Raw genomic sequence first — 72089 nt, forward strand, 5'->3', positions numbered from 1 at the left:
TTAGAGTACAGGGAGGAAAATAAGACAGATTTGGATATATTATTCTATTTTAGCATGCTCAAAGTATGTTAAATTCACAGCTCTTACACTTCTGCCTTGGCTTCTGTAGGGCCTGAGCTTCTGTGCTGTTTTCCCTTAAGACTTCTTTACTTATGCAAAAAAAATACTGAAAATCTGTGCAGAAGCTCTGGTGACAAATCCTTTGACACAGTGACACGACGAAGTAACAAACCATCTCAATGAATAACTTTGCAGTTTATTAGCATATTGTTGTGATTAATTTTGCTAAAGTGAATGACAAAGGTACTGTTTTATCATGTACCCTGTTCATCTCGCTATTATTTGTGCTATTGAAATCTATCTTTGTTTTAATTATGCATAGGCAGTGCACATTCCTAGGACCAGAGGTGTCATGACACTGATATTAATTAAAATGCTGCAGTAGAAATAGTAGATAATCATGGGATCGGGTTGTGCTTTTCAGACGTTCAGAGTCAAGATATACAATCCCTTAGAGAATAAACAATATTTATTTTTTAGGTTACTTAACTTGCAAGTGCTCAAGCTATCTGTGTGACTGGTTGCATTTGCTATGCAAACATAACATATAATAAACCTAAATGACTCAGCAGGAGAGTAAGAGAGAAGACAACAATATTGCTTCCCTCTCCAGGTTTTTAGCTCTCCCAAAGCAACGCACAGTCTGGTTGGACCCACTTCAGGTCCTCTAAACACAGGGTGTCTCAAACGCTACTACATCCTTATGTTTAGCCAGCTGAATCACGTCCTTTGTATTTCTAGACAGAATTACTATTCATATCAAAGTCTACTGTGTTTGTGTTTGCTGGAATGAGAGTGAAAAACCAGCATCTGCTTTCACTAAATGCAGTTATTTCTGCAAGTCACAGTGAGGGAATCTTGCCAAGATCCCAAAATCTCAAATATTGGTTTTGAACAGAGCATAGACCTGAATCACGAAGGGGAATTGCAGTTCTCCTCCCAATGGCCAGCCTGAAGGAGTGTGTGTGTGGGTACGAGCTGACATTTAGGACACTAATATTGCAGCGACAAAGAGTTCAGATCCAGCATCAGCGAGAAACACCTCAGCCGCGTGAAAATCTAATAGCGTATCAAGGACGTTTTTGCTGCAGTCCAAGTCCCAGCCATGCAAGTTTTTGCTGCCTGGGAGCCAAAGTAGAACAGCAGCTTCTGGAAGTTTTCACACAATCACATTTGCAGAAATTAGTTTTCTGTGTGATTTTTGGTTTTTTGGCTTGGCTATTCATTTTTTCGTTTGCTTACCCCTTTGTTTCAGCTCCCCACCCTTCCTAGGACCTCGACATCCCATTTGCCCTTATCTGAAATAGATGCTGATGAACAGTTAATTTATTTCTCCTGTGTATAACACCTGCAAAACTGAATGGGAATGGAGGTAGTGGTAGGTCAGTGTAGTTGTCCCTGTCACTTGAACCCCATGCAACATGCTTTGTGAGGCAAAAGGAGTATTTCCAGTTGGGTTCTTTCTTACAGTGGATTCCATGGGAGAGGTGGATGTATAATATACACCTATACATTAGTAAGGGAAAATTGGTGGCTTTGCTATAGAAATACGCACATTTGTATGGGTTGTTGGGTGAATTGACATACACAGTCTAATAATCACAAAGGCAGACACAGCCCTGCATTGCACACACCGTGCATTCAGCTTTGAGAGGCTTGGCACGAAGTCTCCTGGTTTTGGTTCCTCTCACCCACCTTCCGAGCTGGAGCGAAAAATTAGCTATTAGTGCAGTTTTACATGCAGAATGGGGTCATTTTTACAAGGCTTTTGTCAGACCAGAGCTGTCCGAACAGGACTAACTGCCCTGCAAGGACCTCTTGGATTGAGCAGCTGCTCCACATCCATGAAACAAAAAAAAAAATAGAAAAATCTGTATATCTAAAGAAAACATCCAATCCTAAATTCATCTTTTGGTGTGATCCTCTTGGGTTTGAAGCCTTGACCTTCCCTTTTAACTGCAGTGCAGCAGCCCTGAGAGCTCCCAGCCTTTAAGAGCAGGAGGAGAAGCTCGTCACCAATGGGACACCTGAAGAGACACTTCTCCACTTTACACGCTAGACAAAGGCCAAGAACGAGTATTTGTAACCATTTGCTTATCTCTTCCCTAAACACTATTTGATGCTTCCAGTGAGAAGAGCCTTCCAGAGGACCCACCTGGTGGGTTCTGCTTCAGTACTGAACCTTCTTGCTCTTCCCCTTGATGCTCTGTCAAAATGCCCACCTAGTGCACGATCACTTAAAGGTTGGGTTGTTTCTTTTTAAGGTCCATCTTCTAGATTTTTTCTTCTGTTCCTTAAAATATTCCAAAATAAGCCACAACCTGTAAGACTAAATTTCTACTTTTTTCATGCATTTCTTTGCCATTCCACAAAGAAGAGAGCACAAAAGATTAAGCTTGGAAGCCCATCTCATCATACAGACCATTCTCTCCTGTACTTGAGAAACAAGGTTTCTTCAGCTTACAAGGCTGTAGGAGCTTTTCTTACAAATAAGTCTGCCAGATGTAAACCAAAGTTGTCCCTAAACAGCTGAATCAAAAGAATGATCCCATATTTTTTTTTTAAGACTATCATTCAGGGTTGCTGCAGGATAAAATATGAGTCATAACATACAACAAATCAAGAGGAATCAAAGGTTATTCAGCTTGCTGTGGTCTTCCTGTTCTCCATCCCACCTACCTGTCTGCAGAGGAACATAAAGCGGCTGTTTATTCCTCTTCTCCTACACTATCAGTTCTCTTCTGCTTAGGAAAAAAAAATCCAAGTAATTAGATTGTAATATAAATATTACTGGTGAGCAATTAATTCCACACTTCTGTCTAGTAGATGTAACCACAGTGCAGGTAACCAGTGCAGGAGGTGTTGGAACAGACTATAGACCAGGTGAGTTTTTGCAATTAATTTATCTTCACATCACCAAAACTTTGATTCTTTAACAATTTCAGATCATTTTTAGGAGCGTAGTTCACTGTTCAGGCTTGAAGTTTTGATGACTGAATGCAAATACAAACCTTTAAAGCTCAAATTAATATTTGCTAAAAAAAGTGACATTGTTTCTCCTTCAGCTTCCCCAAATTCTCAGGTACAATTAAGCTTTTCCATAGAGACATCGTGCTAGGATTTATCTCCCCTTGGGTGTCTATAGGATAGACATCTACTGCTGGGTTGGTCTAGACTCACCTTGGACTGGTCATTAGTGGAGAGAAACGAACACTTGTAGAGCATGATTCATCTGACCCTGCCTCCGACATCCAGACCAGAAGATTCATCTCTCTCCAATGCTCTCTCCTCTTCTGTTATAACTGGCCTCAGGTGTTTAATTTACTCTATTGATTTTGCAAATGCAGCCAAGCACAGAAAAGAACAAAAATGTACCTCAAAGAAATTAATAGGTTAATTTCTTGACAAATTTGACACATTTTATAAGAAATCGTATTAGCACACATGCCCATAAACATGAAACCTTCAAGCTCCATCTTTCTCCCGTACCAATAGCTGACATTCCTGCATTATATACACAATTGCTACTAAGCGACAGAGCTGACAGCTCTACAGATGTCACCCCGCAGGAAGATCAACCTGGAAGACTTTGGTGGTGAGAACTGCCAGGGCCTGAACGTATCCTGGCAATAACATGCCAGTGCTACGCCAAACCGTGGGCTGTGGGCACTCCAGGGAGCCAAGCAAACGTCCTGCGGTGCCTGAGCCTGCTTGATGAGGAGTCCCTTTCAAAAGGAAGCTTTTTCCAAAGTCTTTCCTTCCCGGAGGAGTGTGGCTGTATCTTGAGATGATGGGGAATTAAAAGCAAAGAGGGTTTGCTTTGCTGTTCTTGGCCACTGAGGTTGTAAACAACCGTGACACAGAATAATCTTTGGGAAGGGACACTCATCTTCACTGGAACACGTGAGCTTTTTTCCTATCTATTAAAACAAAAAGAGCTGTTAATTGTGGTACTTATACTCCTGTAACAGAAATGAGGTGGCTGTGTGTGTGTGTGGTGTGAACCAGGGACAGGCCTGAGGGAGTAGAGGTGGAAATGTCGCAGCAAGCTCAGCGAAAGACTCCAAACAGGTGAAGGAACCATCAGGTTGAACCCTGCACACCCCCAGGAGCACTCCAAGCAGATTATAACTCTGTTAGACTCAGCAGTGGCTCCTTGGCTGAAGCCAAGAAGATGTCTGAGTGCTGTCTGTGAGGTTGGCAGACAGTGGTGGGATGTCTAGTAAAGGGGAGCAGCCTGGAGCAGTGAGGTTGGATGTCCTGCTGCATGACCAGACCACGTCCCACCGAGGTGAGCATACTCACCACATTCACTGCTACAAGAGCATCGTGTCCCAAATATATCCTCCTTGTTGTGCTCAGAATACACCTGTACTAAAAGAAATGCAACCATAAGGTCACAGAAGTCACCTTGCTGCTGATCAGCTCTTGCTGCTGAGATAAGCATAAGAAGGTCTAGTTTATGGCTCCTGGTAAAGCCCAGATATGAAATGACCCCCAACTCCTGGAGTTGTGGGGACATGGTGAGGACTGGAGGAACCCCAGAGCTTGCTATAGCACTATTTTCTTGGCCTACCTGATAGATAACACACAGACCACAGTCAGGAGCTGCCTGGGGGGCAGTGGGCTTGTGGTGGAGCATGGCTGGGAACCCACAGGCACAGACTTCACAGCTCTGTCCCTTGCAAAAGGTTGGCCAGCATGGATGGATGGATGGATTATAGGTGGATAGATAGGTAGACAGAACATTTTGGCGGCTGTTTGGCCAAGCTAAAAGCTGTTTCGTGGGCTTTATTTGCTCAGGATGTGTCAGACCCAGGAGCTTCCCTGCCCAGCTCCAGTCTCAGCCTCCCTACCTTTTGGCAGAGGGGACAGCTTGTGGTGGGTTTGCTTTGGCTTTTCAGGAGGCAATAGGTGTACATGGGTAGTGCTTGCGCTGGGAACCCGCAATGCAGGGACGGATCTTGGGGTCCTGTCTTATTTAGAGCATGAGGCACATGCTGGGGGACACAGGGCATGGGCACAAAGTCCTTGTCCCCAAGGATTAGAATTTTTTATCCAAATAACCAGTTAATTGAGATGCTTTAAGGCATACAGCACACCCACAACACAGCTTCTAAAACTAACAGCTCTTGTTGCCACTTTCCTGTTATTTCGCTAAAGCAGTTCTGAGGTGAGGGCTTTTTGGTAGCTTTTGTATAAAACAAAGCTCCTGCATGTGAGCGAACTTAGAGCTGTTTCCCCTCAGAACCCCACAAAACAGTACTATCAGTCCCAGAGGTGTACTAGATACACCTCCTCTGAGGGAGATGCTGCTTTTGGGTGTCTGCACATCTGGATAAAGCAGAGAAGTGACAGGGGCTGGATCTGTACTGCAAAGGCATTAACCTCACACGGCACATCCCCGCCTGGCTGCTCAGCCAGATAATCCTGCCCAGCCCAAAGCCTCAGCCCCCACCCCCGGGAAGGTGCCGGAGGCTGGAACCCCATCTCCCCTCCCTACATGGGAGGTCAGGGCTTCCCTGCGTCCCAGAGCTGCTCAATGGGGAGGTGTCACAGCCCCAAGCCTGACAGCATTCAAGAAGAGACTGGACAACACCCTCAGACACATGGTGTGAATTTTGTGGTTGTTCTATGCAGGGACAGGAGTTGGACTTGATGATCCTTGTGGGTCCCGTCCAACTCAGGACATTCTGTGGTAAGAGGTGGCCATACAAGGCTGATTTGCCTTGTAGAGGTCTAACACACAGTGGGGAGTGGCCCATTTGTCCTCATTTTTACCTACAGAAATGCAGAGATGTAGGGAACAGAAAGAGGTTTGTGTAGCTTGGGGAGATGTACCTGCACAGATGTACCTTCAGCACAAAAATGTCCTCACTGATACCACTCACTCTATCTCTCCATGTGGTTTTGTTTGGTCTTCTGCTCCTTGGCTGAAGCCAAGCAGATGTCTGAGTGCTTTCTGTGAGGCTGACAGACAGTGGTGGGATGTCTAGTAAAGGGGAGCAGCCTGGAGCAGTGAGGTTGGATGTCCTGCTGCATGACCAGACCACGTCCCACCGAGGTGAGCACACTCACCACATTCACTGCTACAAGAGCATCGTGTCCCAAATATATCCTCCTTGTTGTGCTCAGAATACACCTGTACTAAAAGAAATGCAACCATAAGGTCACAGAAGTCACCTTGCTGCTGATCAGCTCTTGCTGCTGAGATAAGTGTAAGAAGGTCTAGTTTATGGCTCCTGGTAAAGCCAGGATATGAAATGACCCCCAGCTCCTGGAGTTGTGGGGACATGGTGAGGACTGGAAGAACCCCAGAGCTTGCCATAGCACTATTTTCTTAGCCTACCTGATAGACAACACACAGACCACAGTCAGGAGCTGCCTGGGGGGCAGTGGGCTTGTGGTGGTCTTCTGCTCCGATGAGACATCCAGTCTCAGGTGGGATCTCAAGCAGCAAGTAAGGGCATGTGGCCTCAGGCAGACCGGGCACAGTCCCATCACGGGGCAGCACCAGCAGTGCAGTGACCAGGGGTGGCTATAGGCAGCTACTACTACATGCAGCTCCAATAACACTGACGCTTCTGAGCTTGTTATTATTAGTCAGCGAGCTGGAACAGCATGGAAATATAATCCAAGGACATGCACGACACACGCATAAAGATATTCCTATTTATCAATGAAAACAGAATGAGTAGTGTTTGCCCGTGCTGGACTGGGAGCTGAAGAAGATGGAGGCACCATCTGCACTGTGGTGTGAGTAACTCGACAGCAAAACAGTTTAGGAAAAAACTGACATAAGTTTTAGATTTTATTCATTCATACATTATTTACAGCAGTTGCTTTCATATTACAATTCTCTTTCATCTTTTCAGTTTTCACTTATAAAAAATTAACCAAATAAACCTTATATAACCAAATTTATCACAGCAGGTCTGGTTAATTTTCACAGTTACAGCGGCCATCAGGAACAGAACTTAAGTACCTACAAGTCATTTGCCCAGAGCACCTCGCCCGGCCCTGCCCGAGGACACCGAGCTGTCCCCGAGAGCTGGTGGCCCCCAGGGCTCTGCCGATGGCCAATAAGCCCCCATCACAGCGGTAACGCTGTGCAGGTGGGAGCTCGATCGCCTAAAGCACACCAAGGGCTAAACTCGTGCACATCAACACGTCCTGCCATGCCAGAGGAACTGCTTCGTGTCGATATGCCTGGACGGTACGCAAACAGCTTTCCAACTGAGCTGACTGCTGCTTCCCTCCATCGGGAAATTATATTAGTTTATTCTATTTTCTGCTGTTGTTGAGCCCCAGCGGCGCGGTAGTAGAGCACGCCGGGGTACGAGACTGTGGCAATGAGCATCTACGTTCCTCTGAGCCACTCTGACAGCTCTTCCTTGGGTCTGTCTCTCCCTCCAGGAATGGCATTTGCTGTAACTCGCCCTTAAAACTAAGGTGAAACATCTGTGCCATGCAAGGACTTAAAACACCAAAGAACGACTCGAGCAGAGGGATCCTTCATGGGCAAGTTCTCTGCCAAGGTGAGGACCCGCCCCAGAGACCGGTGGCCTTTCCTAGTGCTTCACCTGCTCACCAGGTGCAACAGCAGCGCTGATGCAGCATGTTCCTAATGGCACCATCCTCCTGAACCACCTCCCTGTGCTCTCCCCCGCGTGCTCATTTGCTTTACAGTGGTAATTATTGCTGTTTTAAAATATGTTCGTATTTCTTTGAGGACTTGTAGCCACTTCCCGTGACAAAGTACAGTACATACCGGACGTAGAAAACGCGAGACTCATTTCACATCGGTCTTGTACAACGGTGAAGAGATGCAGAGTAAGAGGCTGCTTGGGGGAATCTGAGTTTCTGTTTAGGCAGGAGTTTAGCCTGAACCCATGAACTAAAAAGCCACTGCCTTAGAGATGAGCAGTTCTGGTAAGCCATTTAGCCCCAGTTTTGTTTGTTTTTTCGACTGACATTGGACATTTTCCAAATGCATACCACACATCTGCTTAACACTACCAAAAAATATAATGATTATTTTTTCCTTTACCGCGTTTGTCTCAAGACTTTTGCTTTAATAAAATAACACAAGCACACAAACTGCTTAAAGCTAACGGCCCAGCACAATCGTAAGTACAACTCACAAAGCAACGGATGTTTTGTTAAACCTAATTAGATTTTAAAAAAAGCAAATATACATATTACAAGTCAAAAGGACTAAGCTTTGGAGAAAAACAAACTGAAAACAATGTTAGCTATATGTTCATTATGCTTACATAGCAGTAGCTGCTTCTGCATTCAAACGTTTTACTCATAAATAAATTTACAGTTGCATTACGTATTTGTTATGCTCTTGGTCTCAATAAGTCCATCTGCTACCACTAGATGTTAAAAGCATCTTCTCTCCCGCAGCTGACCCTTGTGTAATACAAAGACAGCACTGAACAGCAATTTTTAAACAGTGATCAAACTCCAAATGCTGACTTCGAACTTGTTTTAAATTATACTGTATTTTAACTAAACCCTCTGTTGTTCAAATTATCCTCTTTTTTTCTTTTCAATGAAAGGTACTCCAAATGGCCACTCAGGTAGCAGTTTTTCAGTGGGAGATAAGCATAATCTCTCTGCATTGTTGCTATTACTGAGGGATGCAAGAGCACACAATTTTTTTGCTCAAGATTCTGTGTGGATCTATCTCGAGGGAGAAAAAAAAAGGTAAAATTATCCTTTTGCATGTTAAAGCTTACTTAACAGTTTGTACCCCTTCGTTTTCTTTACATGGTACACTGTATTCTACCACAAGACTCCAGTTAGCCTGGAATTAAAATTCCTTTATTAAGCTTTAACTAGAGTGCATATCAAGAGCATCATGGTAGCGTTAATGAAACACAGCACGTTAAAAATGAGACTGTTAATTCAGAGGTAACTGGAGCTGGTTCCTGCCCTCGTGTGTTTGGCAATTCGGAAATCCCTACAGTCAGTAACTACCCATTTGCACCTCGGCCAGCAAATCTGGCAAATTAAAAGGCAGCAGAGCTGCATCACGGCCGGGACGGGTCAGTGAGCCACGGGCAGCAGCACGGGTGGCGACGTGGTTTTGTAAAACCACAGTTCTGTGGGGAATTCTGACCAAGGGACTGTCTGTTCTCGCTCTCCAGAGCCTTATCCTGCTTTCCCCAGCACCGAGGTGCAGCTTGCACAGCAAGGAAGGGGCCTGATCCTCACCCAGGCTCTGAGCACGTTCTGCTCCGGCTGCAGGAGTGTGGCACAGAGACCCCAGCGGGCACATCCGAGCTTGGATAGCCACCTGCCAACCCTTCTCCTGCACAGGGACTAATAAATTCAGTTGTCATGACATAAAGAATCATCCTCATTTCACATGAGGACAAAGACAGAGGGGAAGCAACTGTCCAGGTCCTAGCCCTGAGGCCAGATGTCCCTGGGGTCGTTAGCTGTATTTGCTGAAAGGTGATGCTGAAGTGAGTCCAGATGCAGAGGTGGCCCTTGGGATTTTAAGGATTTATGTGCATGCATCCTGCACAGAGCAGAAAAGCAACGATTTGTGTCCTGCGGGCTGTGATGTTGTCTTTGGGCGCACAACTACCTCTGCAGCATCCCAAATGCCGGTCCTGCCTCTGCCACCCACATTGTACCCCACCTGTGATGACCAACCAACTCACCACCGCAACGCTACCACACCTCAGACCTGAAGGACACAGGACATCCTTAGAGGCTCCTTGTAATACCATTAAACTCATCTTGGTTCCAACAAACACCTTTTAAAACAGCCTGCTTCTCCCTGACAGGGTTGAGTACACTGCCAGCTATCTCCTTCCATGACGCCCAGCCTGAAACACCCGACACCCAAGGCACCCCATGGCCATGGCTCCCCACAGCCATGCATCTCTCCTCCCTGAGCAGCCTCCATTGCTGCAGCTGCTCTCTGAGTTGTACATGCCACAGAGACGGGAGTGGATGGACCGCGTGTCACCTGCAGGTGACAGCTCAGCTCCCGATGCTCAGTCCTGTGCCAGGGTACAGCCTGGCACTCGGGGAGAGGTAAAGCCTTGCGCAGAAATACCACCCCACATACCGCACGGTAACAGCAGCGTAGGGGAAAAGATCAGCGCTGATGGCAGCGCCCCAAACTCTCCTGCAGCAAGAAGTGCTGCAAAGGGCATCTCCCAGCAGAGGTGAATTGTGGCTGCCATTTCCAGGCATTTTGCAAGTGCTGTCTGCTTCGCATAGGGAAAACACTGCATGATTTTACAACAAATACCAGTCCAAGGGTTTCAAGTAAGATTAGAAATCACTTTTCTTGTTGCTTTGATTGCTCAGCATTACTGGTCAGGGACCATTCAGGGGCCAAGCTTCACACTGAGCTTATTGCCAAATACTGTGCGTGCTTGGGATGCCAGTTTGCTGAGGATGCGCAGGGCATTCCCACTCACTCCGTGGGGAATTGCCCAGGCTGTGCCGCGGGGCCGGGGGAGCCCCGAGGCTCTGGACCTCAGCCACTGCAATGCAAAGTTTCCCCCTCTTTTAAAATATTTTTAAAGGTTTTTTTGAAGAGAAACATCTACGTGCACATCACAGCCTGTAAGGTGCCTTCTCCCGTAAGCAAGGGCTCTGCGCCAGTCCCCTCCAAGCAGAGGACACTCAAGCAGCGCCCACTACCCAGGGATCAGAAGAAAAAGCCACTATGCCAAGGAGAGAGTTGGCAGCTGAGGAAACTGTGTCCTTGGTAACACCACAGAGCACGCAGGACAAGGGCAGTGGGCTGTGACAATCCACATGCGCAGCAAATGAAAAATAGCACCTAGCACAGCCGGGGGAAGCTCCTCCACGTCTCCAACACATGCTCTGCCTAAATCTGAAGCAGTCTTACTAGCCATGATGTTTACCAACTGAGGCTAAGACCCAAGAGAAGCTCCACTCGTCCCAAACTCCAGCTAGAGGTGTCCTTGGAAGGAGAAACCACCGAAATAAGTTAAGAACCACCTCATACTGATGGGAGCCTGTGTTGGAATTAGACTTGACAACTGGCAATAGGCTCTCAACGGGTTTCTGGCAGTAGGTCCAGATGGCGAGTTCTTCTGCTCAGGACAAACCCACAACCACTTTGTGCTGCTTTGCACAACTCAGATGCTGAACTGGGATGGGAGCATTCAGAAGGTGATGCTCAAGACCAGAGAAAGGGAAATGGTGATGGTCCTGATGCAGGACTGTGTCAACCATAGCTGCATGGTGCAGGAGAAGCAAGAAGCTCCCCAGGGGGGGCTGCAAAACCAGTGGCAGGGATACAAGCGATGAGCTGTGGGATCTCACTGTTCCATGCAATACTGTTTAAACCAGTGCACCCTGAAAGAGACACCATGGATGGATGGACCCACCCAAGGCAGGTCAGCCTCAGCACATCACCCTGTGCCCTGCACTGTGGTCTCTACCAGCACACTGGCCCAGGCAGCAAGGACAAGGCAGGCTGGACCCCGAGGACAGCAGCGGTGAGCCCGGCACAGTCCAGAGCCTGGGGGTCACAGAGAGCAGCACAAAGAGGCTTTCTGCCTCCAGACCTTCGCCTGAGCTATCACATTTATGGAAGCTTCCCATGAATGCAGATGACAGGACAGTATCACTCAAAGCTTTTAAGCCCAATGTTGTCTAATCCTATTCAGAGCAGTTCTGGGTGGGGATACAGCAGCAACGCCCCAGGTCCTGTACCCCATCCCACTGCTGCCACCAGTGACACAGCTCCGGCAGCCACGTGGGTTCTCCAGTAAAAACCAGGGCTGGGATCAGCGGCGTTCCACCCGCCAGCCCTCTCCATCACCCGAGGAAAGCAAACCCAGCCCATCTGGCAGCCAGCCCTCTCCTCCAGAAACGAGCTGTCCCGGCTGGAGAGCTGGGAGCAACCAGCTGGATTTGTTCCAAAGAGCCCAGTCACAAAGCAACTGGCAGAAGCATTAAGGGAAGAAATTTACTCAGCAGCTACCAGCCAAGTGGCAACGACTCAACCCTTATCGGTGCATCTCCGGCAGCTGGCGTGCCTGGGGAAGAATGCAGACAGCACCCCGAACGCTGCGCCTTCCCAAAGCACCCCCTTCCCAGGCAACTCAACAGGTATTACGATCAGATACTGCAATATCATTAGTTAAGGTTTACAAGTGTTTTTTTTTTTTTAAAGAAAATACTGGTAACCTGATGGTACTTCTGCATCTGTGGGATCTGGTGGGATTTATACCAGGTTTGGCTTTTCTGACAGGATGTGGAGTTTTATTACAAAGGCACAGGTATCAAATAAAACCAGCGACATTCTTTTAATTAAATATCCCAATAAAAAAATTAACACTCAATTTAGGCTTTATGTATTCCTCCCTTATTAAGAGACTAGTTTTGCTTTTTTTTTCCCTTCTGGAAAGATTTTAGTGCAGTGATTATATAGCAACAGAAAAATAAACTAAAAAAAGGCACAAACTGTTCTGTGTTTTTTTTTCTTTCAACTTTTGCTAACACTTTATATTTGTCTATTTTACTTCGGTTAATAAATCACTGAATGCAGCAAGAAAATATTCTGCCAATTTCTGTACACTATACAAAAACCCCTACCAACAATACATTATTTCAGCTTCAGGAGAAATGTACAGCATAGAAAGAACTTTTAAAAATATAGTGCCCCATACAGAAGTTTTGTTAATTAAACTCACGGTCTCTTGCTACAGTGCCCTTCATTCACCATCCTAATTTTCCCCCCTTATTGCTGAGACACACACCAGGACTCTGCCCCTCCGGCTCCTCCGGCCACGGCATCAGTGCCCGGCCCACAGCCCCAGCAGGGACGGATGGGGTGAGCCCCCTCCCCGCTGCCCTCACCCTCCTTTGGGCTGGAAAGGGCAGCTCTGGGTCGGAGCGAAATGCAGGCAGCATCCCACACGTGGACCCGTGACATCTCACCCCACGGCTCCTCCCTGCTGGGGCCCTCCCGCTGATGCTGCCCTTGTGTTTGCAAGTGCCAGCGTGGTTAACACAGGCTCTACCCTTTCATCAAGTGCATCGTGACAGGTGTTCGTTTCCCCTCCCACCCCCCACACATAACACCTCGTAAAATAGTAACTGTTTCCCCCCAGGAACTAAATTAAAGGGGTTTTCCCTTTAAATGTATTAACAGAGCTGAACCCCTCCACCCACCCCAAATTAAGTGCAGCCAGAAATGTTTTCTGTATACTTCTGATACGACGTTTTAAAAATGAAAACCTATCGATCTTCTTTTTCCCCAAGACATAATTCATGCAAAGTTGCTATTTGTTTAAATAAGTTATAAAAGTTGATATCTCAGGCTAGAAGAAGCTGTAGTCTTGGTTATTCTTTAGTTGGCAGGCACTGTACATACATACCGGGTACAGACACATGCCGAATCTGCTTTGCATTGCTTTTTGCATTGTACAATTCACAAATCTGACATCATTAAAGCAGTTAACTACCTTTGATGGAAGGCTGCAGTGAGGCCATCTACATTTATTGAACAAGCAGCTAGTTAAGATAATAAGTATGCTCCTCCCCACCCTGGTGCTCTCCAAAATGCAATTATCTGTCACATGTTGCTTCTCTGAAGTGGTTAGATTTGGTGTGCACATTAATGTGCAAATGTGTTGCCATAGGAACTGCAGCCTCCATTACGCCTCAATGACACCATTCAGCAAAAGCCAAAACTAAAAATAACAACAACAACAACAAAAACCCCTTAAAAATAAAACAAACAAACAAAACCAAACCCCAAAAGGCAGCGAAGAGAAAGTCCAACGCACATGCGGAGCCTGGCCCAGGACTGCAGGTTACACGTGGCTACAGAACAGCGCGGGAGACATTTAGGTTTGATCTGAACTTCACACTATGGTACAATGGGGCTCAGAGTTCAGTCGGTCCGAGTTTGTGCTGGCTTAGGAAGGAGGGGGGGGTGGAGCGGAGTCGTGGTTACCGGTTGCACCCGGGGTCTCTCAGACATTTGGCAGAATGAGGCACATCCAAAAAAAAAGTGCAACACCAGTGCCGTGGTGGCAGGGCGATGTGCTGGAGTGCGTGCACGCGCTTTCCTCTTCATGCATTGTAGCAAGCGGGTTGGGGTGGGGGGTTTTTTGCATCCCCCCACCTTTTTTTGGAAAACTATTAACCAGTAAATAACGGTTAGATGAATGCATATTCTACTTACTGGTGCATGAAATACTGAAAACTGCATTCAAGTAATATTTCTGCACTATTACGAATGCATCACTATGTTATCTTACACTTGGAAAAGGAGAAGACTATGTACACCAGAGCAGTGGGACTACTTCGCAGTTAGAGTTTTCTGTGCTTTACGGAGGTACCTGGGAAGGAGAGGCCGCCGCTCCGCTCCTCTCCGCTCCGCCGGGTCGCAGGACGCCCGCCACCGCCTGCAGCATGCGAGGAAGGAGCGCTGCTCGGCAGGACAGCCAGCTGCACAGAGCAAACCAAGAGATGACATGAGGGGACAAACACTCAACCCAAAATCGGCAATTCAACGGTGACGAGAAAGAGAAGGGCAATTTATTATTTTTGAAGGGGTAGGAGGGGAAAAAAAAAAAGATTTGGTTGGTTAGGTTATTTTTTATTCTTCCCGCAGCTGCAGGCGGTAGCGGTGATAGCGGAGCTGGAAAAACATTCTCTCCAGTAAGGAGCGCGTCATCCCTGGCAGGGCGTAATGTTCGACGACACCCACGTGCTTGAACCCCAAGGACTCGTAGAGCCTGTGGGCTGCCATCTTCACGGCCGTGGTTCCCAGCACGACGGACGAGTAGTTGTTGAGCATGGCAAACTCCAGCACTTTGCGGCCCAGGGCCTTGGCGATCCCTTTGCCGCGGTAGTTGGAGTCGACGGACATGCGGCGCAGCTCCACCGTGTTGTCCTCCTCGTTGCCCCGTGCCGCCACGATCCCCACCACGTTGCCATCCAGGACGGCGACCCAGAAGCAGGAGCCTGCGGGAGATAAAGCAGCCCCTGTAGCTACTGGCCACCTCGAATGGGAAAAAACAGGCAAGGCACTCGCTTGGGAACATGCTGATGAGAGCTGGGCTCGAGGTCAGAAATCTAAGGACCAAACTTCCCTTTGCTACTATGAAGGGAATGTTGTTTTCCAGAGGAAAACGCACAGGAAAGTCTCTACGAACCAAAATGTGAGATTGCTAGGGACCAAGCGCTACAAAGCACACGTGGGCTGCTGTGACAGACAGGGAACAACCCTCAGCTCACAGTGGCACATGATGGGCAACTCCTGACCCGCACAGTCGTGTTCTCCTGTCCTACCACTGGTTTCACAGCAGCAAGTCCCAGATTCCTCCCAGCACAGCACAACCCGTCTTTCCCTGCTTGTTGCACCCCACCCCGGGACCCAGCAATGGTGCAAACGGCCCCCTGTCCACTTTGCTGCCAAACTCCTCCTCCATCAGGAGCTGCACTTTGCAGAGGCTCTTGTCTCCAGGTGAGCGGCTCGCCTGTGGTGTGGGCAGGGCATGACTGGGCTTATCAGCTGAGAGCTATGGAGAAGCACAATGTGGTCCCCAAAGCATCTCTGGTGTGATTCGGGAGGGCAGGATGATGCCGGTGAGGGGAGGGAAGGCTGAGCCCCTTTCCCTGGTGCTGTGGCAAGAGGCAGGGAGCCAGATGAGAGGACTGGAGTGGGACACTCCATGCCCGGGCACAGGGGGGTGGTGGAGCCTCCTCACATCCAGGAAACCTGTGTTTGCCAAGGGCCAGACACTCAGTCATGGTCCCAGCCTCTTGTTGGGACTCAAAAGAATGTTGCTTTCCTGGTGCGATGCAAGAGCAGCCCTGATGGCTCAGGTCTCCCAGCAGCTCCTCCTGCCACCCCCTTTTCCACCCAAGAGGACCTGATGTGAAAAAGCTAAATAAGCGACTGCCTGGCTTATTCCCGACCACCCACATTTGGATGTGTATGTGCATTTTCCTCCTGTGGACTTCAGGGCCCTAGTGCGGGCTTTGCCTATGACAGTTTCAAATAGAAAATCCAAACTGGGCAGCCAGATGAGAAACTAGGATCACTAAAGCCAGAAAAGCACTAACAGGGAAAAACATCCTATGCATTTCCCCAGGAAAAGCATCTCCTCTGCACAGCCAAGATCAGGCTCACCACCAGTTTGGGGTGCTCATGGCCAGGCTCCCCTTGCTCTGGAGGTGCTGCTGCTCCTCCTTTGCTTGCGTGTACCTGGTGAGAGCATCTTGTGGGCTGCAGAGTGCTCAAGCAACTCGGGCCAAAACCATGTAGAGCTTCAGAGAGCAAAACCAGTCCTATCCTTAATTGCACCCTGTCACCAGCCAGCTGCTAACGCTGCTCCAGGAATGAGGATGAGTCTCAATGAACAGGCTGCCCTTCTGGGGGTGCAGGGGGACAGCACTGCCCCTCTGAAATGGGGTTAAAGGCTTGGTGGGGCAAGTGCTGCCTCCAAGGGGTGAAAGTAAAAGCCATCTAATCAAAGTCCAGCAGACTGACAGGCACACAGCCAGGCTTGGGATGAACCCCCAGGGTCCCAAGTGCCCTGACCGCAGCCTCAGTGATGAAGTTCAAATAAAACTAGACCTTGCTGGAGAGAGGTACCGATACCATCCCATGGCTTGTACTGGCCAACAGACATTCAAGCCAATGCAATTAGAAACTGCTTTAACTCCGAAGTATTACAGCATCACTTGGCCTTGCTGGCAAGGGCACTTAAAACAACAAAAACCAAAACAACAAACCCAAACAAAAACACAACACAAAACCAACCAACCAAAAGACAAACACCCCCCCAACAAACAAACAAACAGCAAACAAATAAACAAAAAAAACACCCCACAACCAAAGAAACAAAAATGAAATTCAAGTAATGAATTACTCAGGTCTTAACCAAAGATCTTCACAGAAAATCTTGGTGAAGGAAAAGCATCTGTAACTGAGCTGAAAAGACTCATGTTGTCAGCACAGGGCATCTGTGACCTTAGCTTGGGTATTTCTTAATTAACACTCAAGAAAGCCACTATTCAATTACAGCAGCTAACAAGGGGCACTGACAGGTCTCTTGCCAAGAAGGAACATGTAGACTTTCAGTGCTGAGGAGCAATGTGGCTTCAGCTGGAGGAAGAGGATTCCAGCACAGGACAAACCCCTGGCACAACAGAATCTGCTGCAGGCAATGGCCTTCTCCTTCTCCAGGAGAGGAAACTTGACTTGAGTGGCAGCTCCATGTGTAGCATCAACCCCACCAACGGCCCTGACTCAAACACATGACACCCATCTGTAAGGACCAGTGTTAAACAGCCTGGGTGGGTGCTCAGGGGTGCACAGCACTGCTCCCCTTGCAAAATGCAGGGTGGGGGAGAGCACAAATGAGTAAGGTGACTCTGAGGGTCCTTCACTACTGGAGGAGAGCAAAGCACAGGGTGGCAGAAAGGTACCTCCCCGGCTGCTGGCCGCAGGACTACTCGGCGAAGCCATCAGAAAGAGATGGTCGAGGTCTTCCCCACAGTACAGCCCAGCTAGGGGGAAAAGTCAGCTGCAAACAAAGCACGGGGAGCCAGCCCAGGTTCAACCCAGCACATCGGGCTCGTCCTCACCTTCAGAGCGATGTGCAACTCCAGGAACACTCACTTTTGCTCTCCCTGCAAGCAAGTCATCACGCTGTCGCTATCTAGGTCACCAGCTAATTTTTGAAACACTGGGACCCATCTTGACCCATTTATCATGAGCAGTTAAAATGTCTTTCCTCCACTGCTGCGTTGACAGTGCGGCTTGTTCCCCTGCATTTGGCTGGATCTCAAAATGTGATTTATTCAGACACGACCCCAGACGAAGACCTACAAGTGCTGAAACTCAGCAGCTGCTTTCCATCTGAATACAAATCACAGGGCTGTGAGAGCTCACCGCTCTCTGCTCCACAGCCTTGATTTAAACCCCTCGTCACGTAGCGGTTCTGCCCAACGCACCCCCAGCCCATCCATCACACCTCCAGTCACAAGGCACGCACACTCCAAAATCAAGAGGTGGTCCTCACCCCTACATGCACAGCCACCAGTGTCACCTCCTATGGCATAGCCCAAGGAAGGGGTCCAGAACTCCCCATACTCAGGGAGCAGAGGTGAGATGCTCCCCTAGGGACGTGCAGTGTTGTCCCCATCACCCACCTTGTCCTGACACAGCCCCACAAAGTGCCACAAAGCAGCCAGTGACCAGGGTCTGCCGAGCTGCAGCTGGTGGCACAGCCACCATGTCCCTGTCCTCCAGCCTGGGGCACAGAAACTCCACCTGAATCTATCAATCAGATATCATCAAGATTTCTCTCAGCCCGAGGTTATGTGATTGCTTCCCTCATGGCTTCCCACTTTTACTCCCAATTTTCCCTTCTTAGCAAGCACCTCTATTCTGTCCCTGCCAAGCCAGAGAGGCTGCTGAAGCTCAACCAGCAATACTTCCCACCTTCGTAAAACAGCACATTTCCAGTATTTTTAAGTCTTCTGCCTATTTAAAACGCAAATCAGGACATGTCCACCACAGCAGAGCTCAGAAGGCCCTTCACACCCCCAACCACCCTCCAGGACAGGGGCTGTACCCTCACACACATCCATCCTGGTGGGGACCAGCCTGGTTGCAAGCAGCGTGACAGCAAACCCACACTCCTTGTTGGTTTTTACTTACAACTTTAAAGCTTAATTGTAATGATTTTGAGTTCAATGTGAAAAGAAATAGTATCTGGCACATCTCCCAGGGTGTGTTGTGCACACAAAGCTTATAATTAGCAGCAGACTGGACACATCTGCTCAAACAACACAAGTTGTATTCTGCTCTCGTTTACACCAGCACCATCAGTCCCCAAGACCCGCTGCCCATCCCATGTCTGAGCCTGCTCTGAGGATCACCAGGGGCCAGATTCTTCAGCCTGCTAAAGACACCTCAAGTTTCCAAAGATGATACAAGCCCAGGAGCAGCTTCTACATGTGGGGTTGTCAAATCCCTCCTCTAGAGAGCTGCACCCCATTCGGATGGGCATTTGCTACCAAAAGCTCTTTTGGGTGCCACCACTTGCTGCTGGCCTCAGGCTCAGATATTTTCTCCTTGGGGTAAGTCCTCCAGTTTCAGAGCATGAAACCTGAAGGTCTTTGGCTTGCTTTTACCTGAACTCCCCATGTTTTCAGCAATCTCAGCTATCCGCTCCTCCTCAGTGAATCTGCGCTTCCAGCAGCACTTACTCTGGAGCAGGATGGAAGCACCCTGAGAAAATCACCCCACGTAGGGCTGGGGGAGTCTCTTACCCATCTTTTCTGGGCCAAAGGGACTGAGTCAGAGTCTGTCTTGTTTTTGTACTTTTTCACATCTAGGATGAAATAAAATTAGCTTCATCTCACCTGTCAGTAACTAATAACAGCCTCATTGCTCACAGTGCTATTAATAGTAAGAGCTGACGTTTTACTCTCACACACCGCTATCTGAAAATAATCACTGCTGCAAAGATAAATAAACCCTGATGGCTACAACTCTCCCTGCCCTTCAGATACTCACCTCTGTCAGCATTTCTGCCTTCGCGCTCATCTGCCTCCATCTCCTGGGGTTCCCCTGTCACTCATCACTATGGACATTCAAAGCCCTTCCAGCTCACCCTGCCCTAAGCTCCACTCTTGGTTTTTGACCCTGCAAGAAAAGTCACTCCAAGGTCTGTTCTTCATGGACAACTTGCATTTAACTCCAGCTGCCCTGTGAGCATCACTCGGGAGTACTGGAGGTGCTCACTGGGGGCATCAGATGTTTGCAGCTAAACACCATCCCCTTTGCAGCACTGCCCCTTGCCTCCCAGTCCATCCCCACCACTCTGGGCTGCCAACGGGCAGTTGGCAGGCGAGTTGGACTAGATGATCTTTAAGGTCCCCTCCAACCCAAACCATTCTATCATTAAAAACAAAAACTTGGGATGCACACACCTGTGAAAAAAAGCACAAAATGGTTGTGATGTGTGTAGCAAGGAAGATTACTTTGGGTTGTTCATGCTTCACAGGTCTGGTGAATTTACAATGGTTCCTCCAGCATCTTGACAGCAGTCAGCCTGGGAGCCCAGGTCAGCAGGGGACAGGTTTCAAGACAAGAAATTTGAGCTCCAGAGGGTAACGCCTTTCCCTGGAAAGACCCACCCAAGGTATCTCCATGCCTTATCAAGCCACAAGGATCCTGCTGCACTTAAGACCATGAGCCACACATTGGATGTGCATGTACTGGTGCAAGTTGCACATGAGGAAGGTCACTTTGCTTGTGAGCAGGAACGTTGAGGAGAGATAGGGTGGGATTAAAAAGATATACAGGATGCACTGTAAGATAAAGCAAAGCCAGGGGTCCATATCTCTTGCCTCCTTGAAGTTATCCAAAATATGTGACACAGCAAAAGGCCAGTGGTTCTACATTATCTTTCTGTCCTCCTCTGTGCGTTTGTCTGTCTCTCAGCAACATCTTTCCATACTCTGGACAACCAACTAGACCAACTTATCAGCAACTAACTCAAACCACAGAGCTGTCTGTGAACCCAGACTTCACCACTGCCAAGCCTCCTGCTCCTATAGGACCATCACTTCAGATATATTTTGCTTACTGGACACAGAGAGCACCATGGTAGTAATGAAATTACTAAAAGCAACAGCAACAAACTGGTGGGGAGAATAACCCATCAGGGTTGGATGTGGTTCCTCAGCTGAAGGCACCCAGGGCCTGAAAGCACAGGCGATGGCACTGTCTGTCTGCTCAAAATTTAAGATGATTCTCAGCTTCTGAGGACCAAGAGAGAGCATTTGAATCTGCCCACCCAAGCTCTACACATGGCTGCAGGCCCCAGGCCCCAAGGGCTTCCCCGGAGTGGTGGCATCACGCTGGCTGCTCATCCTCCACCCAGAGCACCCCCTGCTCCCGCCCAAGGACATGCCATGGGATCCCTGCAAGGCTCCTCTCCCGCCATGAGCCGCACAGCTCTCCCCCACACAGCTGACGAGGATGCTGGGCGAAAATAAATTCTTTTATTTTTGCTGCAAAGTCTTCTACACTCTTCGTTGAATAAAAGGCCAGTGGGTGGATGGGTAGAAAGATTGGAGCCAAAAGTACTAGCAGAGCGTACTGCTAGAAGAGAGGGGGAAAATGAGACATCAGCCTTCTCCATCAGCACGAGTCTTATGTGATTGAATATAGCAGGTTCCCACAGCTTAAGTCCCTTAGCGCTTGAGGACCGCCACCCCAAAAAATAGAATTTAAGAGCACACATTGCTCTAACAAAGCAAAGCTCTGTCTACCACCTCTTAAAATCCATTGTTTTACAGTAAATTCTAGTATTTCTACAGGAGCAAGCAAAGCTCTGCTGCCCTAAAACATTCTGAGCTCACACTCAGGTTGCATCAGTCAGATGAGAGGACCAAGGGAGCTGCTCAACAGCCACCACTGCTGGGAACCTGCCAGGCAAACGCCAGCTCCTCTGTGTGCTCGCAGCAGAGCCAGGAAAGCATCCAAGGACTGGCCACCGTGAGAAAAGGAAGCTGACATCATGGGAAACTCTGGACAGGCCCCCAAAAATTAAAAATTGGGACAATGTATCCCTGTCAGAGATGTGATGTGCAAGTGTGAGCTCTGGGAGGGGAGGGAGGCTGCCCACGGGCTCATGTGTGTCTTCAGGGCTTTGCTGGCAGAAGCAGCATCTTGCAAAAGGGCAAATCACCCTCTCTATCCTAGATTTTCCCCTCAGGCTACTAGGAAGGGGCAAAAGGAAAACAAACAAAAAGAAGCAAACAAAAAACCACAACATACACCAAAAAGCACAACAAACACACCTACCTAGAGAAAAAAAAATCATCCCTGTTCTTCCCATAGGACAGGACTCGCAATTGCCTGTGTCCCTCACTCTCAATACACGTACATAAAAGCTTGCCAAAAGTGACTGGCTCACTAACCCCAGAGATCCGAATGCCCCCAAAACTCCTCCCTGCAACCACTGAGGTCCCACGGCACAGCCCGGTGCAGCACCACTGCACAGAAACACCAGGACAGAGGAAATCCAACATGCTGTCACATCATGAAGCTTTAAATATTTGCCCTTGTAGTCACTTGTTCAGCCTCCCAGTGCCGTCTTTCGGTGTGGTTTTGGCCAGAGCAGCAACTCTTTCAGCCAGGCAGAGATGGTCTGAGCAAGGCGGTACAGAGCGAACCGGGGGGTGTCCTGCACTGGCCACAATGCTGTGCAATTATTACTTATTTATAGATGACAAAGTAAAAAGCCTCCAAGTTCAGTGTCTCGCCTCTCCTGCCAGCGCTATTTATATACGTTGCTTTAAGCGAGTATGTGGCAGCAAGTGGACAGAGTCTCCAGCCCAAAGCTGGTTATGCCACTACCGTGTGCTGCTGATGCCATTTAAATCCCTGCCCTTTTATCCTGTCTGGGATATGCAGAGGCAGCAGAGGAACACAGCACTTGAGGCAATCCTCCTTCCTCCTTCCCTTCCATCCTTGGTGATAAACACAGGGCACACCAGCCAAGTTACATCAACGTCAAGGGAGAAAGGAAGCATTTCTGGGAGAGCACGGCTGTCGTGATGTAAATGCTGCTGGCGGAAGGAGTTTGGGGCACAGACATGGCACATCGGCTGCTGCCCGGTCACAGACACAGGCAGCTGGGGTGCGGGGACTGACCAAGGGCAGGCAAGCTGCTGGAGACTGCAGCTGCTCAGCTAGCTGGGTAAGGGAGGGATTTGTTTCTATATTTCTATGTTTATGAGGCACATTATCGCTCCATATCTCCACCTTCCCCGCGTCTTGAGTTTCTCTCCCTTCCACCTTTCTACAGGTGGTAGATTTGAAATCTTTAAAATTGAGTCCATCTTTCTGAAACACTCTGTAGTTCCCCCTGAGCTTCAAGCGGGGCTGCATAACAGTTTCAACAACTTCTGCTAATAACTCTACACTTGACTTCAGTTGAAAGGCATTCCTGGAGGGCTCTGACAAAATAATGGCATTTCAGAGTGGTTTATGGCCATGGAAACCACGTGAGATTTGAGAGGCCCTGACTCCGATACCTGTGAGCATCCCTCTACATCAGAGGAGGCCCAGGCATAGGGGAGCAAAAAATGTCAGGGACACACGAGAATTATTCATGCATGAAATTAGAAATGCTGTGGGGCCCCTTCCTTCCCATAAATTACTCCACATAACCTACCACCACAGGATTCATTGCCCCATTATAAATAATCCCCTGCTGGAAGAGCACAGGGCAGTGCATCTATATGCCGAGGGTGTGTGACATCCCTTGATTCATGGGGCATCTGGACAGCTGGCAATGAGATCACCTACACAGCATGAAAAGAGATGGACGATTTGGTCCTGAGCCACCATCTCAGCCAGTTCTCCATCTACGTTTTTTTCCATCCTTGCTACCTTTCAGCTTTGTTGCTGTTGCTACTGAAGGCTGAAGCTACTTGGAGCCATCTCGGGCAAAGCCTCCAGAGCTGCAATCAGCAGGGGATCAGTGGGGTGACAGTGACATCCAGGACATCCAGCATCTGACCTGCAACACAGCCACAGCATGGCTGCTACCAGAAACACCACGATCACAGTCATCGACAGCAACAGGCCTCAAACCACCCCAGGAGATGGGAATTTGGAGGTGGCCTCTGCAGCTGATGAACCTGAACTTAAAATGAGACACAGGGGGTGCTGGGGTTTTGTACTGCAGGCAAGAGCTGGCCTAAACATCTGTGCAAACCCAAAAGCATATTTGGATTCAGACTGGAATATGCCATAATGTGCCACCGCTGATAAACTTGGAGCAGAACAAGCTGTACAGGTGCTGGTCCCACTGGGAAGTTTTGCCACAGCACAGCTTTTACCTTCACCTGGTGATGCAAAGGGTGGTGGGGTTGCAGTTTAGAATAATAGGATGAGAACTGACTTTCATCAGTGCCTGCTCCATGCTTCCTGATGGAGTTTGTACATACCCAAGAGCACTCAGCTGCTTTATCAGAGGTATTCCATTTTGGGGTGTCAAAGCCCCTGGGAAACCACTAAGATGTTAACAGCTAGTTTACCTTAACTCGAATATTTTGACTGTAGAAGAGAAAAACACATTCTGCAGCAAACAGACTTCAGAAAGTAGCCAGGTTGGGTCCTAGCCAGCGTCTCCCGCTGTCACTGCTGGGGATGTAACCCAGCAGGCATTTCTGACCTTCTTAAGACCTTCGCTTTATACTTCACCCTGTTCCTCCAAAACACCTGTGTGACAGCTCCTACTCATGCACCTTACTCCTCTAAAGCTTCAGGAGGATCCAGCCTGAAAGTCTGGGTCAATGCAAGGTATCATTGGCCATATGCCACATCAGCATTTCACGGGTTAATTTTTCAAATAGGCTGCAGACATAGAATAACAGTATGGTTTGAGTTGGAAGGGATCTTAAAGATCATTCAGTTCCAACTCCCCTGCCATGGGCAGGGATACTTTCCACTAGCCCAGGCTGGTCAAAGCCCCATCCAGCCTGGTCTTTAACACTTCCAGGGATGGGGCATCCACAGCTTCTCTGGGCAGCCTGTTCCAGCATCTCACCACACTCATAGTCTTGTGGGGTCCAGAGTGTCACCACACATGACAGCACCAGGGGAACTCAGAAAAGCCCAGGGAAGTACTCGGCAAATCTCAGGAACAGGCATTTGATGAGACAGCCAGAAATCCAGACAGGGTAAAGACAGCCCTTCCAGCACATTTCAGAGGGTGCTATATTAAGAAGTGCAACAGCAGGACTTTAAAATCTTATATCCGGCTCTATTTGCTGGCTACAATGCACCTTCAAAATATAAAAGTAAAATGTAATAAAGCCAATGCATCACAGTTTTTCAAGAAAAAGCTGCAGAAGCAGTTACAGAGGATTAGAAGTACCCTAGTTATCAGGGCATGTTTAGCCTGGTCCATCACTCTGCTCTCCACTGTTGAAAAGGACACACTATAGAGAAAGGAAAGACAAAACCACCGATGTAGTGATTGGGGTCTACCTGCTGGGTCATCAAAAGAAAGCACAGTTTGAGAAAACAGGCATTGTCTGTGGGGTTTTTTTGCACATGGGCAATTGTTATCAATAAGCAAAGAATTAAATAGCTTAAAGAAGTGGATAAAGACTGGAATATGTGATTCTGGCCCAGCATTGTCCTCAGAGCGAACTGGATGGGAGTCCCAGCTCAGCAGAGCTGGCTCAGCAGAACAGACTCGTCTGCACAAACGGACAAAGCCAGAAAAAAGTACTTAACTGCTTTCAGAGTAGATGTTCCCTATGCAACCAAAATCCGCACTAAGCCCATCAACTGCGGAGTCAGACCTTAAGTAAATCAGCACTTCAGAATTTAGACTGGTTTTTAGCTAGAAGCTTAAAGAAAAAAGAAATCAAACCCTTTTGCCAGTTTTGGCAGTCTGCATCTACAGATGAAATGCGCAAAATACTGACATGATGATTAGCTTCTTTTTAGTTAAATTAGTTTACAAGATAAAATGTCTTGCTGGTTGTGTTTTAAGCCAGCTCCTTAAAGGACATTGTTAAGGGTTGGTCTCCATCTTCTACATCGATCTTTCACTACACACAACTTTTCACTATATGGTTTTATTGTTTACAGAAAGGTACCGAACTTATATGACAGCACTTTCCACTTCCAAATACTGAAAAAAATGGGAAATCTACAGTTATTGGAGGTTCTAGAATTCACTATTTGTTGGCTGACTTTTACTTCATATGCATTACTGTAAAAAGGCACTGAGCAATAATCATCAAATGACTTTGTTTTAGCTTAGCAATTGGCCTAGCCATAAATCATACAGGGAAAATGGATAGAACCAATCTTATTTTCACCATCCACCATCGCTCATCTGGTCTAAATTTAGCCAAGACTCCCTTTAGTTCAGTAGAAGTGCCTGTATCTACACTGGTATTGCACAAAATGCTTTACAGCAAAGAGAGAAACTAACGTTACATTTACTTAAGGTTAAATAATAAATGCAATTCTGAGCTCTATAAGGACTTGCAACGAGGTTTACGCTGCTCCAACCGAGGTCAATCACCTTTCAGGTGAGTCATGCTCCAGGAGAGCCCCTCTTCTGCAAATGACCATAGCAAAAGCCTGCACAGCTCACTGCAAACAACTGCTTTTCGCCAGAAATAAAGTCGGCAAGACAATTCCAATGCACTGGGGCACCCCAAGTGCTGGGGCAGATGCTGACTGGTTCTGCAAACATACCCAAATGTATGTCTGTAGGGCAGAGAAGTGATAGAAAAGGGCAACAGCACAACATTAAATTGCAAGTCAAGTAAAGGATCAATACATGTGGCCAAAAAGTGCTGTACAGCATGTTGCAGTGATTCTGAGCATGGTTTTTCTTCTCCCCCTTAGCACACACTCCTGCTGCTCGCAGAAGCCTCTGAATTAGGAGCTCACTACCACAGCAGCCGATGAGCAATAGCGACGAGCAGCAGTTCACAATATTTACGTGCAGAAACACTGACCAGAAAAGTCTCGGACTCCAGGGCAGCTCCCCTGCTTTCCTGCCAGGGCCGTACCAGGAGCTGATGGGCAGGGACTGCATTTCACCAAGTGCTGCACAGCAAAGAGAAACTCCCACAATACTCTCCTAAAACTAACGATAAATACCACTCTGCTGCTCTCAACACCTTTCTTTCTGCAGATGACTTGAGTTTCACAAGAATCCTACCTTGTTGCTAACACAATGAATCAAACCTCCCCGACCTCTAACTTTTCATTGTATTAATAATCCACAGGAGTGAAACAGCAAGTCATAAGGAGTTATGTTTTATCTGACACCGCAGCGAAGAATTCATTACTCAATGCAGAGGAAAATACTGGAAAAAAAAGAAATGGTTCAGGACACAGATCTGGCACAAACTACAGGCTGAAGTCAGTCAGTACATGGCTTGATATCCTTGAGCCTATTGCAAGCAATAAACATTTCTTATTTCTAGCACAGCAGCTTGAAATTGTGCCACACACTCACCCTTCCCAGAGCTCAGGAATCCAACAAGGACACCAGTTATACTCAGCTGGGGCAAATTCACCCCATCATATCAGAGAACATGAATTGTCACCATCTGCCATGCTGCAATGAGCCTCCCAAATCCATTGCAATGGACTGGAAGAGCTCAAGAAGAGAGGACCAATGCTTCTGTTTGAAGCAAACCTTCCAAGTGTTCCCTAGGTATCTTTGACACCATCATGCTTCAAACACTGGAGGTCTTCCTCCAGCAATGACTCTTGATGACTCAATGACCCAACCAGCCCATCTTCTGCTAGAAGAACAGGGAAAGAGGTGCTCATCCCACCATCCTGAGGCATTTCACCATGCTGCCATGGGGCTGAACCTGACCCACCGACAGCTGCAGGCTGGTGTTTGCACCTTTCCACACCCCCAACCCAACCCCCAGCCGACTGACACGATGGGTGGTGACTCCATTTGTCAGGTAGAAATGGCAGACGGGGTTACCGCTGCATTCCCACCCTGCTGTGCTTGTAAAGTCTGGCTGCAGGAGATGCTGAGCCTCCCTGATAAAGCCCTTTACAAAGCCTCAGTATTGTCTCCTTCCACCTACCACGCTGTAGATGCCACCAAGACCTCCCAAGCAGTACAAGCCTCCATCACCACACATCACTCCAGTTTTTAATCCTCAGCAAACCAGTGGCAATGCTCCATGTAAAGCCACAGCACTGACACAGTACAGAAATACATCTCAGTGTTGCTACAAACGATGTGTTTCTATATCTCTCTCTTCTCATACATCGAGGCTAATGTGTCTTGAGCGTAATTCTACCGAACTCCACTGCTCCTGACTGAAACCAGCACGTTTACTTAATACAGCAGTGTAAGAAAATTTTACATCCATAAATAAATGAGCATCTGTCAGGCTGGGACAGACGATGGACATGTTGTGGATGGTGCATTAATAGAAAATGAAAACTACATGTGTAAATCTCTAAAATTAAAAAAGAAAAACAAAACACAAAACCCAACAAACTTTTGCCACATGTTCGGACTACTACGCCAGACCAGTCAGGCCAAAAAGCCACTACAAAAGCCTCATCCAGTTATTCCCACACCTCCTGCGATGCCCATGTACCAACATCTTGCATCCTATACCCACATGAGTGGGGCTCCTTCTGGCCACAGCCTCAAGAACAGTTACGAGAGTCAGGGATTTGCAAGAGATTTGCAAAATAAATCAATGGAGTGAGCAGGTAACCGGCCACGTCTCCCACCGTCCAGGAGCGAGTTACATGGCGTACCATCAGCCAGGGGCACACTCATTCACCAAGTACCCACAGAAAGAAGATTGATTTATAAACATGAACAACACCAGAAGGCATGCAAACCCACACAAACCTGTGTGGAAATGCAGTACTTTGAGGATCAAGTGGATTTTCCCAAGTACACAGGCAACACTAAGTAACACTGAGCCCTCCACCTGATGCTAAGAAACAGCAGAACTAATATAACTAAGAATAGGTTCACAGCTGCACCAACTCCTCCTTCCAATGCACCAGTTCTCCCTAGAACATCATAAATTCATCCTGCAGGCAGCTGATACACACGCAGCCAACTCAAGGTTTACTCCATCGCCACATTTCCCATTTAAGTCACAGGTCTCCTGTAAAGATCAAAAGAGGACCTGGACCACTATTGAAGGATGTCCCCAAGTATACTCCAAACTCCCAATCACAGACAAGGGGTTTAAGCCCACGATTAAGTTAAAGCAAATGCGCCACTGAATCTTTAAGCCAAACTCCCAGAGTTCAGACCCAGTGAAAGTGGGATTTTTTTTCTTTAGAATTTCACTAAAATCCTCTTTAGCTGTTTGAGTTACCCATGAAAAGCGTTCCCACTTCAAGAATCCTTGCAGATGCTTTGATGCTTTTCAGACTACTCAAGGCTCAAAAAAAGCCCCATAAAACCTGATGACGGCTTATTCCCAAATGAAAATTGCTGCCCGAGAGGCACGGCTTGATGTTATCCTCTGAACATTTGCAGGGTCTGAAATCACACTGGACTTATATTAGCCATTAAGTGAATCTAATTGACTTTACAGGCAGCAAGAGCTTGAAAAGGTGTTTTACAAATAGCCCTTTTAAACAGTTTGGATTTAAAAATAAAAAAAATCTCTCATTAGTACCCCTTTTGTACAGTAACTTCCCCTCAGCTCACTTTCTCTCTTTTTTTAACGAATTCCAGCACTAACGATGTAATTCCAATAACAAGGACTTAACCAAGACACTCAGTGCTGTTAAACAGGCAGCAGCATGTATCTCCCATGCATTTATCGCTGTCTCTAACTAATCATCATCTAAAACTGCTTACAAATGGCAGGTGCTCCAAAACAGGCTATTTTCAAAAGCTTCTCTTTGCATTTCTACTATTTAACATTATTTTAAATTGAAAGACTACAGATTTAGGTCTTCCCTGGATTCTCACTAGAAGTGTTACATAGTGTTTCTGACTGTTCCAAGGAGGATGAGCAGATTTGGCACCTCCAAAAAAAGAACAAAAATCCCTGATCTCAGCAAATTAAATGGAGATTTGTTTGGTTTTTTTTTTTTGCTGTACTCTGACTGCGACAATGATTTTATATATCCTATTAAAATGGGAAGAATGGGTTTTATAGGAAAAATCATAGTGGAAAAGACGATCAGTAGGCCACAACCAGATATATCTGGGAGTGATGTGGGTCAGATGCTCAGAAGAAGGTGTAAGAAATTCTGTTGTTGGCAGCTTATTTGCCTTTAGGCAAAATGTTCTCTCCTCAGCACCATCGACACGTGGGTTTGTGCGCTGACGCACTCTGTTTGCAGCTTAGCAGACACAATATTCTTGTGCTGCTGACTTCTATTTATTTTCCATCTTTGTTATTCTGAGTATTCTACCAACAGAAATAAATACTTGCGCTCCCATGCAAAATATCTGAACAACAGATGAAGAAAGAGAAGCACTTGCAGAATGAAGCTAAGCAAAGGGACATAAATTTAAAAGCATAATGGGCGGAGGGGGGAAAGCTCAGAGAGGTGCAAAGTGGGATGCTGGGTGTGGGACCACTGTTCTTGGGAGACACCGCACAATGAATGGAGCGAGAACCACACCAGGCAAAGCCACCCGAGAATTCGACACAGGGATGGACAAGAGGGTCAAGCAGAATTCAAAGGAGAGAAAAAAGCAAATATTGCAATTTGACACACGACTGGAAAAGCAGGGTACAGGACTGCTGTGTCAGTGGAAGGAAGAGAGGAAAAAATGGAAAAATATATAAAGTCAAGGAATCACTGTTGGTTCCCAAATGTGGATATTATCTGAAAGCTGTTGAAATGGGTGTTGCATGTGAGATGCGCTGAGGAGCCCCTCAGGGCTGGACAGCTGGTCCATCACCCCCCATTTCAATTAACAGCATTAGCGCAGAGACCAGGAGCCGCAACTGTAAAAGGCAAATAAACTTGTATCTCTGATGCCAGTTTCCGAGTCTGGATTCAAGCACATCAGCAAGAAAGAGTGGGAGCAGCCTGTACAGCAATTACCAGTGATGGAGGATAAATCTAGGCAAGTGGCTTACTTAAAAATGCAGTTTTGTCAGTTCAAAACAATTTACACATTTGTCCCAATTCCTCAGCTTCCTACAGGAGGAAAAAACACATAAAACGAAAAAAAATACACTTTGAAGCTCCCCGTTTCGCTGATGCAGAAAGCAACAACAAAGACCCGTACATCCCTCGGCTCCTCGCACAACCAGATGCCGGCAAAACACTCCGCAAAATCTCTTTTTGCTTTAGTCTGGGAGGGAGTAGCATCAAATACACCATTATTTGTAACAGATCCGCAGTGCTGCGTTACCAAAATAAAAGCGCTTTTACATTAAAAACTGCTTTTTCAACATATTTACAAGACTTAAGATAGAAAGCAATAGTGAGCAGTAATTTCTATAGTATTGGCGCCCCTGGTCACGCACACTGGGAGGAACCAACCTGATCACAGAGAATCCTCAATAATCCTAAGAGGTTAAATATAATATAATAATGTACTTGGGAATAAGATTTTTTTCAGTTCATGTTCCTGCATCCAAAATTCAGCGTCAAGAGGGGCTCAAAGCTTCGTACTTTTAGAACTCTTGCCATGATTTAGATACCAAACATGGAACCTCTATTTCAGCTATTACGAAGATCTTAACCTGAAACAGACTTTTGGGTAGCTGATTTACATCTTCACCATTCCTAAAAAAGCAAGAGAAGGAAGAGCCGCCACTGAAAACCCTTTATAAGAGTGTTTACTTTGCATTTAAGTTTGTGGAGAAAATTCTGTAGCCCTTTTTAGGTATATTCACTAAGACAGTTGTCAGAAATCACACACAACCACGCCAGAAAACATCCAAAATGACAGAAAACACAAAAAAATTACTCAGAAAAAAACCCAGAATGCCTGATGTTCCTGCCCTCTTTGTGTTCATAAGTCCAGTATGGCTTGTATTTAATGGTCTTGAGAAGTAAACTGAGCCTAAAAAACAACTGATGTTCAATTTACACAACTTATTACTTCTTGTGTTGGAGATTAACAAACAGCACTTGTATGCACCAGGGTTTTTAAATACCTGCAGGCAGAGCTCGTGTTTGGAAGCATGATATCCACCCAGTCATGGCTACAACACATACCACTGCATTAACTGACAGTCATGTCCATTAGGGATTACCTTTAGAGACAGTTTTTGGACACATAGAAGGAAAAAAACCAGGTTATATAGCACGGCAAAATTTACTAGAAAATCTGTTTTAATCTAAAATTGACATGGGACCACATCAAAGCTCATGGATGTGAAGGGAAAACTATTTTTGTCCTACAGATGTGCACACTGAGGAATGGGTTTGTGCATGTGTTCCTGCTCTAGGAATAAATAGGTGGGGGGGAGGCTGCAGTGGTTTGCCCATGAATGTGTTTGTCCCATTTGTGTGTGTGACACAGCCCTGAACACCCAAATCTACAGGCTCACCAGGCAACTGCAGCTGTCCCCATGAGCCAGCCCTTGGCTGTCAGCCCCGCTTTGGACTCTGCATACCTGATCACCCTAAATGTGGGGAAAAAAACCCTGAATAATACAGATTTTGTGAGGCAGTGCTAAGCACTTGCAGGATGGGAATGTCCCCAGATACAAAAGCCAAAGGTCCTCTGCAGCAAAACAAGGCAGCCACGAGTGATGAAGTGCAAGATGCAACAGGAGAGGTGGGTTTTGGCAACCTAACTTTAAACACATTTTGCATGATTCAAATAATAAATGAATAAATATGAATGAATAAATATTCCAGTCCATTACTAATGCTGGACAAAGCATATCTCCAACACTCGGGGACTTGAGTTATTTTTCCCATTGCTTCCCAACAAACTGGAGATAAGAAATGCCAAATCAGGCAGCTCTGGTGCTGCTAAGTTGTACAAACCCAAAAGTGATGCTGGGAACTGCGAAGCAGCATCATCCCCAACCATCCCCCTTGCAGGAGGCCAGCCTTGAAATTATAGGGCGTTTCAAAAAGATGGATCCAAGCGAGAAGCATTTGGGATGAATTCAACTATTGTCTTGGTATTGTCTGTACAGCAGGTGGAGGGAACATAGAGCATTTACAAAAAGGTTACTAAAACTCTGTAACTCATTAAACCGCTTGTAAATTTTTGTGTAATTGTAACATGATGCTATCGTGAAACTGGGTCCATCTTTTTGAAACATCCTGTGCTTTCAGATATAATACTTCCCACTACTAAATATATTTAAGGTCTCTAATCCTAATCTTGCAGGATCTCTCTGATATGGAGATCAGCAGCACCCTCATTGAATTGCAGAGAGATGCCTGCACATGAAATGCTCCCGGGAGTACCAGACCTGACCTCAGTTCCCAGCAGCGGTGGGGAGCGGATATGGGAAATGCCGAAATGGAGATAAGGACACAGTCTCTCCCCAGGGCGTTCCAGCTTCCAGCCCCACACCGGGCTCCCCAAGGCCCTGTGGGGTGCATGAGGAGAGGCATGCGTGGAAATCCCGGCACACCACAGCTACCTTGGGGGTTTGGCAGATACGTGAGGTCAGGGCGCTGCATCAGCCAGCGAGAAATGCAGAAGATAGGGATGCTTTAGATTCCAGCTGCCTCCCGGGCAGCACTCTCCAAAAACACATTCCTCCACTGGGAAGCTGCAGCCCTGAGCCCTCTCCCGGCGCCAGGTAACTAAGCCCTTTCTTTGCAAAGCAAGAGCAGCTCTATTCTTTCCAAACAATGTTATCAGCTGGCAGTGGAGCTTCTGCTTATCTGGCAGCTTGAGTATTACCCAGAATGTGGATGAACTGGGCTTCATGGCCATCTCTGCCAGGGGGCTCTGTGATAGGGCTTGTAAAGGCAGAGCAACCACAGCTCCCAGGTTGAGGATCTCCTCCCAAGGCAGCCCCTGTGTTTTCCCTGCAGACCCCACACCAGCCCAGCACCCCAAAACTCACTGCTGTCGACCCCACGGGTACCCCGGGGCTCAGCAGGGTTAGCAGGAACCATACATGTCCCATCCAGCTGCTTATCTCCTTGCAAACACCTGGGTTCAACTCCTCTGGTGTCAGCAATGTCCCTCTGGCATCAAACCCACCACAAAAAGGCCTGATTCAAGAACACAACTAAAATACTTGCTTGTTACCCAGACAAACATCCCGCCAAAGGTGAGAAACACCTCAAAAGGAACAAGCAGCAAACAGGATCTTACCTCCTCACAACTCAACTCTGGTCCTACCCCAACTGGCAAAAGGATGTTATCCCAAAACCTCTGCCAAGAAGGGCAGGGCAACCCACCTTTGGGCTCAGCTGGGGAATGTGCCACCCAAGAGTGGCAGGAATTGAACCCCAATAAGCCAACCCCCTTGGACACAGTCCTTGGGACACAGTCCCTGTCCCCCACCAGGGAGGTCAGGATATTAGCGCAGGCCTTTTGTGCGCACCCTCATAGATCAGGAGACAAAGGGGAGGTTCTGCTCATCCCTAGACGAGCCAGGAGAGCAGAGGTGCACGTGCCCTCCCGCCTGCCCAAAGCTCAAGAGCCACAGACATGCAGCCACTGCTGAAAACCGCAGCTCTCAGCACAGCGTGTTTAATGTGACCTGACACCTCCTGCAGCAGCCACTTCGGCTTCATCTGCTGCATTACGCAAGGCAGATGCTCTCAAGACTCCACCAGGTCCTGCAGCCACAGCTCTCCAGGTTGCTCATCCAAGCTGTCTGTCCGTCCTGCCCTGCGGCACTGGGCGTTGCAATGCAGCCACCCAACTCGCCACCAGTGCCCAAAGCCACCAGCAAAGGCCAGCTCCCAACCACCACCAGGTCTTTTCACCACCACAACACACACAACCCCCTCAGCAGAGCCTGCCAGGTCACCAGCAGCAGGAGACAACGTCGTAAGCCACCACAGAAAGACATGCCAGCTCATCAGCCAAAGCCCCAGCTTTGCTCCCCTTGGAGAGCAGTGTTTTTTGCACTGGGGTCCTGGTTTCCATCAGCTCTCCAGCTGAGACCTCAACCTCACCAAGAATCTCTCTAACACCATCAACCACTGCAGCACAACCGACTGGGACAGAAGCTTGAAGAGACACTGTAACATTGATTAGTCGTCAAAATCAGAGTATAAAAGAAGCTCCAGCTGTGCTTCTCTTATTTCTGTACTGAAACGCAAGAGGCAGGGCTCTATTTAAAACTAATTCCTCTTTTTTTTCTTTTTGTTTACTAGAGCCTAAGTTACTCTGGTTGGCAATTAAGCCCATTATCCAGCTTCTTTCTTTTCTACCATCCCAGTGACATTTTCATAGCCTATTAAAAAAAGAAAAAGAAAAATTCCAGTAAGTGCTATTTTAAAATGTAAAACGCAAGTTTACAAGGAGCTCAGGAAGGTGTTTGAACCATTCAACCTTCTCTTTTAAGACCCCAGCACAGGACTCAACACAAACAACTCCCTTCCAGTCAACAGCAATTTCGTTTCACCCCACTGCGTACAAGCTCAAAGTTAAGCGCTGGCCCAAGTGTTCTGCCAGATCCTTGGCATAAGTGTAGAAGGGCAAGAGAAAACAATTAAGCTTTGGCTAATTTATCTCTGCAGAATCACTGTCAGGACATACTTTTCAGTTTGTACAGAACTCAGCAGAGGATATTTAAAACAATAACTTGGAGGCAAGCGGTTCAGAAAAACTGCAGAATGAAAACTGTAATATGATGTAACTCACAGGATTGTTCAACACTCATCATTAAGCTGGGTGCTTATGACAAGCCGGGTCCTTTTGGTTTGGTTTTAAATCCAATTCACAGTCTTTGCAGATGCTTTGGCAAAGCCACCACGAATGACCCATTTTAATAGTTAAAATACTCCCTCACTGTAGATGCCTGCCTTACCAGGTGCTACTTGCTGTAGATGCTCCGTACAGCGGTGCCCCAGCCCTGGGTACCACAAGGAGCCCCCTGCAAACAGCAGGTTTTCATGCCTGGGTCTCACACAGGCCAAGAGCAAAACCTCAGCAAAGCCATGACCAATATCATGATCTGAGACTTTAAGATCACATCTCAGTTCTACCAGTCACCCTGAGAAACAAGAATGCATAAACCCACCACAAAAATGCTCCCTTGCCCTATTTTCTGTGCTAGAAAAACAATATATATATATATATATATATATATATTCAAGCAGGTTAACACAGATTCTCCAAAGAAGGAACACGAAGCTGCCTAGTTGTACTGCCAGCTAAAGCCAGGCCCATATCCAGTTACATCAGGTTGGTGGTTCTAACTTGTCCCGTTGAGCTCTGACCACCTCCAGCCTCTCTGGCCCCTGTCCCTGTGACCATTTCTTCCCTAACACATCACTCAGAAAGCTCTCACTAAGAACAACACACGGGAGAATGAGCCCTTCTTGTTCCCTCTGCGATTGTCTCTGCTTCTGTGCTAATTTGTAAACGAGCTGAACAAAAGACAAACTTGGGGCTGGAGGTTGTTTTACTGTCACTTTTCTGTCCTCCAGGTGGGATGGGCAGCACCAATGCAGCCTTTCTCCTCATGTTCCAACAGACGGCTTCTGAAGGGCACAAAACTCTGTTTTTTCCAAGGCAACTGTATATATACTATTGTCTTACAGGGAAGAAACTCAGCAACTGTATTTTTGGGGAAAACAGGAGCAAAACACTGGATTCATGCCTTGTGCACAGCTACACCAAATAGCACCATGCAGCTTCAAGGCACATGGACAGACATCCCTGGTCGTGTCAGTCCCACCCCACGGACGCCCTTCTCCTCCCCAGACCCCAAAGCTTCTTTGGCTTTTACCCAATTACAACTTCAACTTGTGTAGCATCACTACCATCAAGAACCTTTAACAAGCACCAACAATCCCATAAATCTACTTTTTATGGCACTGCAGAAGCCTAATTACACATGATTAAATTCTGTCAAAAATTAAAGCCCACACACTTACTCTACAATTGAAATCAGCCCTTTTAGGTACCAAATAAAAGCAATGCTAAGGTTTCAAAGACATGTTGGCAACACAGCTGAACTGGATAACGTTACTGACCTTAAACAAACCAAAGGCATTCCTTAGTCTTCATTTGAGTCCCTTTCCTTTATCTTCTATATATTCTAATGTTATAAATACAGGCACTTTAATCCATGCCCTGAATTGTGACCATACAGGTCCCAAGTATTAATGAGCGACGCAGTTTAAACACCTATTAACACCATATTACTTGTTTTTATTCTACTGGAGTGCCCAGCTACCTTCTCCAGCATAATACATTGTTGAACCTTCCTGCAGAGGTCCCAAAATGTTTTGCTAAAACCTCTTTTTTATTTTTGTGACGCCACCTTTAATGAAGATTGAGCTTTTAAAATACAAGTCACACAGGACTTGTAATTTTTACAAAAACAAGCACTGTAAATGAAACACAACCTGTGTGTATAATAAAATGGGACAAGATCCGTACAAGATATGCACCATGATGGGAAATGAAATCTAAAGTAAGCACATCTAAGGTATTTGGGGATGATGATTACAGGAGGAGCATCATTTTAGCAAAATGTAATATTGCACAGTAGAAATGAAGGAAAGTTTGTGGCTATGGTGCTTCCTATGAGTCCTCTAGAAGTGCCCAGGAGCAGATCTGTCACACCCGGGGAACAGCAATGATACAGCGAAAATATGGTCACATGGAAAAACAACAGAACAGGTACCCTGGCAAGATGGAAATAACTAAGACAGGTTACTGGCATCACTTTTGCTCTCCCAGCTCATCGCTAGTGCTACACAAGCACCAAAAGCAAACCTCAAACCCCAAGTGACTGCCCAGACATCCCCTGGCTCCAGTCCTCAACATGGAGGTATGCTTACAGAAAGGGAACGAGCACCTGACAAGTGCTAAAGAGGCTCTTTTTTTAAAAAAAAATCCCATAAGAGATCTTTTACATCTTAACAAGCACATATTATCATTAGATACTATGTTTTTTATTGCATCTATATATGTAACAAATGGATGAATGCATACTACATCAAATCCAGGCAGCATCCCTTTACATACCTGATCTGTGCCTCTTCCAAAACACTGGCATTAAGGAATGTTCTTCTTAAGTAATATGGGGAAATGGGTGCAATAAGTAAAACAGGTTCCTCTAAGTATTTGGGATAAAATGCCTTTCATCTGCCCCTCTTCCTGCCCTCAAAACCAATACCAACGGTGAGCAGCACAGAAATACAGAGCTCAAGCAGTAAGGGCTGGGGTGGATCTAATAAGCAGTAAATAACCCGCATCCTTCAGCCTCAGTGTCCCCAAGCACCCGCATCCCGGTCCCCAGCCTGCTGTGGGACCCAGGAATGCCGTGCTCAGGGGGAGGATGGGAGCTGCCTTGGATGACCAGACATCTTATGAAAAAGAAAAATAAGTAAAAACAAACCAAAAAAAGCCCAACACACACACACACCAAAACCAAAGCCCAAACAAAAACCAAAGATGGCTTTGAACCTGGTGTGACCAAAGAGCTGCATTCTGGCAACTTTTGAGCTTGCTCAGTGCTGCTGACAGGAGGAAAAGGCGCCAGCAGCACAGAGCAGCCATGTTCCCCGAGCAGGGCTGGGGAAAGGCTCCCTCCGGGGAATTCATACTCACCTGGTGGTTTCATGTAATATTGCTCAATATCGGACATGTCCGTATGCAGCGCGCAATCGAGATAGTGGAGGATAACTTTTCTACTGAAGTAGTACCTCATGCCCATCAGAAAGATGGGCAAACAGCAGGTCAGCAGGAAGGACTTGGTCACAACAAAGCATATTACTATGGAGATAAGGAAGAGAAATAAACGATACCTGTCAGAAAAGAGAATTTAGTGTTGATTTCGGAATACAAACTCATTATTAAAAACAAAACAAAACAAAAAAACAACAAAAAAACACCAAACAGGCACAGAGAAAATACACATTTGCAGCACACGCAGAATTGACTCTCTTGAGATTATCATGTTAAGTGATTGCGTATCACACTCAGAGAACCCCCTAGAAGTTATGGGGTGCCTGGAGAGAGCTGGTTGGGACAATGCTGCCATGCAGGCAGGTCCCACCAAACCCCCGCTCCACCCAGGAGAGAGGCTGGTGGGGACACTGGGGACACCCCAGGCCCCCGCTTTGCTTTCCCCGGTGAACCCAAAACCCATGCGGGGCGGAACAGGCAGGCTGCGGGCACGCCGCTCCGCAGCCATGTGTTCTCCACTGCGGCATCACCATTGCCATCGTGGGAAGCACCGACTCCCGGAGAAGACACCCTGCCCGCCTCGATGCCAGGGTGCTGCTGAAGACCTGGGGGGCTTCCGCGGATACCCCCGAGATGGCAGCTCCCGACAGCATGTTCCCAGCCCCCTAGAGCTGCCGGCTGAGCCCCCCAGCTGCCTGATGGGGGGTCACTCTCCAGCACAGGGCGCTTTTCTCCCCCATGGCTGGCACATGGGGGTGCAACCTGCCTGCAATCACCAAGGGCAAGAGAAACCAGCCCAAAGCTTGGTTGGGGTGGGGGGACACACACTAGTAACAACGTGACTCCCACTTCCGTGCAATTATTTGCACGGGGGAGGCACATTCTCATTTGCACGGGAGGTGGGGGGCGGGGGGGAAGCACCTTGCAGGCGCTATTGTGGCCATGCAGCTCTGGGAGATGAGCCGCCCCCCGGCTCGGCCCTGCTGCAGAGGTTGCCCCCTCCCCATGCCGGGAGAAAGGGGGGGCTCCGGTGGCGGGCCCGACCGTCTCCAAGCAACGCCGGCACGCGGCGACCCCCCCGCACCGGGCTGCGCGGGGGCGGTGCAGTGCGCGGTGCAGTGCGCGCACCGCTCCTCTTCACCGCTGCCCCCCCCCCGCGCCGCTCAGGCCCGAAATAACTACAAGGACGACTCTATCCTCACCCCCCTGCAACCTACGCGGCGATTCCCCCTCGCCTCTCCCCCACCTCTACAACCCGCGCAGGGTCGCGCATCCCCCAGGGGTTCCAGGCTCCCCCCTCCAGCCCCCGCCGCAGCGCTGCGGCTCCGCGGCCGCCCCGCACGATGCTGCGGCGCTCCCACCGCAGCGGGTCCGCGGCTCCTCCCGCCTCTCCGACCATCTTGTGGAGACCCAGGGTTGGGGGGGGAGGAGGGAGGAAGAAAAAACCCGCGACCCCCACCCCCAAAAGGGAGCAGATACTCACCCGCCAGCAGCCCGTAGAGCAGCTGAGTGAGGGGCTGCTGCTTCAGCCCCCTGAACGCCGTGTTGGGGATCCGCTCCATGATACCCTCGTAAAATATGCGGCGCACCACCTCCTGCTCGGAGGGGTGGAATTCACGGATATAGACATTGTCGCGGCGGGGGTCCTCTTTTGGGGGGCTGAGGGGAGGCGGGGGAGAGGAAGGGGAGCCCGCCAAAGAGGGCCACATTTGGGAGGAAGAAACAATGATCGTGTCTTTTTTGGATCCCGGGATTGATTCATGATCTTCCGCCACAATCTTGGTCTCACAAACCATCTTGGGAGACAGACAATGCATGCAAACCGGCCGCGGGGAGGGGGCGGAGGAGAAAAACGGGAGAGGGGGGTGGGAAATTAAAAACTAAAATCTTAAAAAAAAAAAAAAAAAAAGGAAAAGGGGAGGGGGAAGGAGCGGGGCGCGGAGCAGGGACGGAGACCCGCCGAGCAGCGGCGGCGGCTGCGCGGGGCGCGGAGCTGCGCAGCCGGTCGGGACGGGAGAAAGGAGCTCCGCTGCATTTTGGAGAGGCATTTATAGGGCGGGGGGTGGGGGCGAGGAGGGGCGCGGGTCCCCGGGGTCCTAGCGCCCCCCGCATTGGCTGCGCGGGGTCGCCATGTGATCGTGGGGGGGAGAAGGGGGGCGGGACACCTTCCTTCCCCCCCATCCCCGTTCTGTGCACCGCCCCTTGCAAATTACTACGGCGCGTCCGTGCGCGGGGCGGCGGCGCCCCGGCTTCTTGCTGGGGGTTCGCACCTGCCTGCCCGCATACACCGGTGTAGGGTGGGCGTACTGTTATTTATTTATTTACAGTGAAAGTACCATACGCCCGGCAGCTTTCTGGAACAGTCGCTGCGGGTGCGCGGAGCTCTGCGCGGAATCATCCCTGCGCGGAAGGCTGCGGGGCCGCGGTGGGGGACGGGGACACCCTGCGTGGCGCGTACCGCACCGCGTCCCGGCGGGCTGCGGCGTGGGCCGCTCCGCGGTGAGTCATTCACCGCGGCGGCGCAGCCCTGCTCACCCCAGCGCGGCGCCCCGCGGAACGGCGGCCCGGCCGCAGCCACCCTGCGCGGGAACACTTTGCAGGGGTTGGGGGTGTGTGCCGGGGTGTGTGCCGCCGCGATGTCCCCAGCGCCGCCCGAGCCCTAAATAAATCCCTTTGCCCGTACATCAGCACCCCGGCCGGTAACTTTTCCTCCCGGTCCCACGCCGGCCCCGCCGCCTCCGCGCCCCTCCGCAGGGCGGAGAGAAGAGGCGGCGGGGGGAATGGCGGGGGTGCGCATGGAGGAGGAGGGGCTCCTCCTCCTCGCAGGACCCGAAAAGCTTCGGCCTCTCCCGGTTGGAACCGGCCGGCATCTCCCCGAGGCATGCGCCGTGCACGGCCGGTGCAGGGACGGGGCGGAGGCGGGGGGATGCTGGGCCGGGAGCCGGGATGTCCCGACCCCCTCTCCTGCGAGGTGCATCCCCTGAGAGCTTTCTCTGTGTGCCCCTCCGCCAGGTGACAGCCGTGCCGCCACTCCGGCGGGGTGCAGCTGTGCATCCCCCCGGGAGGTGCACCCCCATGCAAGCTTCAGCTATGCCTCTCCAGCAAAGCGCACCCATGCATCCCCCTGAAAGTTTCACCTGTGTCTCCTCCTGCAAGGTGCCCCTTTGCATCCTAAGCCAGGAGGCACCCTTGCACCCAGCCCTCTTTGAGTTACACCCCTGCATCCCCCTGCAAGGAGCACAAGCCCCTGCGAGATGCACTCATGTACCCCCCAGAAGGTTCATCCCTGCGTTCCCCCGTGAGGTGCACCCCTCAACATCCGCAGCTGTGTTGCTGGCACTTGGCAAGACTTACTGTCGAGGGAGCTCATGGGGTACGTCCTCAGGAAGATGCACAGTAACTGGATCTTTTCTTCAAGCTAAATCTTGATTTCACTGTGGTTATTTCATTGTGGTTACATTGCTTCACTTTTCTATCAAAAATTGTTCAAAAGTAATAGAGATGAGAGAGGGGGAAGGATTAGGTAAGGGCTTGGAAACCTTCCCACCCAGAGAAGTGGTGCCAGCACCCCACAGGCTTGCAGTGCATGTGGCATCCCTGGTGAGAAGCTCCTGCTCCGGGAGCTGCGGGACCTGCCCGTGGTCAGAGGGTTGCAGCACTGCCAGCCTGCTCACCAGCAGCAGACTCCAGTGCCTGCAGAGTTCCCATTTCTAACGAGCATCTTCTGCAACTGCAGCCAGAGCAACTCCCAGCGACCAAAGTCTGTGACTGTCTGAACTGGAGATCAAAATGTACGATTATAAAAAGATGGCACGGTGCAGGTATGACAGCAGCCTTGCTGCTTGCTGGATGGATTAGGCAAAGGAGCAACATCTGCTGGAGAATGGAGCCTCCCATGGGAAGGACATTCCCCCATGGGGAGAGGCAAGACATACCGCATCCCCCCATCACATCTCACCTCAGCAGTGATTACTTGGGCTCCTGTGCTCGGGAGATACCTGGCAGCCCCAAGCTTACCAACGCAAAGGCAAAGAGTATATGGATGGGGGAAAAAGAAATAAAAAATCAGGGTAGTGTTTGCCTTTGAATTCTGAAAGCTTCAGGCCAAAGATAGGAGGTTGCTGTTTCAAAAATATAATTAAAATAACGCTTAGTTTCCATATGCCTGGGTTAAGCAGGCATTTATTTTTGTTTGATCCTTTCTAGTCAGATGTGTTGCTTATTTATGAAATAACTACAGTAATAAAAACAACCCATTCCTTAAAAAAAACAAACAAACAACAAAAACCAACCCACTGCAGTTATATAACAGCCAGGGAAGCTCCCAATTCCAGTCCTGGGCTATGGACTTGAGTGTTTGCAGATGAGTTATCTTTAGAAAGGCACTAAACATTTGTTTACTATTTATGCTGCCTCATTTGAGCATCTTATGAACAGTAATTAATATCCCCTGTTCCCCCGAGATAAAGGGGCATCGTCATCCCTGGCCACAGGGAGGGAACTGAGGCACAGAGGGATGCAGTGATTTATGCACCATCATGCAGTAACTCAAAGAAGACACAGGCACCGGACCAGTTTCCTGAGTCCTTCTTTGCTGTCTGAATGCCAAACTTTGCCTTTCTTATTGCAAATCCTAGATTTCAGCTTTCTCTGTAAATGGGGGGAGTGGGACAGGGAGACTCTGGGGCTGCCGCTGCATGGTGGGGAGGAGGGATGGGGAAGAAGCAGACGACGTGACTGACCGAAGCAAATGTCAGTGAAAATCAAGGGCCTTGCTGAAATCAATTGCAAAAGCCAGTCAGGTTCTCAGATGGCAAATTTGGGCCCCTGGAATAAAAAGGATATTGTTAACAGCAGCTTGCTGGCAAGGCAACTGCTCTGCCAGGAGCTTTCAGTCTTTAAGAACGCAGTTGTCATCCCAAGTCACTGAGGATTTTGCTCTTGGGTTTACTCCTGTTCCTCCGGGACCTGAGGGTAAATCTCCCACATGCCATGACCGACTGCTGAACCTCATGGATAGAACTAATTTAATTAAGATGGACAGTTTAGAGTTGGAGTTTTGTGTCGGTGCTCTCAACAACTTTCACTGCTCAATGTAAAGAAAGAGCTTGTATACATGTTTGATCCATTGGTACGGCCAGGAAAAAACAACAAAAAACCAGATTGTGTGGCTCTGGGGACTGGGGACGTTTGAGTATTTCAGTAAGAAACATGCTTTGCCTTCAGCAGGTCTGCTTTAGGCTGACTTTGCTTTGGATTAATACACCAAACCAGTAAGCCTTGGAAACGTCATTATTCGTCCTTCCCAAAACTGCAGCTCTCATCTTGGATTGTGGGGAGTCACTCCCCTTTACAGGCTGTAGGAAGCACCCAGCAGATGTACAACAGAATTACTGCTTCCCCTGCTGGGAAGCTCACACCCCATTCTTGATCCAAAAATATAGGTTTTGTGTCTAACCCTGGGCTTTGAATGACTTCAAACATCTTCCAACTGGATTTTGCTGTAACTCTTGAAGCAATGATATGTGTGATTGCAAACAAAGCAAACAATTTGGGATGAGCCGTTACTCTTGCAGAGCATCTATACTTAAGGGGTTGGGGATGCCAAGGCAGGTTCCCTGCAAACCTCCTTGACTCACTGCTCAGTAACTGTTGGGCAAGGAGAGAGATGCTGCTGGCTCTACCTTTCTTCTGTGAAAGCTACAAGCAGCCACAATCCTTTGCTCATCAGGGGCTGTATCAATCGACCTCAGCAATTAACTGGCTGACAGCAAAATCTGCCCCAGGTTATATTAATGCAGTGATTCCCAACAGGATGAGGCTGTCTGGCAGGGCTGGCTCCCACCCTGCCCTTTGCACCATCTCTGTCTGAAAGCGAGAAAGGAAAATACCCGGGCTTGAAGCTCTTCTCAGCTATTGTTTGGACTCAATAATCTTAAAGGTCTTTTTCAACCAAAACAGTTCTATGATTCAACCTCTGCGTTCTCCTCTAACCTGGACCTTGGTCATTTTGATTCCACACTTGACCCGAAACGCCCGGAGCAGGCTGAGCCCCCCCAGCACCGCCAGCTGTTCGGCTGCAGCAGCCTCCCACCCTGCAGCTTTGCTGGGCTGGAAAAAAAGTAAGAGCCTCTCTGTTGACTGCAGATGTGCATATGAATGTGAGGCATTTGCCTAATAAATATCTTCCTAAAGCGGGATTAATTAGCATCCCAAGATTTCCTCTCACTGCACTCACTCTGACTGCAGCAGCTTCTCTTCAGGGCACTTATTTCCCGCTGACAGTGTGTTGCCAGCCCCATCCCCAATGCACAGATTCCCCCAAGGCTGAGGACTTGCAAATCTCTTGCTCAGCAGCCGTCAGCAGCAGCGGCACCTGTGCCGTGCGAGTGGTTGACAGGAACCACACACGCATCCTGGTTTCCCCAGTCCTGCCGTATGCTGTGACAGGGCTCTCACAGGGCGACACAGGCTCCCTCCTTCTGCAGTGGTCTGGGTGCCATGAATAATAAATCACTACAAAACCCAACGTGCCAAATTATTTCCAACTTGTAAAACTCCGTGAATTGGTAACCAGGGGCCAGAGGTGGGATCTGCTGAGCAACACAGACCTCTGCCAGGTGGACCTCGGTGTCAGAGCCGGCTGCCTTCCGCTGTGGGTACAGCAAAGGGGGAAAACCAACCTCTTTGGAGGAACAGAGCCTCCCATCCCAACGTGGACCCTTAAAATAGATTGGATGAATCATATGCTAAAAGTGGTTGGGTTTGTCTTTAAAGGGAGAGCAGGGTGACTAGCTCGACTGTGGAGTCTCCCTGGGGAATATCTGAAGATTGATCTCTTCCTACAACTTTTTGGGGTTGAAAGAATTTCGTGGGTTGTGAATGAAATCCAGGTGTTTCCCAGTGTACATATGCACAACTGGCTTTATCCTCTTCTGAACAGTGGTTTTGAAATTGCGTATACATTTAATGTACAGTAACATCTATGGCAGATGTTACATCAGAATCTCCATTCTAATGACAGGAACATTAAGCTCTGAGTTGGGTTTCAGACCGATCCAGCGATTAGTTGGAGATTTGTCTAGAGCATCTCAGTGCAACAGTGAGGAATACTTTCAAACAGGAGAGGGTCTGTAGAGATTTAAAACATCTTTAGTTAAGGAGCAGCGTTTCCTGACACTCAGTGTGATGGTCTGGGGAAACAACACGTCTTTCTTCCTGTTAATATTATTGCTGCAAGCTTGGATTAAAATAAAATTTTGAATTGTTTGCCAGCTTTTGCCAGAGACCTTCATTGTAATTAGCTGTGGGAGACAGAGCTGTGCATGCAGAGCAAGGCTCCTCGACACATGGGACAGGCTGCATGGGGGCTGAGTTGGGCACATGGTGCCACGGAGGAGGGACCAGGACTATGTGTGGCCTGAGAAAAGCTGAGACCACGAGAGCTTTTATGCATGTGGGGATGACACAGGTGGTGTGAGCTGGGAAATGCTCATTTTTCAGATTTTTCAGAGTAGGACTTTGCACCTTCTTCGTAAATTAGCAACACCACTTCGGAAAAATACCTGCCTCCACAATCAGCTCCTTTTCTTGCTGTAAGTAACCTCCAGCCACCCAAATTTTGGCTATCTGCTTGGGTCAGGGGAGTCATGCTACTACAAAATTTGCTGTATCATGAACAACTCTGTCAATGTGTATCCATCTTTGCTAAGGAGGAACAGCAGAACACAAAGTTAATGACTGTACTTTCAACCAACAGCTATTTCGCTGGCATTTTTAACTGCAGTTGGTTTAACCAATGATCGCCAAAGCTCATCTGTAGCTTTATGATCTTGTAAGGAGGCTGAAGGGACTTGGATGAGCAGCATCTTATTTACCCCTCTTCACGGCGGCACTGCAGACCGACAGCAACATTCAAAATGAATGTTGCTGTCCCAGGGACAGGGTTATTTGAGATGCGAGTTGGGGATTGTTCCCTGAGAGGGGAAGGAGTTTGAAAGGGACTCAGGCGAGGTAAAAGGAGGAAAACAAGCAGAAAATTGCAACAGAGAAGAGATTAGGATATTCTGTAGCAAGGAGAGGGAAATTAGATGTCAAACCAACCACAGGTGGAAAAACCTCAAAATACAACTGACGAATGCCTTGGCCCAAGATGGCTCTGCAATGACAGGGCAGGAAAAGATGTGCAAAGGCTATCTGTGTGTTTTTGGCTACAACTGGAAGTCAGTTTGGCTGCTGAGCAAAGGAAAGTTGCGTTTTCATCTTGTCCTGCAAAGCTGTGCTGTAACCGCTTGCAGCGGCCAGTGAGTGCCCTGAACTCCTGGAGCAATGCACGTGTTGCCTCGGGGGATGTAATATACATCATCCCCTATATGGGTTGGGCTCATGTCAGAGCTGATTTTACACTGGTATTTCCAGCACTGATCCAGGCTGGGATTTTCCTTTCCTTGCATAATGCCTTTCAGCAAGGAGACGAGGCAAATTTTCAGGTATTTCAAGTTTTCCTGCTCAGTGATGCCTCCAGGCCCCAATGCTGCAGGGCCCCAGGTCCCCTTCCTTCTGTGCGTGGGGTAGAGGGACCCTCTCTCCAGGCACCACAGAAACCTGGGCTCCTCCTGGAGAAGCAAAACATATGGCATGTACCTGATCCCCCCTTGGCTGCTTGGGGAGCCTCAAGCTCTTCAAATCACTCTTCCCAAGCTGCCTAGTGCTTGCCTCTCTTCTCCAGAGAGACCTAGGCACCACGGAGCCCAGCATCCTCCTCAGAAACAGCATGGGAATGGGGAAAGGTGTTGGGCATCATAAACTAAGGGCTGCGAAGGGATTTTTGGGGAGCGGAGGGCAAGTTCCAAGCTGGTCACAGGCAAAGGGCACGCTGGACACCTGCTCATGGAAGGTTTCACCCCCAAAGCTCAGAGCTGGGGCATGAGGACAGGTCCACTGGAGCAGGACACGGTCCCACATCATTGGTTTTCTGCGTCAGATGGAGAGCTGCCCAGAGAAGGAGTCGTCCCCATTTTTCTAGGGCAGACAAAGCTAGAGCAGCTTCAGCCTGGAGTCTGCTGTGAGCCCCACTTTGGTTTCCTCTGCGTGTCCTGCTCCGATTTTGCTGGAAACACGGCAAGTGCAGGGTATTTATTCTTCATATACCAGGAACAGTGGGGTTCACATTTTCAGTAAAGAAATCTGAATTTTCTATCACTGCCACTTGAAAAAGAGTGTCATTTAATATCTCCTTCCTCTTCCGAGCTGCAATCCTTGTGAAAAACAGCAATGCTCCTGCTTTCGTGGGCCTGGTCATCCTTTTCCCTATGCCATCCTTGTGTCTCCTTCCTCCCCAGCCCAGCCCTGCATCCTCCTACTTACACAAAAACATCGCATACCTCTGGTCCCTCTCAGCTCCTGGGGTGCCTTTGCTGCCACTTTTCCTCCTCTGCAGAGCACGCTGCCCACCACAGCCTGCCTGAATTCTGGTTACCTTTTGCCCAACCTGAACTGAAAGCTGTTTGGGGGATGTTTTGTGGATATGTAACATGGCAGCAGGTTTCTGAAGCTCATTTCATAAGAAGCCATATTAAGGTTTTGTTTGACCTCTTGCAAAGCAGACAGCGAGGCTCTGATGGCTGTCACTTACTTTAGCTTTGCTTTCTGTTTTCCTTTCATAGTAAGGTCCATCACTGTCACCTGGAGCTCCCAGACAGAGCAAGGTGGTGTCTATGATGCGGTTATAGGTAAGGAGGGTCACAGGGGCATGGGACAAGTGAAACCTTCAGCCCTAAATCATCTGAGTGGAAAAGCTTGGGAGCTGAGTGTGATTCAGACATTGAAAGGGTGGTGGCAGCACCCAGAACCAACAACCCTGGCCTCAGAATGGCCAGGCTCTGAAAAATGAGTGAACAATCAGTCCTTTTAGTTTTCTTTCTGCTCTCAAACTGGAAGGAAAGGTTTAGCTTTGCCTTCTGACTAGGGCCACCACATGGTAATGGGGGATGCTGTGATCCTGGGGTGCTGTACTTCCTTCAAAACTTAAGTCCCAACAACTTGTGAAGTTTAAAAGATTCAGTGGCATTTTCATGATGGTGACGTGCTATATTCATTGCACGGGGCAAATTCACAAAGCACATGGTGATATCCCAGAGCATCGCAGCCCAGAGTAATGAGCACAACCTGGCATCCTGCAGAGACCAGCACAGGGAAGAAGCCTTCATGCAGTTGTGGCTGGATGAAATTGGGCTGAAACACAGCTGGTGTGAGTCACCCTTGAGCCACCACTGTGATCCTGCATCCTTGGTGCCGGCACTGAACCGCCACCTCCACGTCAGACAGCTGCTGTCTTGTGCCCATCTGTTTGTTGAGCCGGGAAAGTGGGTGAGCACCCTCCCGGAATGAAAACCGCTGTGCAAACACACACTCACGCCATTATCCTGCGGCTCACATGTGTGTTTGAAATTGATTACAAATGAAGTCAGGACAACAGATGCGGCAGGGGCCAGAGAAGCAACAATGTGGATACAGTCAAGAGGTGCAGGGCTAGAGCTGCAGAAGCTGGAGGACAGCGAGGAACCTGCCATCCTGGAGAAAATGAGCCTTATTGTGAGACCCCCAACGTCGCTTTGTCCGTGATTCCAGCTGGCCAGGAAAAAGAAGGAGGTTTGCGTATCCTGAAGGTTGACAGCTTCGTGCTGATCTGGACTGAGGATGAATTTACTCCAAACTTGTGAGAGCCGCAAGCAGCTTCTTGGGAAATGGAGAGCAGGGATCTCCTGCTGGCACGGTTCCAGCTGCCGGAGGTGCATCCCGGATGGAAAGGAGCCAGAGGAACTATCCTCCCATTTTTCCTGTTTTGCAGGTGGATTTTCACCCCACCATGAAGCCAAAGGTGAGTCCACCCCGGAGCTGCCCTGGGATGCTCAGAGAAGAGCCGAGTCTCCCCGCGGGGTGTGGGGCTGGCCTGGCGAGGTGTGTGCTCTGTCCTGCCCGGACTAGGGGAGGGCGAGCGGGCTTTATCCTGCACTGTGCAGCGCTGTACAGTGAACAGGAGAATGCGAATGCACACAGACCTCCAGTGGCCCTCCCCAGTACTGCACAGCATCATCACTGCTGCCCCAGGGACAGGGACCATGGCCAGGGCTCCTCTTCTGTCCCCCCACTGGAAAAAAGCTCATGTACAAAGTGAGGGGTCCTGCAGAAAAGCAAAGAGATACAGAAGACATTCTCTTATTGATGCTTCAGCAGCCAGTGCCTCAAGTGTAAGGCTGGCTGAGGCTGCAGGCTGTGCTGCGGGTCTTGGAGAGGAGGACACATTGCCCATGCAGTGAGGCCATCCTGTGTCACTGCAGAGCTGCCTTTCCCAGGTTTGGTCTAGCTTTTGGGGCCCAGAGTCTGCAGCTTGTGTAGAAGGGTGCTCATAGCTACAGGTCCTTGGAAATACAGATGAACCTGCAGAGTGATAACGTGGGTCTAAGATCTGCTGTGGGCTCAGCTCTGGTGCTCACAGCCCCCATTGGGTGTTGCAACATGGAGCTCAAGTGCAGGTGAGACACTCAGAGGTTTCATTTCCCAAACCTGACCATATGCTTTCTTACAACAAGGGACCAGCACTCAGAAATGCTTGATAGAAAACAAATTGAAGGGCCAGAAAAGGTCTGGCTTCAGGATTACTACGGTGCATTGCCAGGACAAGCACCACACATAAGCTACTGCCCGCAGGAAATAGCATGGCATGGAAAAACCTCTGCACACCCCTCCTTCCCTCCTTCCTTCCCTCTTTGAGACACACAGAGGCTTTCCTACACCATCGTCCCCCCCGGTGTTCTCATCCAGACAGGCACAAGGCTTGAACTCCTCAGCTTCACGTGATCGCACCAAAACCCTTCTAACAACCAGCACTTCTTCACGTGCCTCTATTGTAAATACCTCCATAAGGAATGGTTACTCATTGACAAGGCAGTGCTCTACATGCCACTCTGCCGCTCCTGGGGGAAAAAAATGTGGCAAAATAAATTGATGGTTTTTGGTGATGATTTCCCAGGTTTAACAATGACCAGGAAATTAGGTTTGATGTTTTTTTCATTTGTGACCTGTTTCCACCACATGGGAAAGCTGGTTTTCCTTCACATAGCTCCTTAGCCCCAGTGTCCTGCATTATATGGCTTCTCTGAATGCCCCAGTGTCCATTACCTTCCTGTCATGCCCTCTGCAAGAGGCAGAGACATCTCAAAACTCAGGACAAATGTTTTACAGCCTGCCTCCCAAGGAGGTATCACGTTTGGCTTTGACAAATAGATTTTATAAGGGAAAAATCAAGAGCAGTGCTGAATGCAAAAGGGAAGAGAAGAGGATTTGACTTCAAGGCTTAGCATCTAATTTCAGCATGTCCAAGTGAGAATTGAAACCTGGTAAGAAAAACCTTCTTCCTGCTGTCCCACATCCACCCGCCAGTGCTCCCCAAGGAATTTCTGCTGACAGCTTCAACATCCAATTTCTGTACTAGCAGCGGCACGTTGGGCCTGGCAGTAATTGCTTTGCCAGATGACTGGCTGCTGGTCACTGCCAGGGCGCTGGGGGCTGGAGTGGCTGCCATGTGTCGTGGGGCTCCAAGAAGCCCCATGCTTTTGGGCCAGCACCCCACTGCACTCTGCTGTGCCTCCATGGCACACCAGGCTTGGGGCTCAGTGCCTTGCCCAGAAACAGGGAGATTTTGCTGAGAGTTTGAGCTGGGAGTCTTGAATTAGCAGCACTGAACTCACCACCTTTCCCATCCCATCCCATCCCATCCCATCCCATCCCATGTTCACCTGGTTCTTGCTGTATCCCCACAGCGTGCACTGGAGTGCCCAGCCTAGTGGGAAAGCTTTTTGGGGACCACAGGCTCCCTTGCTGCTACTCATCCACTGCTGCTCCCTGAATACCCTGTGCTATTTCCAGCACATCTCCAGAAAATAGCTCACTCCCCACAAGATGACTGGCTCTCCGCAGCAGGGACCAAGCTCAGCAATTTACCAGAGGGATTCTGATTCTTATTTTAGACTCCTATTTTAGCCTTATTTTTCTTTTTAAATTTGTTAAGTTAATCCCTTTTACAGCTCTGGGAGCGAGGTGCTGCCAGTGCAGCATCACAGGGCCCACAGGAAGACTTAGGGGCTTCACAGCTCCCTGCAAGCTGCTTTCCTCACCTTGCTCCATGTGCCTTCTTTAAGTTGGACAATAAAAGATCCTCTGAGCTAAGCAGCTGCTTGCCTTTTTTTTTCTTATGTGTGTATGTGTGTGTATTTCACCTGCAAACATCACCATCTTTTCAACAACAGGTGAAATGGCAAATCTGGATTTTTGGCATGCATGGTGATGTAGCCAGTCCTGGGACTGAAGACTGCAGGCTCCTAATACAAATGGGAACTATGGGTTATATCCATTACCTTGCAATCTGTTCCGTCTCCATATCCCTCATTGCAAATGACCCTTCCCAGGATCCCATTTTGCTGTGAGATCTGCTTTGTATCTGCCATGTGCCGAAACGTGGTCACCAGAAAATCCATATAACATGCACAGGTCATCTCAGTTTCAGCAGACGGGAAGAGAGTGATACCCTGTGGTCATGTAAGTCTCTTTTCAGTTGCTTCAGTACATCAACATGCTGCTACAACCAACCCAGGCTACATCTGTTATTCCTGCAATGCCAACTATGTACCATCTTAACTCATGTTCTACTAGATCCAGCTGTTCTGGCTGATAAGCTATTGACCTTTTCAGCTGGTTCAGCACTTGGTTATCAGGAGGTCACTGGATGCAACTTTGACACATGCTCGATGCTCACATTTATTTTGCTGGGGTGAGGAGGGATTCCATCCACCTGTTTCAAGAAGGAGGACCTTGGAAGATCAGCTGGCCCTTGCTCACCAACACGAGGTCACCACCTTGTCTGCAGGCTTCCAGCAGTGTCAGTAAATCAGTTTGGACCTGAAGTTTCAGTAAACTGTGTAATCTGAAAAGTGCAGCTCAGCAACTCATGCGCGGGCTCTTGGAAGCCACAGGTTCATATCACAGCAGGACTGGGTCCTGACTTCAGCTTTTTTAGGCAGGAGGAGATGCCATAGTGATGCACGTGCTAAAAATACCTACTATATATCATGTAGCAGATCTGCTTCCAGGGAATGCATGGCCAGGGCTTGGGAAAGGGGAGAGGACAGAAAGGCAGGGTGAGGGACTGACCAACACACGTAACTGCAGTACAGCAGATGGGAAGTAAGTGGAGTATAGAATGTTGGAATGTTGTATTTCATAGAGTGGCTTGTTCTTGTGAGCAGTGGTTTCTCAAAGTAGCTTTATCTTTTAGTTTTACCCATCTATTTGCCCACGTTCAGCACATAAACCAGAATCTGTGGTTGAGATGGGGCCAGAATTCTTTCACCAAGTAAGGAACAAGTATTCCCAAATTATTCCTGGTCAAAGTTAGTCTCTTCTGTCATTAAAACCTTCAGAGATTTGTGTCTTTCTTTAGTAACTTAATCTCCAATTTCATTACCTGGTGTTTAAATTTCCTTTTACTTACTCCTCATGTCTAACCTGAGTCACTTTTGCTAGATATTACTCCACTTACCTCTTGTCTTCTTCCCAGGAGGTAAGGGACAACAACAGACTCCCTCCTGCTTTACAGCAGCCTTTTACATGTTGGAAGACTATTATGGCTTTTTAGCCTCCTTTTGTAGACAAAACAAGGCTAATTCCTTCAACTTTAGCCACAAACTTTTTTTTTTTTCCCAGCCATTTGTACTTAATTTAGAGCATAAGCCTTGGCTGCTGTGCTTAGGTTGAGACTGTGAGCAAAAAACTCTCTCTTCTCATCACTTCAGTTTCACCAGCAAAATCATGAAAGCAGATAAAGCAGATGTGGCTACGTACATCATATGGCCTTTGTTGGTGTTGTTTGTGGTTGCAGAACCATGGGGAAGACAAGCCAGCCCTTCTGCGGGAGTTTGCTAGCTGAGTCAGCTGAAACTCAGAGGTTCAGCTCTTTGTTGCAGCCATGGTGGTTTGCAGCACGTTTCTGCCTTGGTTTCCAGTGGCATTGCCACCGCTCGACTTCTCCAAGAGGCTTCCTGGGGCAGGCGGGGGACACAACCTGTGCCTCTGGCTCTGAGCATCCTTGTGCTTTTGGCTGCTTCTGGTGCTGTGGACAGGGTAGGAAGTGAAGAATCTGTTCTGCAAGGCTCCTGCTTTGTCTTTTCTCATTGAGAAAGCCCATGCAGTGCTCCTGGAGCAAGGCATCTGGGGCTGGTTGTCCATCTTGCTGCAGGGACACCCAGCCCATGCCTTGTGCACCCTGACCTGGAGCTCTCTGCGCTACAGCATGTCTCTGAGAGATGCCATGGGCTTTTAATAGCCTTCCCTGGTTACCCTTCTCCTGTGTGAAAAAAGTTATGCATGTGCAGGGAGAAGATGGAAATCTTCTCTCCTTGGGTTTTCCCTACAGATTTCCTTTCTCCTCTCTAGGTGGGAGCTTACATGACTGATGTGCCATCACAGGAGGCCACTTGGGCCAGATGTCCTGCACCTTCTGGGAAAGAGAGGGCTGGAGAAGGAGGAAAGGCAAGACAGCACCCAGAGAGCACATCGCTACCGTGGTGAGGTTTGGTTTCCTTATGGCTGTGTCTGCACTGAAGCGTCCTTGGGTCCCCGGTGCTGAGGATAAGTTTTGCAAACTACTCTTCTGCTCTCTGCAATTCTCTGCTTGTCTCAGAGGCCCCACGGGGGGAGTCCATGTCCTGCACAGGGACCTCCCTTGGTGGCTTGTAGAAAGTGTAAGGTTTGTAGGCTGGAGGGACACATTGGGAACAGCACGTTTAGCTGGTTTTGCTATCTCAGCAGGACTGATTGTGGGGAACAGCTGGTCCAGCCAGGAGAGAAATGCGATAGCAAGATGCCAGATGAGTAAGACTAAACAGAGCAGCCCAGACTTGCCTCTCCCTTCCAGCAGATCAAACCAAAAATGACCCCAAGCAACTCACCAAGTGAGAGGCAAGCATGAGCCAGTACCTTCATTTTAAAAAGGGACCTGACCCGCAAAGGAAGGTCCTGTTCGAAGGACACACCGCTCTTTTCTGACCAGTCTTGATGCTCAGTGACTCCCAGGATTTTTGACTGTACTGCTAACAATGCTCATTTTTTTTTATACCAGAGACAATCCCTGTTGTAAAGTCTGTTAAAACTCGTGCTGCGTACAGGTCCTATAGCTTCTTGCAGGGACCTCTGCCTTCTCACCATGGGGGAAGGATGGCCATTGCAGGGGATTGTCCCGAGGCTGCTGGTGCTTTTCACCCCAAGGCGCTTTACAAACATCCTCCTCTCCTCCTGAGCCAGCCCTGGCTTGCTGCGTGGCAGAGGGTGAGCCATCAGCCACAAAAACCTCCTGACAGAGCTTCAGGGCTGGGGTGAAATGTGCTGGGGCAATAAGTGCTGGGGCCCTGCAAGAACTTTGGGCTGAATTTGGAGGCCTTATATTAAGTGTCTGGGTTAATTGTGGCATTTGAGGTCAGGAGACCAATGAGATCCACTCACTAGATCCTACTGCCTTGGCGATGGGGAGAAGCTCTGTAGGAAGGTTTATGTAGACAGTTATAATCTCACTCCCACAGTAATATTCAGGTAGAGAAGAGTCTTCTCTTGGAGCAGATGCAGACAGTGTTGTGTAGTTACATACACATAGGCAGGTGATGCCATTTCACAGCCTGCTTGGCATCCAGCTGCTCTGCACACAGAGGAATCTACCCCAGGCCCACTGTCACAGCCACCAGTCCTACATGGATGGTCCAATGCCCCAAGGACCCCAAATGGTGCTGCATGCCTCTGCATGGGCAGTTGAATGGGACCCCAGACCCTGGTGCAGGTAGGCAATGCCCAGTGGGGACAGCCACATCCAGACTGGAATAGCCTGTCACTGCTGGGGACCCCAGCAGCTCCAGTTGCTTTGACTTGTTGACTGTTAATACCACTGTTTGGGTTAAACACCCAGTTGCATAACTGGGCTTGGGGTAACCCTTGTTTTCATTGTACACACGACAGCCTTTCCTGCAAAACAATGTCTGACTCCAAAGTGCTCTCAGCCAGAGCTGGGCAGAGTGCGGTTTTCTTTCCCTGTGAAACTTGTTAGGGTATCAAAGCAAAAAGAATAATAAATCTGTCATGAGTTGCAATGAAAAGCCACAATCACAGAAGCATTTTTCAAGCTGTAAACCTGAAAGAAAGATTCCAGCAAGCACAACTGAGTTGTTTCACTTCCATTTCCATCACCCCGCTCCAGTTGCAAAACAATACATGTTCAGCAATGCCAAACGATATTCAAAAAATACTTTTCTGAGTTGCAAAATTACTTGAAGCCAACTTTTTTCCAGCAGAACACATTGTTTTTAGCTCATCTGATTAACTTTTAATTTTCCCATGAATCTCGTTAGCCCAGGAGCAATCCAATAAACTCCAAGCTGTAGCTGGGCTCTGCCATTTCTACAAGCACTGGAGGAATAAATGTGGCATGTGGAGTGATTTATGCAAGTTCACTTGTGTTTCCCAGTTGTGGTTGCAGTTCCCCTGCAGCTCTGACACTCTCCAGGAATCTCTTTGCTTCTCGCCTTTCTGCTGTGCTCCAGAATGGGCTGTCTGGGTCCCTGTCTGTGCTCCTGTCTCCCAGCCCACCCATGCCGTATCAACCTGTCACGGCCACGAGTGTGGAAAACGGGGACCCAGGAGCAGAGCTAAGAGGTGTGTGTGTGTGAGCCAGCATCTCCACCAGCCTGCTCTGCCCACGGCAGCGAAAGGGGGAGAAATCAGAGGACAGCGAGGCTGAGGGAAGAAGTGGCACAGAGGATTTTGGGGCTAGTGGCACTTACAAGTCTATTTCTGAAAAATATAGAATTGTAGAATAGTTTGGGTTGGAAGGGACCTTCAAAGCTCATCTAGTCCAATCCCTGCAATGAGCAGGGACATCTCCAGGGATGGGACATCTACCACCTCTCTGGGCAACCTGGGCCAGTGTTTCACCACCCTCAGTGTAAAAAATGTCTTCCTCATGTCCAGCCCGAATCTCCCCTCTTCTAGTTTGAAACCATCACCCCTTGATGTGTTATAACGCATCCTTCTAAAAAGTCTTTCCCCATCTTTCCTATAGGCTCCTTTTAAATATTTGGAGGGAGGATATCAACTCTCTGCATGAGAAAATATCAGGTCAGGGAATGAGATGGAGGTGCTAATTTTGTTATTAGGCATCCAAAAGGATCATGGGTTTCTGATGAGCTCTGAGACATGCAGGGCTTCTCCTGGATCTGAGATGTGAATTCAAGCACAAGATGTTCCTGGGACAAGATAATATTTAGCATTACCTAACAGGGAACAGGGGAGAAGGAGGGAGAGGGGCTGCACATGTCAGTCAGGCTTTGTGTCATGCTGAGCCCCACAGTCACAGAGAGAGTCCCAGATGAGGAGTCCCTCGGGGTGGACAGGCATGGCAATCAAGCTGAGGCAGCCAGAGATCAGCAATCACAACAAGATCCCCACAAGGGGAGAAACAAAGGTATTCTGGCTGCTCCTTCAATCTCTAGTCACCATCAAGGGCATATTCAACATCTCAAGTTATGCTGTTTGCAGGCAGTCATCACCCTTAAGAAGAAAGCCAAGTGGAGCTGAGATCCCAGCAGTACTTTTGAGTTCCTCCTGGATACTAAACTCTTTGGAGACGACAAATTCCCCAGACCACATGTGCTGCATCTGTAAAATGCATAACACAGCAGAGGCATGTTCTCCCCTGGGGTGTCTCTGACCACGGCAGGAACATGTAGCTCTGGTGCGGTCTTGTGGGACCCAGCATTTCTGTGGGCTCCTCTCCGACACATCAGTAGATGTTGGCTCTTCCAGATGGCTTTCAGTCTGTGTGTGTTTCTCCCTAAGGCTTGGCCAAGGATGTCTGCAAAGCTCCCCATCATTTTCTATGCTGGCCAGAGGATGGGGCGATGGCCTCAAGGGTTAACAGCCACCACCAGCTGTGGCTTCTGAGCAGGGACAGAGAGGCCCTAGGCACCCTGCCAGGAGGTAATGCTGTTTGAACACTGCTGGCAAATACTTCAAACCCCTCGGCTAATTTCGGATGTTCTGCTTATGACACAGAGAGCTGCTTTCCCATCTAGGAGAGAGCTCTTCCCTGGCACTGGGAAGGGAAGAGACTATTTATTAATATAACATTGTCAAGAGTGGTCTTTAATTTCAGCACATCTCTCTTTCTGAAAGCCCCAGTTGAAGTGGTTTCCTTCATACAACACTTTTCCTCTAAGGAACCCTGACTGCTGCAGAAGAGGCTGGTGCAAAACCCTGGCGACACAATGCAGGATGACCACTCACTCTCCAGGAGTTTGAGAGAATAAAAAATGCAGAATATTAAAATCTGAGAGAAAATTTTGGGTAAAGTCATGCTTACTTTCTATGCTCTGCACAAGACAAAAGGTTCCTCCGTGTTGGCAAAGTCTGATACGACTTTTTATCTACAATAAAAATAGCTACATCTATATCTATAACAGACACAACCTTCTCCTTAAGCTGGTTAAGAGAGTTTTAGTTGGGTCAGACTTTGGACCCAATGTGTCAGGAGCAAAGTGTCCTGCTGAGCTGTAAGGTCCAGGTAATGAAAGAGGAGCATGTTCATCCCAACCGGAGATGCCATTTGTTTTACTGCTCCCTGATTTAGAAACTGCCAGATTGCTCCTCAACGTGAGGAGACCCACTCAAGCCCACTTTGGTGCTCCCTTATGGAGACACTGTTTCTTCTACAGACATAGAACACCAAACATGGAAACCAGTCTATCCAGGGAGGCTGGATTTCCCCAGGTCTGGCCAGGGCACTGTTGCCTTAGTGGGAGGGGAGACCTTTTATCAGCGAGGGGTTTCCCTGGAGGATGGTGCTGACAGATGTAGCAATGAGATCATGGAAGATGGAGCAGCATCGGATGACCAGCTCACGGTCTCTCTCTGTCCTGGACATGTGTCTATACAAGCCTGTACCTTGTATCACACTGGCTCTGCAGCCTGTTGAGAACATGAGATACGTGTGGCCTGGTGATAACACTTGGCGAGGCTGAAACACTGTCCTCTAGCCCTGCCACGGTCTATCACCCACCTTCTCCAGTGACAGTCATTACAATGATCAAGGCTACTGGGTGCTATTTATGAAGTTTGGAGCAGTGATTGCTCCCTCTCCATTTTCAGCTATACATTCCTGGCTGCCTGGTTCCCTGGGGAAATTGATATATGCTGGTGAGGACATCACCATCAAGGCCATGCCTCTTCTGGGAAAACTATGGGGAGATGCCTCCATTCCCTGGCTCAGAACAGCTCTGCAGGATGGGGCTGAGGACTTCTTGCTGGCCAAAGCCTCGCCAGACCTAGTTCTGTTGGCTTTAGAGATGCAGAAAGCTTTGTGCAGGGCTGGAGAGGGCAGGGAGGATTCTGCCATATGGAGGCTGCCACTGCTGGGACAGCAGTGAAGGAGGAGTGAGTGCCACCAGTTGACAGCAACCCCCAGGGTTTGGCATCATGTCCTCCCTATTCCAGCGTCACCTACATGGGACTTCATAAAACTTGGGCTTGGGGCATGTCTCTTCCTCCACAATAGTTAAAAAGGCCTCAGGTCTATATGAATAAAGCTGCTTATTTTCAGCGCCCCAAAAATGAGAAATACCACATGCTTCCAGGCTGTGCTGCAGGTTGGCCTCATGGCTCAGGGGATGTGCCATCAAAGATCAGGTCTCTACTGGGCTTAAGAGGCACCAATAAACTCTCACTGCTGATGATCTGAGTGGAAAAGCAGAAACGAAACACAATCCCCATGTTGAAGCTAGCAAATCCAGGCACCAAAAATACAGTGACATCCACATCAACACAGCAAGCCTCTGGCACAGATAAAAATCTCCTCAGTCCCCTATTTTGCCCTGACACTGTCTGCTTATTATGGCTGCAAAAGCCGTCAGAAGCGTAGGGATATGCCCTCCAGGCCATCAATGCCGGGGGTCACGCAGCAGCTGATGTTACTGCCACAACCGAGGATCCCCCGTGGCTTCCCGGAGTCTCCATCAAACTGCTCTGATGCTACAGCACAGATGTTCTGGTGTGCAGTGGATATGTCAGGCTTTCTGGACATCTGCTGACCCAGTAAGAGCGGCTGCCCCAGTTGGGCTGCCTGACATCCGTAAATTATGGTCAAATCTACAAATACCACTGTGGCAGAGACAGAGAGCACGTCCCCAGAAACGCAGAGATCTGGCTGCTCTTCCCTTGCTGGTGACGTTTTGTGAACACATAGAAAGTGCTTTCAGACATTGGCTCTAATATATGTCCCTTACAAATCCACCTCAGCTTAACAGACCCACTGCAGAAAAAAATGGGAGTTTTCCTTTAGTTTATAAATGCAGTTGGGTTCATAAGCTTGGCTCAAATGTTGGCATCAAGGCTTCCACATGGTTGTGAAGGGCAGGGGCAGAGAGGATGGGGAAAGAAACCAAGAATGGGGAAGAAGAGAGATATTTGTTTTTAAAAGAGGCGTAAAAAGATAGGGGGAAAAAAAAAAAAAAAAACAAAAAAAAACCAAAAAAACAAAAAAACAAAACAAACCAAACAAACAAACAAAAAATCAAAAAACCCAAACCCCAAAAAACTAAAAAACGGGGAGAAATGAGTGAGAGAAGAGGGAATGAAAGAGGTACATTTGGAAAAGCTGTTTATTGTGCAGTGATTGCTTGCCTGCTCCAGCCTAACATTCAGCCAGTTCCCTTAGTCCCCATAGACAGAGAACTGACATCCCTCTAACTTCTAACCACATATGTGCAAATAAAACCCACAGCGAACTGAATCACCCTGAGAAGAAAGACAGGAGATTAAATTGCAAGCTAATTGGCTTGAGATGCTTTCAGAGGAATGAAAGTTTCAGCAGGAGGCAATTTCTCCAGAGATTATGGCCCTGTCAAACCCTCCCCTTCCCCTTGTCCATGAACCAACCTCATCCCTGCTCTGCTGAAAAGGCTATGCTCTTTATTTCAGCTAGCTGGAGGTTTCCATCACTGCGTAGGTCTCCAAAGGACTGAGAGACCTGCTTCTAACCATGCATTAAAACCAGCATTTCTCTGCTGCGTTCAGCATGGGAACACCACGCCTGGGCTTCTTTGGAGCCCCAATTGTATAGCACATTTCTACAACCATTGTCTGGCACCTCCTGCACTTCTAGAAGGGGAGGGTGAGGAAGCTGGGCTTGATTAGTCTGGCAAAAGGGAGATAAAAGAGAAATGGAGAAGTTGCCTACAACTCCTTGATGGGCAATCATAAGCATGACGGAGCCAAACTGTCCTCAGGAGCACAGAGCAGTGCAAGAGAGGGCAATGGCCACAGTCTGCAGCTTGGGAGGGATAGCGGGGAAAACATAATTTCAGGAGGAATATGGCAGAGCAGTGGAACAGGCTGTAGAGAGGCTGCTTCAGCCTTTGTCTTCAGAGGTTTTCAAAATTTGGCCAGCAAAGCCGCATCTGACCTTATCTAGAGTTGGCAGTAGTTTGGCTTCAAGCAGGAGGTTGATCAAGAGGCCTCCAGAGATCCCTTCCAGCCATTGGGACTATGATTCTGGGGCTATTTCCACTCAATTTCAGCATTTATGCTTGAAAGTTTGATTAGTTCAGTCTTGCTGTGCAAAGTGCCCAAAATGATGCTTGTGCTCTTAGCAAACTGCAGCCTTCTATTATTTCAGCTCCAGAAACTCTCTTGCTATGATAATTTTCCTTTTAAAAAGACATCCTTAGATTGTAGCAGGTGGGACTCTGGCAGGTTATTGAATCTCATCCACCCTTAGCATCTTACTAGAAAACATTTTTCATTGTCAAAACTATCCAATTAGTATATTCTGGAGACAGCTAAGAGCACAAATTGGATCTGAGGTTGAGCATTATGTATTTGGGCTATTGGGTGGAGTATTTTATTTTAATTTCAGGATTGTTTTCCTTTTGCTAATAAAATATTCAACCTTTACTGCCACATAGTCAAACAACAGTTAGAGAGCTGAGTGAGTGGTGGTTTCGATTCTGCAAGAGCATTAGGAAACCCGTAACATTTATAAGGTGTGGAAAGCTAACACATGATTTTTTAAATCTGTGATTTAAATTGAGCTTGATATATAAGCTCTGAGACACCAGAGTATCAAGGTTGGATAAAGTTCCCCTTTAATGTACTTAGGCAAGCAAAATTAAAACAGTTGAGGTCAGTGAGTTTAATAAAAATTATTTCATACTAAAGCAATTTACTTCTGACTCATAATAATCTTCTCCTTTTGTTAGTCCCAAAACTAAATAGCGGAAAAGCTGTGTTTGTATGGAACAGAAGATCAGCTCTTTTTTTCTTTGGATGCTCTCAAGCTGAGCTGAGCAAAATCTGATTTAATCAGATTTAAGTTTAAGTCATACACTTCCTGCAGGAATCCCACAGCAGTATTCTATTTTTTCAGGTGCAGAAAAGATTTTTTTAAATTTTATTTCATGTGATTATTCACTCGGCTGACATTTGAGGAAATGATGTTCAGTTTCCCCATTGTGTATAAAACCTTTCTCTTTCCAGCAAATGTTACCTACTTTTTTCCAAATCCTCCACCACGCAGGTTGTAGGACTCATACCTTGTTGGTCAATACTTTTTTGGCTGCAAGGAGATGGGGAATGCAATTCAATTTTCAATCTCTGAAATTTTCTCCTTCAGATTAACAATTTTGGTCCTATAATAGAAGTTCAAACAGAAAATAAGCAGAACATTATTTTTTTTTAATGACCATCAGAAAACTTCCCAGAAAAAGTCCTACTAAAAATACAGATATTTTGCAAAATCAATAAACTGAGAATATCTCCCGGTCAGCAGCAGTGTTTCACAAAGGCAAGGCAGCTGGAAAAGTAATATAAGTAAATGCCAGAATTTAATGAAAAGCTGTCAAACCTCAGTAAAGAGTGGAGAAAGGAGGAGGTCACATTGCACAGGGCACTTCCCTGAACTCTGGTGACAACAATTTGCTCTTTTCCAGGGTTTCTACCTGGCATGAACAGTGACATTGTTGATTTGAATGTCTCTTCTTTTTTCAAATAAACTGTTATATTATATTACCTTTTGTTGTCAGGTTTGTTGTTTTGGCAACTTTTAATAGTATTTACACAACATCACTGTTGCTTTGACTCCGGAAGAAGAGCTTTGGGATAAAAACCATTGACCTCAGCAAGCCCTTGGCTTTCACCCAGTAAACACATTTGTGGTGTTTTCTTCTTAAGAAGGCAAGATGGTTAAACAAGGCCTCTCCAAGAACTGGCTGGTTTCCTGATCACTGCCTGAAGGGTTAAAGCTTTCCCCATGCAGCTGCCTCTGGAGAGGTACCTCTATTTGTACGACTGTCATATATCCTGTCATATATCCCGGTTGAAGGTGTTTCTCTGTGAACTGCCAGCCGCTTGTTTACAAGCTGGGAATTGATTTCTTGGCAGTGATATTTCTTCAGAGTCTTCACTGTGTATAACAGATCCCTCCAGAGTCTTTTGATGCCCTTAAGGATTACAGGTAGTGACTGAAATACACTATTATCTTTCTCCTTAAATTTTTTACTACTTCTGGAAATTCTGTGATTTCCTTCTGAGAGCCAGAGATTTCAGTCCACGCTCTGCAACTCCTGCTCAATTCATTGTATGGTGACTGTGTTACAGAAAACAAAACTCTATATTTATTTCTGCCTGAAGTACTTTGTATATAATTAATATGTGCATATATTTCAGCCGGGGTAGATAAATAAGAAAAAAAAAGTCTATGGTGAAATTCCCATTGCCTGTCTGAAGGACCCAGAGTACTCCTGTCCAGATGTACTTGCAATTGCTGTATTTTCTTTATATAGTAAGTAGTGCTGGATCATGTATGACTGAGCGCCCAGGAGCATGGACGACGGATGCAAGTGCAGTAAAGAATCAGGGCTGTGGGGAGAAAAGGACATGGTCGTGTTTCTTACAAGGAAAGGGAGACATACAGGGTTCATTTACTGCCTGTACTCTCTTCTGTCTGCCAGTTTTATGGTGATAATAAAATCAAGTGAAAATAGAAGTCCAGCCATGATTATGTTAGTACAGGCAAAATGGCAGATAAAAAGGAGAGTGAAAGCCAGAGACAGCAGTCAGACATGCCCTGAGAGACACTGAATTCATCCAGCTGACTTTGAAGTGAAGGCATTGAGAGTCTTTAGCTCTTTTTAAGAGACATCTTGCAAAGTGAAGCTTCAAAAGGCTCAAATACAGTTGGCAGAACAAACGTGGCTCATGGCTTGCTGAGGACAGGGCACTGATTTGATCAGGTTTTGCTCCTGTGAGGTTTGGGACATTTCACCAGGGACCTGCTTCTGTGGAAGCAATGACATTTCAACCACAGTAAATGGGACATTATCAGTGGAGAACTGACATGGTGACAATAAAGGAGACACACTAAAGTGGTGGAATAAGGCTCAGGAGGGGGCTTGGGATGATTATGCAAAATTGCAGATGCCAGTCACTGCAAACAGAAGATTCCAAGCAGATGGAAGGGCCTGGTTTTTGCCAGGCCTGCTTGGTCACCCACTGGTGCTGCACAATGACCCTTTGCAATGGGATCAGAGCACATACAAGGAAATGGGAGTTGGAAGGGACCTCTGGAGGTCTCTTGCCCAACTTCATGCTGGAAGCCTTCTACTGCCAATTCTAGGTGCTGGAGACAACCCACATGCCCACCTCCAGTTGCCTATCCAGCATGGCACAGATCTCCTGTAGTGCCTGTGTAGTATCTACCAACATAGCCATACCATAACACACACAACCACATACCTTTGGCCATTTCCAGTGGCACCAGGCCCACATTCAAGTAACTGAATTGTACCTGTCAGGTGGGATGCATATTTGGTATGACAGGATACATAAGGGCTGCCTCCAAGGCTGGGGATCTGGAGCAGTCACTTCAGAGTTTGACATGAAGACCTACAGACTAAAATAAGTCTGTGCTTTAAAATACAGACCTGAGTGGCCTTCCCCTGCTCCCTCCCAAGATGCAGTGAAGCAGCAGCCAGACCACCCCTAAGAAAAGCAGGTTAATATAAACCACACATCACTCCTGCAACTGGAAACCATTTGGCCAAGAAAACACAAAAATGATGACAGATGTGCCAAACAGCAAACTTCCTGTGAGCAATAATCTTTCTCCTTCTCCCAGGCTCTCCCTTTTCAGCTTGGATCCCTTGAAAGGGTTAATGAAACTGCAGAGCAGGGAGGACTCCACCAGCTCTCAAAAGGCTTTTGATAAAGTCCTGCACAAGAGGCTATTGAGAAACTTGGCAATCCAGGGGTGAAAGGTAAAGTCCTGTCATGGATTAAAAACTGGAGAAGAGATAAGGAGCAAAGAGTAGGAAAAAATGCCCAATTCTTAGCGTGGAAAGAGATTAATCACGGGTAGCTGCAAGGACAGGATTACAGAGTGGTGCCGTGTTTACTTACTGCTGGCCAGCCAGGAGGTAAAATGCACTGTTGGCTCCAAATGTTCGGGAGAGCCAAGACTAAGGAAGTTTAACACAAACTCAGAGAAAATGTAACTTAAGAGTCCAGTTCTGCCAGGGATTAGTATTGCTCATCATGTCTTGAGAGGCTTGAAGAGAGTAAAAAGGCAAGTTGGCATGAGAGGCAAAGACTTGACAGATGCAGGCAAATACAGGCTGATGCTGAGAAGACACTAATGGATAGGAGCAAGGCAAGACTGACACCTTTAAGTGAATATGGTGAATACAAACAGCCTACACAGTTGTACATAAACTACAAGAGCTCTCCATCCTCCTGTTCCCTGCTACAAGAAGAATAATCACTGTCTGGACTCAGAAGAGGTACTAATGCAGTTATAGTTTTCTTCTGGAAATCTCTCTCACTGGAGAAAAGCTCTGTAGAGATCCTTTCTTTTTCTGATGTTGGATAAAAACGAGAGCAAATTCAATTCTACTGCCTACAGAGGGATTTAAGGACACTTGGCATATATTAGCAGCTAAAATTCCATGGCTGCCCTCATATCATACCTAGTAAACCTTATTGTCTCTCTTCAACATGGAACATTACTACAGTCAGTATTAACCTTGGAGGTGATTTACTTTACTTAAATATCTTTATTTGGTGTGAAACGACATATCCACAAGTGTCTCTCTCTTCCATCTCTCAGCAGAGGAGATCTTGGTGAATATTGGAGTCTATCTTTTAAAAGGTCAAAGCCTCTGTGTTGAGTCCCTCCTTTTGTGATTAGTGCCAGAGACAGAAATAGTCCCCAAAACTCCCGAGTCACACAGTTATATTCAAGCACAAGAGTCCATAAGGGTCCTTGAAGATGCCAAGTGGAGCTTGTTCTTTGGACATTCTTGAAATGTCTTGGCCAGGTAAGAAAATATAATCTCAAATACAGAGCCATCCTTGGCAGGATGTGGAAAACAACATGCCCCAGCTAAATCCATCAGATGTAAAAGGGAAACTAAATAGTCAGGACCTGTTTGTTGTGATGAAATGTGAAGGGAATTTCAACCTATATTTAATCTGCATATGATCTCTCTAGGATTCACTGTTACACAATGCTTTCCCAGGAGTGCGTGATATTTCTTCTGCCCGTCCTTCAATTTTGTTTCTCCTCACTTGTGATTCTTTTGAAAGGGTATACAGAAAGGGAATAGAGCAAAATGAACACAGCAATCAAAAAACAGATAATCAAAAAAAGAAAAAGCTCATCTCTGGCTGCCGCAAAATTGTTTGGAAAGACCATGGATTCCCTTGGTGATGGCATTGCAAGTTAATTAGGTGCACAAAGTCAAGTAATTAGGTGAATGCAAAGAGGCAAAAATTGAGAGTTTCCCTGCTGTAAGAAATCTCAGACAAATTGTTTGCCTCTTGGGTTAGCTGGATTTCCTCCTATATTAAAGTCTTCCAGCAGTTTGTATTATGCAAGTTGCAGAAATTTGATAAATAGCAATGATACTTATTCATGTAGCATCAATACATTGTTCTGAAGATTAACCTGGAGTTGTCAGAGGGTCTGGGCTTGCTTTCTGACACATACATCAGGAACCTTCCTGTCATTCCTGTGTGACAAGAGGATGGTGAAAATGTCCTCTGCAAATGGCTGAGATTTACCATAAAGTGGAGAGATTAATTCAGTAGGTTGGGTACAATAACCACCAGAGGTTCCACTCTGTCATCAATATCAGCAAGTAGAGATTTTCTGTAACACAGTCTCTCTCCGCTCTCTCCAAGGTCAATTGAATTAAAGGAGAATGAAGTTAAGTCACAACCTAAGGCGTCGTCTCATGTCGTCTTCCTCCCTCGCCTTCGCCCACTCTCCAACATGCTCATATAATAGAGCTGAATAATTACAGCCTGAGGTCCACATGGGCATCCTGATGAGCAGGATCAGCATGCATAAAGGTGGCTGGTGAACCGGATCAACCAAAGGTGCAGCCGGAAAAGTTCAAACATGAGCTGAATATGAATGGGCATCACCAGACACCAGCTGTCTCATTCTTATCAGAAATAATTCAAGTGACAGATTTAGTAACTCACTAACTAATAAGTTCAAGATGAGAAGCTAAAGTCTGAGCTCATCCTGTCTAACTCGAGGCACCGAACTGTGGTTCTAAGTGAAGAGTCTCACTCTTTGGCTCCCTTCCTAGTCAAAGAAGAGGATCGCACTGCCTCGTGGTAACAGAATAATCAAAAGAAAACATGCCAGAAGGGTCCACCCCCTTGTCCAAAGCCAGGATGAAAATGACCTAATGCATTTCTGACAGGTGGCTCTCAAACCCAGTCCTAAAATTCTCCAGTGACGGAGGTTTCATCCTCAGATGGTCTGCTCCCATTTTTTAGAAAAAAAGTTGTTTTCATACATCCGATCTAAATCTACTCAAGACCCACCCAGGATATCCTGCCCAACAGTTGGGGGACAGATTCTTCAATCCAGGAACAAAAGCAGTGTTTGTGGTATCACCACCCACTCCATGCTACCACCATGGCTTTCAGAGCCATGCTAGATAAGCATGATTGCATCTTGTTGGAGCACTTGCTCTCTTCCCACCGTCTCCTCCTAAAACAAGCACACCAGGTCTGGGGGGGTGGAGTGTGTGCCTCCACAACTGCAGGTTGTGGGCTGGCATGATTTAAATGACCGTCCTTGTAGCTGGAGACAGAGCACCCTGCTCTGGCTGGTGCATGGGTCAGGGCGAGCAGCTGCTGAAGGCAGCACCTTTGGCCATCCCAAGAATTCCCAGCGCTCACTTGCTGTGTGGGGACTCTAGGAATTCTCTGTGTGATGTGGAATCACCTGGAGCTGGACACCAATGGTGATGGTGGGGTCTGGCCTGTGTGGCTGAAGTAGCACAGCATGAGCATCCTTGGAAACGCTGCCAAACACATGGTCCTACCCCAGCCTGTGCAGGGCTACCTGCCTGGACTCTGTCCAACCTTGCCATGTCATTTGATCAGCATGGGACCGATCAGGTGGGGTTCACCAGACGCAAGCAGTTGATTTTTTAAAAAATATGGTGTTTGCACATAGAAATCCAACTTCACCATCTCAGGGAGCAGCAAGAGCAGGGCTGCCACATGAGGGGCACAGAGCAACCACAAACTACGCAAGGACTTAATTCACCAGGCCGAGGTTGGCAAGAGAGAGAGGTCCTATTGACAGCTCAGTGACCACTGATGTCCAATGGCAAGGTAATGAATGGGGTCTGCGGTCCTCCCAGGAATAATTATTGTTATAGTTACTATGCTTCATTCAAGTAGGAAAAAAATTACATGCTTAGGAATAGTACTTACATATTTATGATTCTGAAAGTCACATTTTGCATTCAAGCAATACTCATAATGGTTTCTAAAATGTCAGTTTCACTTCTGCATATTTCTGTATTTGGCAAATAGTTTCAGATTTCTTGAACATGCCTGTTGTGCTCAGTGTTTGCACGTCGGCCTAGTATGAGTGTCTGGCAGAGAGCACTTTATCATTCCTCAGCCAACAAAACAACTACTAGTAACGCATAAACAGTGATAGAAATACTGAATATCTGAGTATCTTCTTTAGGCATAACATTTACTTGTTCTCCTTACGCTCTGCATACATTTCAAAGCCAGCTTTCAGCTAGACAACCACATCCATGTTTTTTCCCATGCATGTGAGGAGGATGAGAAACAGCAGGTACAATTTGAAATAAGAGAGGTTCAGACCAGACAAAAGGGAAAATTATTTAATCATGAGGACAGCACAGGAACAGATTGACCTCAAAGCTGGCTCTGCTTGGACTAGAGACCTTCAGATGTCCCTTTCAGCCCAAATTATCCTCAATCCTGAAGGCATTCAACTCATCTCACAGAGACAATTCCTGCTCCACCAGCTTTGTGAGATGATTCAGCCTGTGGAGTTGAGCTGGGCTTTGGTCTTCTCCAAACTCTCCACAACCTCCTCAGCAAATGATAGCCAGAAGACCCTGACCCCTGCATCAAAAAGTCTTTCCTTAACATTACTGGGAATCTGCAGCTCTGATCCACCTTGGTACCTCCATGGGAGAGCACTTTCAGAGCTCAGAGTTCACAACACTGCTGCTCTAAAAAGATGTGTATGTCTAATATATATGGACTGGATTATGTTCTGGAGGTGCCTAATTTCCTATTGAATAAATATAACAAGGGAAAAGACTATTTTAGGGAGAACTGGCCTCCCCTCATAGGTCTTCTGAAGTACCAAACTCAACCGATTGCAAAGAGAAATTCAGGGTTAGATGGATTGGATTTGCTCTCCAAGGCCAAGTGTCTAAAACCTCGTTGAGGCAGTGACTACATTGTGCAGTGATCAATTATTGTCATTCTACTAGAGCAAAAGATAATGTGAGAGACAGTGAAGCAGACAAAATAGAGTTGATGACCCTAGCACTATGCTGCACAGATCCACTTTGTTGCATGAAACATCCATGGACATAGTTCCAACAAGAACAATGCAAAAACCATTCTGAATCTTTCCACCAACAAAAATAGCATTTACAGAAATGTCACTGCAGAAACGGTGACAAAATGAGCCTCCTATTCTTTCTCAGTCAACACAATAAAGTTAGATCTCAGTAGGGCCATTTTGCATAGTGAACCAAATGATCAGTCCAGGCACCAGATCAGACAAATGATTTCACTCCTGTGAGGAGCTGTCAGCACACTACAATGATGAAACCAGCTAAGTATGTATGGAACTAACTGGGAAAGAAAGTGGTACCTGATCAGAGTATATTTTCCGCTCAATAACGCCTGCCTGAATTTAGCCTCTCCAGCCATGCTAGAGCTCAAGAAGCCTGGAAAATACATTAGGAGGAAGAATAAGTCTGCCTGGTGCACACTGAAGTAGTCAACACTCTGTAGTGAGTGGCACCAAAACACAGAGTAACTCACCCAGTCGTGGTTCATGCCACCAGTCCCTCAGAATTCAAAAATGGTTTCTGAAAACCTCCCCAGTTATCGTGCCATCTTGATTTCTTGTTCTTGGGCAGGATAACAGAGAACGACACAGCCACCAGCCTTGCGATACAAACCATCAGCCAACACTTGTGCAATTCTCAATAAAGGTGTAGACCATGGCACAGCAGGACTCATGCTTGTACTGAAGGACAGTCTCAGTATGAATATATGGATGATGATTATCCATAATTTAAACACCCAAATGCCTTGGATAGTCTGTGACTTTGTGTAGCTAGTCACTCAAACCTACTCTTTCTAAGGGGGAATTGCTCCTCTAGAATATTTTTAGAGAAAAGCATTTCAAGGTACTCATTTAACATCTCTAAAGCTTGTCTCAACATGACATTTGAACAATTTGTAGGGATGAAAGCACCCATAATTGTAATTTAACAAGATGAAGTTGCTTCTTTGATTTCCTAACACATTCAGTTCTTTTTCACAGGCCCTATAGTGTGACCCTGCCATTACATTTTTGTTCTTTGATTTAGTGATTCCAATTCTTTGGAGCTTATCAGAAGTTTCATAGAATTTGGTGTTTATCTTAAAGATCTTGCTCTCAGGGCAACTGATTACATAAGAATGTCACATTTTATTTAAAAGAATAAGTTTCTAGTCCTCTGGGTTACAAAGCAAATTTAAAACACATCTGAAATAACCTAGTGACTTGCAAACCAGTAGATAAATTGAAGGAGCGTTTCTTTCTGTATCTCATTATTTTCAATTCAGTCTTAAAATGGTATACTCTTGTAAATCTTGTAAAATGGTAATTATGAGTGATTTCCTCCATAGAAATTGTTTGGTGTCACACTGAGACAAGCTTTAGAGGAGCTTGATTCATGATTTCTGGATATTTGAAATTGGCACTGCTGTATCGTGAAATCTGCAGCCACGAATATTTCAGTGCTTGGGCCTCCCTATTCAGATATTGTACATTTTTATGTCACAGTATAAAATCTTTAGTCTGCATTTATCTTTATGCTCATCCCAGACACCTTCCTAAATATTACTCACAGATATTGCATAGACAATGTAATTACACCAGACTAAAAAAAACCCCATCATATTGATTCCCTCTTTCACTCAAAGGCATTACTGGGCATCTTGATTTGCCCTGGGTGTCCTGCACTGGTTCACAGACATTTCTAGTATTTTATGTTTTGTAGATTTGTCAGTTTTCTCTCTGCAGAGTCCAAATCCATTGTCATATCCATATCTGTCATGACTGTTCTGTAAATTTGTGGCTTTGGTTGAAGGTATCACGCCATATTTAGAATGCAATATATTTTTATCCAACAACTACAGAACAGATACTAATAGAAAACAGAGGTAACTTCTGTGAAGTGCATGGACCGTAAGACCTCAGTTCCTGTTTTCCTTTGCAGACCAAAACCACTGTCTCTCTGAAGACATTTGTCTAAATGTGTTCTTTGTTGCCTGTGTGGAGCTATGCTGCAAGTCCCAAAGCTTTCCCAGGGAAGTGCCAGTGCTGGAAAGCGCAAGGTTCTGGCAGAATGAAGCCCTTTTTCAGGTCTGTGCTGGTGCTGATTCCTGGGGCATGCTCAGGGCCAGACGAAGCTCCAGTGCAAGAGGGTTCAGGGCTGAGGGCTGCATTTCAGCCAGACTTCATGCCTTACAGGAGGGGAATGGAGACAGCAGTGGGTCAGCTGAGGAAGGGGAAGGACAGGAGGGGAATGGCTGGGCTAGGCAAGATGTGTACCTGTAAAACAGAAATAAAAATATATGAGAGCTGCATCCTCAGCATCTTAATAGGGTGGTGTTCAGTCCTCTACAGAGGGCAGAAGTGAGTGGCTGTCTTGCCAAGGGTCCTTGGGTGACCCCATCGAACAGCACAGGGCTGGTTATTCACATCCTAAGGAAGCAGAGCGATGCTGTTAGAGACTGCCCTGTTAATTCCACCTCAGGTGTCCCCTGAATATGACCCCGAAAACTAAACTTAGCTGTAGAAGGTGCAAAAAATGCCTTGTCCCATGTTGGGTGTCCCTGACACTAACAGAGACCCTGAGCTGCTCCTGGAATAATAGACCAGATGAGAAAGCAAAATTTCTGGCACATGGGAAATGTCCTTGCTGTTCTTGTTTGAAATTTGATTGTGGCTTGAAGCGCACTGAACCCATAACTGTCTGAAGC

At 47.5% G+C, this 72089-nt stretch overlaps 1 protein-coding gene across 1 annotated transcript; it reads right to left on the reverse strand.

Annotated features, from left to right (window-relative positions):
• Positions 1 to 14680: 14680 nt before the first annotated feature.
• On the reverse strand, positions 14681 to 40426 carry NAT8L (N-acetyltransferase 8 like; the record flags this gene model as incomplete). Its single annotated transcript, XM_080344261.1, has 3 exons — positions 39862 to 40426; positions 38301 to 38465; positions 14681 to 15048 (listed from the first exon to the last, which is right to left on the reverse strand). The coding sequence occupies exons 1-3, from the start codon at positions 40193 to 40195 to the stop codon at positions 14681 to 14683; spliced, it is 867 nt and encodes a 288-aa protein (XP_080200387.1). The 5' UTR covers positions 40196 to 40426.
• Between the last annotated feature and the right edge of the window lie 31663 nt (positions 40427 to 72089).

This window comes from Nesoenas mayeri (assembly GCF_963082525.1).
Source record: "Nesoenas mayeri genome assembly, chromosome: 4".
NCBI classification, from domain to species: Eukaryota; Metazoa; Chordata; class Aves; order Columbiformes; family Columbidae; genus Nesoenas; species Nesoenas mayeri.